General features: G+C 34.5%; 1 pseudogene; it reads right to left on the bottom strand.

Moving 5' to 3' along the window:
* Positions 1-20,235: 20,235 nt before the first annotated feature.
* LOC149572132 (uncharacterized) lies at positions 20,236-70,770 on the bottom strand (annotated as a pseudogene).
* Between the last annotated feature and the right edge of the window lie 1,319 nt (positions 70,771-72,089).

Raw genomic sequence — 72,089 nt, 5'->3', positions numbered from 1 at the left:
TTGATAAATAATGGGTTATTTGATTTATCAATTAGGACTATTAGATGATTAATTAAATTAATCAGCTAGGGGATGGAAAAAGGATTAATTAAACAGGAATTTAATTAATGATGCCTTTAGAGATAGCTAAATAAGATTGCCGAAGCGGTGTAATCAGATTTAGGTGTCCACAATTACATTTTCCCCTCTTTGACTAATGTGTGGTCGATCTAGGAAAACAATACGTCAAATAAAATAGAAGCCAAGTAGCTAATAATAGACATAGATATCTAATTTTGAAGAACAAAATGTAGAAAGAGATAGCAAATCTTTAATGTATAGCCTGATAGCAATAGTATTGAACACTAGGAAAAGAAAGACTATGTCAGAATCCAAGAAGAATGCTAACACCTAGAAAATTAGATAGATCAAGAGCAAGTGAAAAGATCAATCATATGCTCCTAATAAATAAATAGCTATAGCAAGCGATGATAGAGTATTTCTACCCCCTCAAGATCAAAATCAAAATGAAGGGGAATGCAAAAATGAGCTAGATATGAATAGATTGAGATATAACAGTGTCAAAGATGATAGATAAATGATTAGAACCAAAGAGTGACTATAAGAAATTGATAGAATGCCCTAGTTTGACCAAAGTTGACCATGAAGGATAAAGCATAAAAATTAGGTCAAATCGAGTAGAAAAATGATTTTAAGCATGAAAAGGTAAATACAAGGAGATATGAAGTGTAGAAATTGTGAAGACATGAAGAAATGAAGATGCCCTAATGATGATTTGGAGATTAGACCTTAGAAGGTTAGCCAACTGCTTAAAAGAAGGTAGAATTTTAAATGTAATTTGGACCATTGAGATGATCTCAGATTTCAATTTCAATCCCAAAAATGGATCCAAGAAGCTGAAATTAGCCAGGGGTACAATTTTTGCACAATTTCAAGGAGTTTTAAAATTAGGTCAAAATGAGGTCAAGAGCTATAAATTAAGGGGCCCAAGTGTCATTTTCAAATTTATTTTTTCTATTGTGATTTGTTGAGACCTTGTGAGTGGTTGAGAGGCTACCATGGCTTTGGTGAACATTTCACTTCACTAAAATTGTTTCGAGCAAAGTCGGTTGCACAATCAGCTAGAGCAGTACGGGGCATCAGTAAGTGACCTCTTTTTGTCATGTTTTCAAGCTCTTTTTGGTGTTTTTTGCACATTTTTAGGGTTTTCCATAGAATATCACATGATACTTAAAAGGTATCGCATAGCTACTTTGGTAAATATCACACGATAGATTGTTGCCCAAAATTTATCACACAAATGTTATATAGTCTATCGTATGGGACATACACATATGTTGCATGAACTGGTGCAAAATGTCACATGACAAAATTATGTCACATGGCTTTAGAAAAAGTATCACGTGATAACTTTCTAGCATATTGTCACTTGCAGTATGAAAAAGTATCTCACAACTTTTTTTTAGCATGTTTTTGTGCATTTTTGCATTATGATCATGTTTGTGATGCATTACTAACATGTACATGTTGTGTGTTGATAGGAGGTATTTCTAGCACTACTGATTAGAGCCCCCAAAGTGTTGGGGTTTCATGTTGTATAGTATTTGAGTGATGATGAGGATGAAACCATATCTACTATGGGTTTGCGATGGGTCATATAGATGCCCCATATATGGGTAAACCATGGATTGTTGACTGTGCTGGTTGAGTGGTGGCACATCGAGCATAACACCTTTCATCTATCGACTAGAGAGGCCTCAATTACATTGGAGGACATGTATCTTATTCTTCAAGTGCCATGTCACAGTGAGCTGGTAAGTTGTTTGATTGATTGTTCTTGTCATGTTTTGCAAATATTAATGCGAGGGATATTGATGTTAACCTTGGTTATGTCATAGGTGTACTATGATCAAACCCCAACAGAGGGGTGAGCCATGATCTAGTAGTTGTTTCACAATGTCACCATATTAGACCATCATTTGGGTTGAGAACAATTGATTGCTAAGTATGGAGCATATTTCCCTCTTCCCAGCTTACTATGTTTTTTGGTAGCTTAGGCTTCAGTGACAAATAGGGGCCAGAAGGGCTTCCCACTAGGATGAGGATGACTGGTGTTTGATTAGATTGCATGGCCACACAAGATGGCATGGGGGCCCATAATATTGGCAAAGATGTACCATGAGCTACATGAGATAGTTTATTACGAGGGCCACTCATGGGCATGCAGCGCAGTGGTGGCACAAATATAGGCTTGGGAGCACATTTCTATGATTTGACCATGGACACAACCACGATCAGAGTGGAGCTAGCCATATATATTTGGTTATAGAGAATTTATCTCATAGACACATAGTGGGGATGTGACCTATTATCAGTGTATCTTTGATGAGCTAACAATGTTCACATGGTAGCCTTATTGAGAGTGCCATAGATGGTTTGATGCATGGGAGCTGAACTATATGAGGTATAGTAGGCCATTGGTGGGGAGGATGGCAGATGTGGTGGAGCAGTTTGTGATGAGTTGAGTATGGTAACAATTTGCAGAGCGATAGGTGATATTGGTGGAGACTACCACCTATGCTCAGACGCATTCAGATGAGGCACCTAAATGGTTGTTAATGCTAGATTATCAGAAAAAAATATAAGATATAGCAGCTCTAGTGCCGACTCCCTAGGATTATCACTCATATGTGGTAGATGTAGGGGTAGATTCTACATACCTATATGAGAGACAGAGGCACCTATTCCCATGATTTATAGAGCTTGATGTGTTACCTATAGGAGGAGGACACAGAGGTGGTGGAGGTGGAGGTAGAGGTAGGGGTGTGAGATAGATGGAGGTTAGAGAGGGATCCTAATTATGAAGGAGGAAGATTTGGGCATAGGCCATGAGGGAGATGGAGGAGGAGGAGGAGGTGCCATTGAGGCGATGGTGAGTAGGGAGAGTAGAGGAAAAGTTAAAGCAGCCAGTTGGAGGGGTGATGAGTAGGATGCATCGATTTGTACTTTAGAGGTGGAGCTATAGGTAGCTTGAGTAGTGATTGCAGTGTGGGATCAATAGCTCACAGATGAGTAGGTGCGAGGAGATGAACTTCGCATGGAACAAGATGCTACGAGGCAAGAGGCAGCTCATCATGGTGCCTATATCACATACTATGTTGTTGCCTATAGGGGTGTAGTGCCACTAGGGTAGGGACTTCCTAATTACTTAGAGTAGGCAGGTAGATCAGAGGGTGTAGTACAATGATCTAAGAGGAGATAGTCTCCACCACTAGGGCCACCACCTCCTCCTATTGTAGAGAGTGGGAGTTATTCATAGGTTGATAGTTTTGACATTTTGATTGTACAACATGTATTTGTGAGATAGATATCTAAATTTTGGATCTCATTTTTGTATGTGTATTGTGACACATTGAGATATATATATATATATATATATATGAGATATTGGATTCGATTGGTAGTCTTGTGTACTTGTCTCAAATGGTTGTTTCAACATTTTAGTTTTCATGCAATGTTTTAGTTTCTATTTCTTGCTCATGTATGCATTTGGTTGGATACTTATGCTCATGTATCTCTCTTATGTATGATGTTTTTAGCTCTCATGTGTATGATATAGACTTTATGTTTCTAAAAATATGTGACACTTGGATAGATTGAATGTGATGTTTAGATTAACCCCTTGTAATGACAAGATAGCGGGATAGATATGAAATGAAAGATCAAGAAGGTGAAAGACATGATAAAGAAAAAAAAGAAGGATGTGAAAGTAGTTAGCTAACATGTCTACAAAAAGGATAAAGAGAGAGTTCTCCCCATATGCAGGAATGCAAGACTCAACTAGAGAAATGATCTTAAAATGAAAGCTAGTATGCCAAATGGTTTACAGGCAAGGGACACGTAACATTTACACTCTTATTTCATCATTGAAAGATTATTAGGGACATCATGAGATCATAAAACCATCACTAGTATAACAATGAGGATATGAATATGATCGATGTTAGATAGGTATGTGGAAATCCAATCTAAGCATCAAAGACATAGAAGTCAAGATAACTACGTGATTAGATTCCCTAAGTTTATTATAGCAAGATTACACCTGTATCAAGGCATAAGTTTTAGGATAACCCTCAAGTGTGGTCTTGTGAAAAATAGTCAAGGATGATAAGTTTATAAGTCCAAGTGTTAAATAGGAAAAGCATAAATTCTTAAAACACTATAGAGAAATAAACTATACCCACAAGCAAAAATCAAGAAAATATGCTCCATGCCCCTAGTCTTCTAGTCAATGACATCCTTGAGAGACTATTAAGGAGGGAAAACATAGTAAAGAAATTGTCATAGACAACACACAAAGTAAATAAAGATAAACACAACTCAAATTTTTAAGTGTTTAAGTGCATGTGTGTAAGTTACTTGGCCATTTCTTCAAGACTCAACTCTGATAGTGAGAAATATCACAGCATCAGAGACCATAAGTAAACTATTTGAAAAGTGTTGAGAAACACTTATGTCAAGGTGGGGGTAGTGTTAAGAAACGCTATTTTGTGAGTTTTCAAAGAAAATCCTAATGCACAAGAATACCTCAATAGGCTAAGTAGCTATGCCCTAAAGATGAGGATAAGAAACAATCCCAAGCTAGGGAGCGTGTAGCGAAACGAGTGATTGAGACTCATAGAGATAGGTGTAAGGGTCTCAATCATCACCTATTTCAAAGTTTTCACCACTTGGCAGATTTCATTTCTTCTTTTTTTTTGTATTTTTGATTTTTTTAAATTTTTTTGGTGATACATCAAAGTTCCTATTGCTAGGTTTTCACTAAGATGATCATTTTTTAGGACATTTTCTTATTTTTAGGATTTTTTTCAGGATCCTAAATATGTACAAGATAGCTAAGCGGTGATCCTTTAAGCATAGAACTTTTTAAAGTGTAGGAAATTAATAGGCTCTACAAGTTCTTCACCTTCAAGAGTAGACAATTGATAAGCACCAGACCCAAATGTTGCTATGATAATGTATGGGCCTAACCAATTGGGTTCAAACTTTCCCTTCTGCTCTCTATGCTGTTGATTTTTTGGATTTTCTCTAAGCATGAGGTCACGAACTTGAAACTCACATGGATGAACCTTTTTGTTATACTAAGTAGAAATGTGCTTCTGATAAGCCCTCATGTGATCAAAAGCTGCCTTACGACACTCATCAAGGGTCTCTAATTCCTATATTTGCATAGCTCTATGGTCTTCATCAGTTATCAACCCATGTAAAGAGACACACAAGGATGGGATCTCTACTTCTAATGGAAGAATAGCCTAAGAACCATAGACTAAAGAAAAGGGCATGGCCCTTGTAGGAGTATGAATAGTAGTTATGTAGGCCCAAAGTGCTAGATTTATCTATAGGTGCCAATCTCTCCTAGACTTATGAACTGTGTGGTGCAAGATTTTCAAAAATGTTATGTTGGAAACCTTTTCTTGCCATTCCCTTGAGGGTAATAAATATAGACCAGTGTTGTTTGATCCAAAACTTCTTACATAGATGTCTTAGGTCCTTGTTTTTGAATTTTCCTCCATTATTAGTGACAATAGAGGAAGGAATATCGTATCAAAAAATAATATGATTTAGTATAAATAGGGAAAAATGTTTGCCTATAGAAGTAGATAATGGCACAACTTCAACCCATTTAGTGAAATAATCAGTTGCTATAATGATGAGCTTGTGGCCACTAGATGGACTTGGGTGAATTTTTCCAACCAAGTCAAAGACCCATTGTTGAAATGGCCAATATCTCATGGAAGGAATCAACTCATTTCTAGGAGCATGAATTAAATTACCATGGAGTCGATATTTTTGACAAGACTTGGCATAACGAACAATGTTAGCTTGCATAGTTGGACAGTAATAACCTACTCTAAGTAGCTTTTAAACAAGTGCAAGGCCATTAGAATGTGCCCCATAAATGCCCTCATAGACTTCAGCAAGTTCCTTTTCGGACTCTTCTAGCTCTAAACACCTAAGCAATGTTTCATCTAGACCCTTTCTATACAAGTCACCAGAGACCAAAATGTAATGTGAGGCATTGGGAAGGAATTGGCATTTTTGGTTGCACATTAGGTTTTTAGGAACAATTTAATCATGCAGGTAAGAGAAGATGGCAGCATAGTGAGAGGATTCATGACCTATAATGGTGTAGATTACTTGATTATCGAGAGAATCATAGGTAGGATGATGCAGTTCTTCCACTAGGAACTCAAATCAAGATTCATATTCTTGTAGTTGGAGAATAGATGCTAGAGTGGCCCTAGCATCAATAGCTTTGTTTTCTGCTCTAGGAATTTTCTAAAATGTCACAAAAGTGAAGTAGTTCATTAGAGCATCTATCGACTTTTTACAAGGTATCAACTTGTCATCTTTCATTTGCTAGTCATTATTAAACCTGGTTAATAACAAGTTTGGAATCTTCGTAGATATGAAATTTAGTTATTCTCCATTCAAGAGCCATATTGATCCCATTTGTTAAAGCCTCATATTCCATGTAATTTATACAAGGGAACAAGAGTTTGTAAGATTTTGGAATCGTATATCTATGAGGAGAAACAAACAATATACCTGCTCTAGCTCCATTTTGTGTATGAAAACCATCAAAGAACATTTTCCAAGTTCTCTCAGTGATGTACATAATTGAGGCATCTAGAAATTCAATTTATATGGGTGTTGTATCCTCTAGAGGAAAATTATCTAGTTGATTAGGTATAGATTTTCCTTTGATGGCTTTAATTTCAACATATTGAATGTCAAATTCTGAGAGAATCATCAGCCATTTAGCTAGACGACCAGTAAGTGCAGCTTTTCTCAATAGATGTTTCAAAGGATCAATTTTAGCAACTAGGTGGACTATATGTGCCAACATGTAATTTCAAAGGTTTCGAGAAGCAAAGATCACTGTGAAACAAGCCTTCTCAATGCTTGTATAGTTCATCTCATAAGAAACCAAAGTTTGAATAATATAATATACAACCCATTCTTTACCAGTCTCATCACTTTGGGCTAATAGCACTCCTAGAGAAGAAGCTATAGCTAAGATATAGAAGATCAAAGGTTTTCCTGGAATAGGTGGCATCAAAACTAGAGGTTTTTCCAAGTACCCTTTGATTTTATCTATACTTTGTTAACACTCGTCATTCCAGATATGAGTAGAACCTTTGTGCAAATTCTTGTTGAAAGGTTGTGCTTTATCAACCAATTGAGAAATAAACCTTCTTATGGATTGTAGATGTCCTTGTAGACTTATAAGTGGACTGATATTTTTTGGAGGAGGCATATCCGTGATAGCCTAGACTTTTTCAAGATCAACCTCAATACCTTTTGCTGAGATAATGTAGCCTAGAAATTTTCCCAATGTGACACCAAAGGCACACTTTTTTGGATTTAGCCTAAGTTGGAATTGTTCCATATGGTGCAATATCAAACTAAGGTCTTGAAGATATGTGTCTCTTGTTCTAGATTTTGCCAATGTGTCATGAACATAGTCTTCCATATTTTTATGCATCATATCATGAAATATGGTAGTCATTACTCTTTGGTAGGTAGCACTGACATTCTTGAGCCCAAAAGGCATGACGTTCCAACAGAAAGTACCCCATGCACATGTGAATATTATCTTCTCTTGATCAATTGGAGCTATTTTAATTTGATTATACCCAAAAAACCCTTCCATAAGGGAGTACATTGCATACCCCATAGTCATGTCTACTATCATATCAATGTTTGGTAGCAGGAAATCATCCTTAGGGCATGCTTTGTTAAGATCTTTGAAATTAGTAGAAAGTTAGATGGTTTTATCATGCTTGGATATAGGTACAACGTTGGAGATCCATTTTGCATAGTTAGTTGCTCTAATAAAATTTCCACTCAAAAGTTTTTCCAACTCCGCTATCACCAACAAAGCTACATGTGGATGCATCTTCCTCAATTTTTGTTTAACAGGTTTGATATTAGGAGAAATAGAAAAATGATGCATGATAAGATCTATGTCAAGCCCATGCATGTTCAAGTATGTCCATGCAAAATTGATCTTTTTACCTTGAAAAAATTGGACAAATTGCTACTTTTCTTCAACTGACAATGATTGAGCTATATGAATAATTTTAGGCGATTCCTCTGTCCCCAAGTTGATTGGTTGTGTAGGCTCAATGAGAACTGATGATCTATCTTGAAAATAGCTTAGCAGACTACCAAGTACCTCATCCACAGGTGCCTCAAAGAGGTTTTCACCATTAGATATGTCTTTATTTTTACTATTTTTAGGTTTAGATATTGCCACAATGTGGTTTTTGCCATCTAACTATTTGTTTTTTCCTTTGATTTTATGACTAAAGTACTTGATATCTGATTTTGTCATGTGAATCATGGGTTTAGTGGTGGAAGAATTGATAGGTTCAATGGCATTTAGGTAACAGGCGATCTCATAGTCATCTTAGAAAGATTGTATTTCTAGTGTCTAATGTTGAATGGACCAATCTATGAGATCAGAATGAATCAATGAGAGTGAGGTAGAAGCTTCAGGGTTATTGATGCAAAAAGAGTTGTCTCTAGTGACATGAAAAGTTGAGCATATAGTGAATATTTCAAAGGTATCCAAATCAAGAATAGTCCTAGAGGAACTAGTATGACCCACTAAAGCATTTTGCGTCCAAACTCATCAGACCCTACACTAGACTCATCTACTGCATTCAATTGAATTGTATAAGTGTGAATGACATCAACCTCAAGTTCACAAGAGGCATTTGATAAACTTTCCCATTCATACTCTTGAGAGTCTGTACTCTGATCTCTAGCAATTAGATGGACAATATTTTGTCTAATTTGTCCTTTATTTAAATCTTTAGGGTCAGATTCATCCCATTCTAGCTATCTAGAGGTGGAAGCCTCATCATTATTATCAATAGTGAATGTTTCTTCTCCCCAAAGAAGAGAGGTTATAAGTATAAAGTCTTCATCTTGTGAAGTGGAAACAACAAAGGGAGAATCATCATTCTCAGATTCACTAGATATGGGCACATTTTGAGTAGATGCTAGCATATTATCCTCTAGCCCAAATCCTTATCCAATAGTATCTCGAGCATCACGACCTTGAGTATGACTTAAAGGTTTAGCTAGAGCTTTTTTGTTACCAATTAAAGACCCATGACCTTGATAGCCCATGTTTGTAAGCATCTTATATCCTTTTCCATATCATTTGGGGGAAATGGGAGTGGTGACTGTAATTCCCTCTTCATTGTCCTCTCCCCTATATATCCAATCTTTAATAGCTTGTTCTTATTTTTATGCTTCTAGGGGAACTAAGGATTGGACAAAAGTATGACAAAGAGTCATGGCAGATGTAGAAAGTTTCTTTTTGGTAGATGGCTTCCCATAAGACCGAGGGGAAATAGGTAGAGCACCAACAGAGTCTAAAGTGTATTTTCCCATACCAAGACTCATCATTTTCATTTTTTGTTCACACTAAATAAGAGATGGTGTTGGCTCATGAGAAGAACGATTGTGTGGAACCAGTGTTTTAGTAGTAGATAATGTGTTGATGGGCATTGAGTTGTCACCAGGGATAACTACTTTAGTACCATTAAAAGGAAACTTGATGCACTGATGGTATGTAGAAGCACCACTTGCATGTCATGAATCCATGGTCATCCCAACAAAAAATTATATGTAAGGGGTATATCTAAGACTTGGAAAAAAACATCATTTTCCACTGGACCAACTCTAATTGGTAGCACAATTACCCTTGGAAGGTCTTTCAACCTCATCATAAGCTTTTATGGTGATCTTGCACATAGGATCAATAGAAAATTTTGACATGCCCAACTATTGGATGAAATTAAAGGAAATAATGTTTAACCTTGCACCATTGTCTATCAAGACTCCATGAACACAAGTATGGAAGATTTGGAATTCAACATGGAGAGCAAGGTTGTAGGGATGACTGGGAGTGCAATCATCTTCTTCAAAAAAGGTGAGGTGATGAGGTGAAGAAATATGATTCACCATAGCTTGGAACCATTCCACATTGATATATGTGGGAACATTGGTAGAGCATAAAGCTTTTTCAAGGATATCCTTGTGCAAAGGAGATAGCTCTAACAACTCAAAAATGGAAATTTGAGATGAGGTACACTATAATTGACTGACAAGGTCATAGTTAGAGATCTTGGAAGTGGTTGGTTGTTTAGAAGATGAAGCATTCTTTGAATCCTAGGAAACTTTTAGAACAACCTTAGACTACCCCCTAGTAACAACATTAAGTGGTTCACTTTGTGATGTAAAACAATTGACCACCTAGAGCACCACCTTAGGTCTAGAGTCACTATGGTATTGAGGAACATCATGTATTTTTAAGACAACTTTAGGTTGTTCATCTACATATCAGTTGTCATCATTATAACTTTCCATGCCTAGATACTCAATGGGCTCAAGCATACCTATAACATTTTTTGTGTTAGCATAAGCATAGCTAATCTTGGCATCATGATTCCTTTTAGCAACTTTAGAGGTTTCACCCTTCTCATATTCTAGTAAGGGTTGCTTAAAAGCTTTGTGATCAATATTTTTGGTGAGACCATCTGAACAACTTTTTCTTCCTCAATAAGATCTTGAATTACATCTTTGAGCTTAAAATAGTTTTTAGTGTTGTGACCCTTGCTTCGATGATAGCTATAGATATGGTCCTCTCTCCACCATAAGGGGTTTAATGAGTGGGTCATAGGGTCAAGAATTATCTGGAAAAGTAATCAAGTTGTTTGAAATTAGAGTTTTTAAGACCATTTCATAGGGCTCAACCATTGGTGTGTAAACACGTCATTTCTTGGTGAACATAGAGCTTTTTTCAAGTGTTTGTCATTTCACATTTTCTTGTTGCTTTATAGCATAGATGGTAGTGGAATGATTAAATGTGGGTTCCTTGGTCTTGGGAATATCCACCACTCCATCATTGACAACATACTTGTTTTTATTCCAAGGTTTACCTTTGTCTTTACCATTTCCATTGTTGTTCTTGTTTTTGTTTATGACAATATCACCCCTTTTGATAGAAAAATCTTCAATACAATACACACTCTCAACCATGGAATTGAAAGATGTGAATATATATTTCCTTAGATCAAAGTATAATTCTGGCACAAGCATATTGACAAAAATATCAATTTTTTCAGTCTCAGGAACTTGTTGGGGATATTGAGAATATAATGACCTCCATCATTGAAGATATGTTGCGAAAGGATCTCTCAATTTTTGTTTGATGTTGCATAGGTCCAACACTATTACATGATATTGAATATTATAGGAGTATTGTTGGATAAAACATTGTGCAAGCTCATCAAATTTTTAATAGGAGGACTCAATTTGGTGAACCATTCGATAGCTTGCCCTCTTAGACTCCTAGGGAATAACCTCATAAGAAAGGTGTCTTCATGCATAAAATCCATGTTAAGAGCATAAAAATGCCTCACATGATCATGAGTATCACCATTTCCATCGTATTTGTCATACTTAGGAATCTCTATATCCTTAAGAAATGGTAGCATGTAAAGATTCCTATAAAATGGAAGTGCACATATTGATTCAACAAATGAGGTTTTAGGTGGTTCTTTTGAAGCTTGTAGTTGTGTAAATTGTTCCCTTAGTTCTTGTATTTTTTCCCTTAATATTTTGGCTTTAATGGGTTCTTGTTTTGGAATTATACGCTCTGTATCAAAATCTTGGGGAAGTTTCCATCCTCTTGCTGCCATATATCAGAAGTATTGGTCTCTGTTTTCCTCTAAAGCTCTAAGCATTAGTTTTTTAGAAAAGTAGTCTTGTTGGAATTTTATAACATCTTCCCTAGTTACTTCTTCATCGCTTTCATGATGAGAAGGGCATGCACCCATGGTGGCTCTAGGAGTTCTTGGTGGTGTGTTGTTTCCATTATTGCCATCAAAAGGATTTCAAGAGCAAGTCCCCTTGTTCCCTTCATGGTAGGTATGGTTATTATTTTCATCTTGTTGATGTTCTTTCTCCCTAGCATACATGGCTTCAAAGATCCTTTGATTTTCACATGCTTGTTCTTCTAAACAATGTTAGACTTCATTGAGGTGCACCATGATGACCAAACTATTCTCACCCTTAGGTGTCTCACAAGGTGTACCAAATGGGTTTTCAAAACTGTAAAGTAGATTATGCCTAACGTTAGTTGTTTGCATTTCAATTGGCTCAGGGTCTTCCACACAAGGTTTTTCATGAGGATATCTAGATAGGGTTTCTAATTTTTTGAACACAAAAGGGGTATGGCTACCACTCCCAACTTGAAATATAGTTGTAACTGACATGTAAAGGCTTGTCTTTGTTTAATAGAATGATAAATTTAAGTCAAGTTTAAAGCTTTTAAAATCAAGATTAGTCACTTATCAAAGTGTGATAGATGGCTTGTCAAGCAATACTCAAGAATTTATAGCACTGGTGACTCAAGCTAAGCAAGTGAGCAAGAAGCTAAAAAGAATGGTAACTAGATTTTGAAAATAAATTTATCAATGATGTTTCAAGACTTACATCTAATAGACTAAACCCATGTTTTCAACCTAAGACAGTTTCCTAACATACGGATCTGCAACCAAGACCCAAGAAATGGAAGTGACGCCCCCTAGACCAAAAAAATCAAAATGCAGACATTGTTTTCGTAAGAAATAGCTCTATGCGATACTTTCTTAGTTACCAGGCAATATTAGGACAACATAAAATGCCATAAGATACACTTTAGAATAGGAGGGTGATACTTTTCTGGCAGATGACAATTTTCATAAAGTGATACGATAGAATTCAGTATCCAGGGCAATATAACTCACAACAGGCAGGTGATACAATTTTGGAAACTTATAGTTGGTCAATATTTATTTAGAGACCAAGTGATAAAGTTTCATTTTGTATGTACAAAAGACCAATTTTGACTCCAATTTTTTTATTTTAGTCTTGACAATCAGGTGATTTTTTGAATCAGATAGTGTATATTTCTAGTTCAAGTTAGTTATCAGCAAGGTTTGCAAATAGTAAGTGTTTTAACATGTCTTCAAATAGTTGAACAAGTGTAAAAATAACCTTGCAAACATGCACTTATAATATGATAATAGCCTTTCTACTAATATTACCATGATTGTTTGATGTGCAAGAACATTAACACTAGTTAACACCTTTGAAAATAGTAGCCAAGCAATCTACCTTAAGGTCACAATTCATTACTCAACAACTTAGCCCACACTTGATGCTCCTTCACCTCACACAAAATGGTTACCCACAAGAGATATTGGCTTTGTCATATAAGTGCCATAAGCACAACTAAGGGAACACATATGGTGAGTGTAAATCTTGGGCTGATCTGGGTAGTCTACTAGGATCGATCCTTGCACCAAGAAGTTGAGCAAAAAAATAGGGTGGATACTAACCTAGGGTGTCTAGATAGGGCTTCTATTCATAGTGTTACTCTTGCACCCAATTAAGGGATACCCCACCTTAAGTTTTCTTGCCTAGTGATCTCCTTATGGTCAAAATCCCATAAGCGATCACACTAAGTGAAGAAAAATTAAACACTACATCTACCAAGGTTTTGTGTCCTTGATAGCCTTGAGTTTATAGTGGGTTGGAAGAGCCAGGTAATTTTCTTGTACCCACTTGGGTTATTCCTCTCAAGTTGTCCAAGAGTAGGCCCTCTAACAGATCCTAACTACCACAAAATGGATCCACTCTCAAGGGTCAAGATTTTTGATTCACCTCAAGGGTGAAGAGCATACTCTCCTACCTTGATTGCTTCCCCTAAACATGCCAATAAGATTCAATTATCTACTTGATTTTGAAATCCAAAGGTGGGTCAAGATTTTTGATTCACCACAAGGGTGAAGAGCATACTCTCCTATCACCAAGGAATCTCGATTATAAGTTTAATGTGCCTACAAAAAATGAACAACTTGTAGATGTCACACATGAAATAAAAGAACAAGTAAATGTTTGGTTTTTATGCATCAAGCAACCCTACAATCAACTGTTAGTAATCCTTTTGAATTTGGAGCTTTGACATGCATTTTTTTAGGCAATGTTTGAAATTTTCAAAATGGCAACTTGCAACCACAACCGTTAGCACCATGAGTTAGCTCTAAAAAAATAAAAGGAAACCTATAAATGGACCTTTGTAAAATAGTTTAAAGACCTATAAAAACCAGCAACCAACCAACAACAATTGAAAATTGACCAAAACACCTCAAATAGAAAGCAATATCTGTCAGGTGATAATTTTTGCTAGAAGACTGTCGTACGATACTTCATAGTATAACTGTGTGACATAACTTCTATGTGTGATATATTTGCTTTAGCCAAATGACAAAAAATTGTATACAGAGGTGATAGAATTCAGTATGGCTATGTGACACTATTTCCAAGAAAAATATCACATGACAGTAATGTGTACTGTCATACGAAAGTGGAAAAATGTCACCTAGAACTGTGACTGTTAAAAAAAGAAAATGCAGGATAGTAAATGAAAATAGTGATGAAAATAGAAAAACTAAGGACAAAACCCATTGTTTTTCCCTATGGTGAGTGCAAAAAATGTACACTAAAAAGAGTGCACTTCCCTAAGCCCTTCTATCCAATGTTTTCCATAGATTGGAAAACTTGAATGCTAGCTTAGGGCTCCCTAGTCATGGAGTGCAAAAACATACAAATGAGCATAAAATGGCTCTTAGTCAAGCCTTAAAAATGCAACCCTTGCTAGTAAACCATGAAATGGGAGATTCTTTGAGCAAGAGCAAGAATGTTAGTGTCAAAAAACTCTTGATGCATGCAATGCAAGAATGCAGCTATGCTAAAATGAGATGCACAATGCAACTAAGCTAAACAAATGAAAGTGTTACATCCATACTAATTAGACTATGTGAACTAAGCTACTTGCAAAAGAACTACACTATATGCAACTAAACTAGGATGCCATGTAACAAAATGCTATGGATGCAAGGAATGTAGACAAGAAAATGGTATTCTCCACAAAAGCTCTCAAGCATTCAAATGGAAATCTTGCAGCATAACAATACTCAAGAGTGTAGATCCTTTGAGGGGAAATGTCTCTTCCTTTTAAATCCATACAAATAGTAGAGATCAAGATTGAGATGGTGGATGATCAATGATTGAATTCAAAAATGGGAGGGATCCGTGTCCACACACAAGTCAGCCAATAGAAAATGAGTTGGCTTGTCATATAAGACAAAAGTCTCACAACCCTTTTCTTTTAATTACAAAATAGAGAAAGAACTTTATGTGTGAACTTTAAGTGGGTTAGAAGAATGGGGTCTTTCATTTAATTAAAAGGGGACATGTTATTTTAATCAAATAATGAACTTCAGATAGCATAGTCAAACGATAGGTTATAATCAAATTAATTGATTATCAGCAATTTGGTCTAGGTAAATGATTAATCAAAGTAGCCAAAATATTGAGAAAGGGGCTAATAGTCTAGATGAACATTTTATCACCACTTTGAAAGGGGGAATCAATTATTTAATAGGAACATGAACTTGAGAAATAGAAAAATATAAAAATTAAATACAAAACAAAGATGACATGGTACAAACTTTGAACTAGTAATGAAGTTAAATGTTAGGAATAGGTAAACGTTGAAAAGTATTCAATATCATAAACATCCGAATAATATTTAATTTTGTAATGGAACCTACAAAAGAAAAGGAATCATAGCATACAAGAGAAAAAGTACATCCTACCTGTGGATACACTATACGATTCCTAAAGATATTGAAAATTTTCAAGAATTTCAGTAATCTTATTGCATTGACATCAACTTGGGTAATGTGCAAATCTGTTTAAATAAGCACCCAAGCCATTTCAACTACATTTAACATCCAAAACCTTCTCAAGGTTCCCTACAAAAAAGCATAAGTAGTTACATTGCCAAGACTACAAATTTCAAAAGAAACTACCCATTTTATCACCACTTTTAAAGGGGGGATCAATTCTTTTACCGGAACATGAACTGGAGAAATAGGAAAATATAAAAATTAAATACAAAACAAAGATGACATGGTACAAACTTTGAACCAATAATAAAGTTAAATGTTAGGAACATGTAAACATTGAAAAATATTCAATATCATAAACATCCCAATAATATTTAACTTTGTAATGGCACCTATGAAAGCAAAGGAATCATACCATACAAGAGAAAAAGTACATCCTACCCATGGATACACTATGATATTGCAAAATTTCAAGAATTTCAGTAGTCTTGTTGCATTGAAATCAACTTGGGTAATGTGCAAATTAGTCTAAATAATCACCCAAGCCATTTCAACTGCATTCAAAATCCAAAACCTTCACAAGGTTCCCTAAAAAAAGCATAAATAGTCAATGTACTTGCTTCTCCATCTAATATTGATAGCTATTGTAGTGAGAACCATAACCCCCAGTAGAATGTCCAGAACTTGGACCATAACCTCTAGTTGGGCCAGAATGTGCAACATTTGGACCATAACCTGCACCAGTGCCTACACTTGGACCATATCCTCCAGTTGGGGTTGAGTGACCAGCACTTGGACCATAACTTCTAATAGTGCCATAATCACCAGTACTTGGATCATAACCTCTAGTTGGGCCAGAATGTGCAACACTTGGGCCATAACTTGCACCAGTGCCTGCACTTGGACCATAACCTCTACTGGAATGGCCACCATGCCCAGTATTTTGCCATGGGGAAGTGTACATAGAGCTTTGACTAGGATAAGAATTATATCCTATATCAACTATGTTATATGCATCTGTAGGTGGCCCTGAAGCCTCTACCATGAAGTTCTATGACAAGTATTACATAAACATTTTTAGAACTACTTTGTAACACATGCAATTTTTTTTTGTAAGAATCATTAACAAATTTGACAACATTTGCAGTACAAGTTAAAAGTTTGATAAATTAAGTTGTATGCATGACTTATTACATCTTAAAAAATGACAGTTCCAATCCATACATGGATCAATGAGTTTGACTCAAGAACTACACAGTTGAATCCAGATAGCAATATCACAATTTGACTTGTTGAGAAAATGTTTTATACTTATCAACTGATTAGCATAAGGGGCTTTCTAATGATTGTTTTGTAAGGCACAACACTTGGCATAGGTTTTGCAAATGGGTTTCCAAGCATAGTGGGTTTAACCATAGAGGAAACTCTATAGTATGCATGCTCAAGCTGGAGTAGTACTGGGATGGGTGACCTCCCAAGAAATCCCAATGCTCCACCTCTATGAGCATCACCTAGACCCAATGGGTGCTAAGAGTTCCATTTTTTCTTATGAGAGATGGGTTAGGTGTGAAAGGTGAACCACTGCTCATGAAAGATGGGTCAATGAGTTTGAATCAAACTACACAGTTGAATCCTGATAGCAATATAACAATAGTAAATTTTCTAATGGGAGGATATCTAAGGGAATGAGCCTATGAGATAAATAAAAAAAGTCCCTAGAAATATTGTATCTAAGGTATTCATGATGTTCATTTATGATTATTTAGTGGCTTCTCTTTCCAATGTGGTTACTGTGCTTATCTTGTACATGCAATTCACTTAATCAATAAGACACATATGCATGTTGTAATTTTTGTTGATGTTTTTATGTGGCTTTAATAAAGCTTTTCTAGTATGAAAAGTAATACTAGTTTAATGTCCATAATCAGGGGATTACATTTTGTATATATGAAAAAATGTGACTGAAATAAGGCATGTCTATGTCCCTACATGCTCCTTATTCAAGTGTTGCTTACATGTAATAAGATTGGGATTATTATCTTGTGTTGTCCATTTTACCTATCATGGCATCAAGAATTCTACAACTGCACTTTATTAGATTGTCTACAGGAACTAAGATTTTCATCGAATGTATCCATTCAAGATCATTCATTTCTCAATCAAGTGAAGCCAAACATATGAATAATGAATGGTTTTTTGTTGCCAAAGATATTTATTATGTATTTACAAATCATACTATCAAAAGATGAACTTTATTGATTCATGATGTAATCTACAGTCTAAATTCCTAGAATAAAGTTGTAAAATGTGGAAAAGAATAGACTTCTTTTGCAGTTGAACATTTTGTACTTTAGAGGCAATCCAAAAGATAAAGTCTTGACTAGACTTGGACCTAAACTAGTCAGGCAAGTACAATTAAGGTGTTTTTACATAATTATTTTAAATTAAAAGTTATTTCATCAATAGTAGATCCCTACTTTAGGAGTGTGTCTGCACCTTTAACGAAGTTCATTTTCTTGGTTGTTTCAATTGTGCACTCTAGCAGAAATGCCTAATATAAAAGAGTTGTAATAGGTGAAGACCAACTTCATATGCTACATCTTAATCTCTTTATTGAAAAATACTCAAGCCAAAGAAAATTCTACATCTTAAAAATAATTCTCTTCATCACAGTTGTGAACTCATAGTATTTGCATTATTGATGGATAACATTATTATAGGATTTCATTATCTCCTTCAATGCCAATAGTGTGATAGTGAATAACATTGGCCAAGTGCATCTATCAAAGATTCCTTTTTAAATAGGTAGACAATGTAGCTAGCAAAATATATTTCATTAGTAATGTATGCGCATTCTCAGTAGTAGGAATTCATTATGTTCTTCAATGCCAATTGTGTGATGGTGACCAACATTAACCAGGTGCATCCAAGATGCCTTATTTATAGGTCAGATTGATAGATAATGTAGCCAAAAAAATGGACATCATCATAATGTATGTATAATCTACATGTAGAAATAAATTTCTGCCCTATACAAAGTACATTTTCCTAGGTGAATAGACTACACCTTGGCATGGATTGCTTGTAAGAAAAACTTTGTAGTAGGCCGAGATGACCAAATTGTCAATCTAAATCATACTCATAGAAAGTATGTGGACAAAGAGTCTTTGGATATTCCAATAGGTTTTGTGCATAACTTTCTCTATTGATAGAAAAAAAAACAATTTTCAATATATGGTGTAGGTTTATATTTGTTCATTTAGTAAAGTTGCAGAGTGAATATGAAAGATTTTTATATCAATGATTCAATGGATGTGAAGTGGTCCATTTAAAAGTGTTTTAATGAATTGTCTAGGAGTTGAACCAAGGGTCTTTGGTTTGTTGCTCAAATGCTCACCATTGAGCTACCAAACCTCTAGATGACCATTCCACCCATATCAATTGAAGGCTTTTAGTATTTCCTAGCTTTGGATGACCTAGGCTATGATACGATATTAAAATTTTCCTTGACCAACTAGGAGGTAACCTTAGGGCCTTTCATTTACTACTATGTCCTCTACAACTGTGTTGGGTCCTCTTCGTAATTAGGCCATCTTTGTTTCAGATGAGGGTTTTTTCCAACATCCTAAACATCAAGCTTGCTCAATCCTAGTCCTAAAATGACATGTAGCCATTTTTATAGATCATCAATCAATTTAGGTAGATCAAATCAATTTTTCAAAATGGAAGCAACAAACTAAAAATGAACACCACCAAACTGGGGACTAACTCTCAAAACCTAAATTGTAAAATTGATAATTGGACTAACCTTAAAAAAATTGGAGATAGAATGACATTGAAAAAGAAAAATCTTAATTTTAAGTCACCCTACCATCAACAATTTGAGAATAAAATCCACTAAATTATAACTCAATAAATATTCAAGAACTTCTAACTTAAGTCTTGGGTACACCTCTATTTCTTGTTTCATTTATATTTCACCAACATGTATGATTAAATGTTTACTATCTTAAACCCTTTTTTCCTTTTGTAAGGAAAAAAAACACACCTAGCACAAAGGATCAAGATGGAAGCTATGTTGAAGTTTTGGAAATTTCACTTCACATATTCATCTAGTCTAGATAAAGGGTCAAGACAGTCCAGCATTTACCTAGAATATGCCATACACCTAGATAGAGAAGCTAATTATTTTTGTTCAAGGTCATGATTTTACTGAGGTTCATAACAAAAGCATTTGCATGTCAATAGCAAGATGCAAGTATTCACATGCACCCTACCTCCAAAGAAATCTTTTACTAGGTACCTATATTCTCAACCAATAATCATCTGCCACTACCATTGAAGCCTTCCACACAACCCAACTGATCAATCACAAGTCCCCTTAAATTCCCTTCCCTTACTAAATCACCAAAGTTCAGCCAAAATCACTAAATGTTGCTCTTTTTGTTGCCTCTATAGCTGCTTGTTCTCTTGCCTCTACAACTACCTTTTCCCTTGCCTCAACCACTACCCTTTCCCTTGCCTTTGTAGCTATTTTCTCCATAGCTACTCTCTATTCTCTTTCTCATGCTTTAGCAAGTGCCCTCTCATGAGCCTCTTTGGTTGCCCTCTCAACTATAGCTCTTTTTTCCTTTTCATGTGTGTTAATAGTTGCTCTCTCACAAACTTCCTTTTTTGCCCTCTCCATAGCTATTTTCTCTCTCTCTCTCTCTCTCTCTCTCTCTCTCTCTCTCTCTCTCTCTCTCTCTCTCTCCTTTTCTATTATGAGCTTTTCTCTTTCTTGTTCCTCTTTTTCTCACTCCTCTCTCTCAACAAGCCTCCTAAGCTACCCTTACCACCCTTTCCCTTTCTCCATGCTTAGAAACCTCTTTCACTGGTCTTTCTTCTCTATCTTTCTTTTCACTTCCCTTTCCCTTTCTCCATGCTCAACAACCTCTTCCACTGGTCATTATTCTCTCTCTTGCTTTTCACTTTGCCTAGCCTTGACCTTATCTTCTTCCTTTTCCTTCTCTCTCACTTTCTTGGCAACTTTTATTTTTTCTTTAGCCTTGTCCATGGCATCCTTTGTTGCAACTACTGCTGAATTGTTGCCCATGTCTTCTTCATATGATGATTTATCCTCTCTATGTTGAGCATAACCTTGAGACCTACCCATTGCAAACTCTTCAAGTTCATTGATTGAAGAAATGACAAATGATTTTCAGAACCAAATGCTTCTCTATATGATTTTGAGGGCCCCTACTTGATCACTAGAGGAGGACGTAACCTTGATGGTGGTGTGGCTAATGTAGGTTGGGTATAAAGTTGAATATCATCTACAGTAATCCATTTATCATAGACAATCTCTAAGGTGTCATTAGGCTTTTTAGACAAAGAATCCTCCTTTGAATTTAGGTTACTAGAAAATGTAGAGTCTTCATGTAAAGAATAGTTATTGGTATTTGAAGAAGATTTTATGGAAGCATCGGAAATGCCACTTGGTATATCAAAATATGTTAAAGAGTCACTTGAATATATCTTGGCATGATTTTTCTCTAGGTTATCTATCGAAACTTTCTTTGGAGATTTTCTTTCCATAGCCTCTCTGCTATTCTTAGTTTGAGGACTCAAGAATTGATTTGTCTTCAATGGGTTTTGGTCTTTACCAAAATTATCGATGGGAGATGAGGCCAAGGGAACTGCTTGAGAAAAGCCATCAAAGATATCATCAATTCCAATAGTTCCATTGGTGGAAATTTTTCTATCATTCATACTAGCAGACTTAGTTGGCATGCCAAATTCTTCAAGAGGGTCATAAAATGTAGCTGATGATGCATTTGAGGAAAAAGAATCTACTTCTAAAACTACAACAAAAGGATCAATTATAGGCTTCTGGGAAGAATCATTAGGCTACTAGAACTTAGTCTTGGATGTGGCCTTGCAACAAAATGCAAGATTATTTGCCTAAAATGACTTCTTCCATCAAAACATACTATGTGTCTCCTACACAGACATGAAACTAGTAGGTGTTAAATCCATGATTAGATATTTAAATAATATATATAAATGAATAAAGGGAAATCTATGTAAAAGGAATTAAGGTGTTTGATTAGAGAGCCATGTGGGAAAATTTTGAAACTAAACATGTATTTGTAAAATTCACATAAGATTTGTAGATGATAAAAAACACAAATCCACTAAAGCTTTTAGTTCAAAGATTTTTGGTAGTTTGAGATTGGTGCTTGCAATCACCATGAAGAAGAAAGATCATTGTTTTGCTCAAGAGAATAGTGATCACTATAGTATGATTGTATTGTAGCAGGAGATTGCTGAAAGCTTAGCATTTGTGACATGATTATTCATAATAAAGGTAATACCATGGATGTAGTGTAGTTGGAAGATTCTTGGGTTTGGTTCAAAAGAAAGTTGAGTTTGGAGTCATAGTTCATGGGTTCAGGAAAGGTTGATTCATACCAAAATGCAACTAAAATTGGAGATCATTGTTAAAGATGTTGATGAAATATGTGGAGAGACAAAATGGAAAAGAGGTCTCATGCCATTCAAAGCTCAAAAAAATTGAAGCATTTGACGAAGATGAATTTGAAGTTGTCAAAGAATACCAGTGCAAATATTAAAAGAATGACTTTGCTATAAAAATTAGGTTATTTAGTTAGAAATTGAAATAGAGATCAAAGGTGTTGTCTTTTAAACACCCACAAGTGTATAAAGATGAATCACAAGTTCTAGAAATTTGTTGTATTTGTTTGAAGAGTCTACTCTCATGAAGTTGTATATAAATTGAATTAGAATGTCCAATTTTTTCTTTGAAAGTTCTTAATAGTATGAAGGCTATAGTAAATATTTGGAGTCTACATGAGTATGTATCTAGGTTAAGGGTCATGGAAGGTCTATGTAGGAGAGTACATTTCAAGTCTGTAGATCAAAAGATGAGGATAATAGTTGTTTGGAATTGTGAAAAATAAGAAAAATCATCAATTGATAAGGAAGGAATATGGTTGAATACCAAAAAATTATTTATGTAAGCATGTTTGAAGCTAGTAGAACCCATTGGAATACCAAAATATCTGTAGTGTGATTGTATAGAAGGTCTTGATAAAATAAGAGAATCACACATGAACCAACAATGTACTAGTAACCAAAAGGTGAGAGCTCATGGGTACAACATCTTAATAGCAATATGAATGTAAATTTTTCTAATTAGATTCATTAAAATATGGTTGAATGATAAGTTATGGCCTTTAATTAGAAGAAGCCACCATTGACAGGAAAAAGGGTATTATAGAGAAACTTGACCGAGAAACTTGAACACTCAAAAATAAAATTAAAATCAACAAATATTGATAGAATCAAATCTTAAATCCCTATTAAGCTCAAACAAAAAATCCGAGCTAGCAATAAGAGAAAAATAAAGTATTAGCGGATTCAGCCTGTCTAAACTTTATGTTAGACTTCCAAACAATACATGCTTCCACCCACCTGGCTAAAACAAATGCCCTAAAATTTATGTTTTCCAATATTGATAATATTACAACTCCAATGCTAGAAAAATGACAACTTCACTAGGAATTACAAAAGACAAATTGAGGAAGAAAAAAAGAGGAAACATATTGAGTAAATATGTGAAATGCACTATGCTTGCCATAGGATCAAAACTAGACTTGTTTGAGTAGTGAATTTAACAAAATTTGAATTGTGTTGCTTACAACGATCGATCACTACCCCAATATTACCTATGAAGCCCCAATATCACTTGTGAAACCCTAATATCACCTGTAAATTTCCATGCCTATGTAGGAATGAAATAACATAAAAGTATCATGATATGACTATAAGCCCACACGAATATATCAATTTTAACATACTTTTCAACCAATATACTTTTAACATATTAAGGTTATGACTTGATTTGGTCAAAATTTTGACCAACTTGGGGAAAACTTAGGACATTTTTGACCAATATGGGGATGGAAACCAAAAAAAAAAATCATACCTATAATGTCCCACTTAGAGATCCTTGGAAACAAAGATGAAAAACAAGCAAGAATTTTTCTTTTTTAAAACCAAGTGTAAGTGGACATGATAACAACCTATACAGATCATAAAGATCACAATGGAAGACTGATAACCAACCAACACCAACAGATCTCCAAATGCCACTACTAACCAAGCTGATAGACAAATGTTGATTCCTAAAAATTGGCTAAGTCTGAAATCCTAAAGCCCTAAAACTTGGCTAAGTCTAGATTTTTGAAGCCTTGAAATTTCCTAGAATCTTTTTCTTAGCTCGTAGAGGTCTGGAACCTATCTCAAATGAATCATTGCATGTATTAAAATATATCTTAAGTATAAGGAATTACTTATACTTAAATGATATATTTTAAACCCTAAGGTACTGACTACTGAAACACACACAACAAAAATCAAAACACAACACCATAGGGTTAAAGAACACCGAAGAGGGTATCCAAATCAACACTTAAAAAGTTTGGACTAGACTAAAAAGTGCTCGTTGCATGCTCACACAGGTTTTTACAAAAACTAGGCAATACTTTAATATAGCACAGAAAAGTATCGTACGACATTTCTAAAGGAGGGTGGCACTTTCAAGGACTAGGTGATACTTCTCCCAAAGGCATGCGACACTTTAAGAGTGTCATACGACATTTCTTATAAGGAGGTGTGATACTTTCTAGTATCATGCAATATTTCTCCAAGAGGTGTGCAATAAAATCAGGGGATGCATGATACAATTTAAATGGGCATGCAATACATTTTTGTGTCGCACCATGTTGATAAAAGGTCACCCAAGAAACTAAAGAAAAAAACTTAAGGACAAACAAAAGACTAAAACTGAGTTTAGAACCTCCACACTAGGGAGTACTAGATCCACATTTCGAGGCAAGAACCCTTGAATCAAATAAGGAAATATAGAAAGAACAACATCTAACCATCTAATAGATAAGAGTAAAAGTGTAGAAGGAACATCATAGTGAACTAAAGCAACATCGCAAAGTATAGAATGACCAAGTAAGTATGTGGTTCCTCTGAATTGTCAATGGCATCATAAGACCATTTTGGGCCCTAGCCATCCCCTATGCATAACATCCCAAGCCACCGATCAAATCATTGGTACTATTTTAATAGGGACGTCACTACTAAACATGCTAATAACCAAAAGCATAAGGAAATCTAACATGCTAGTAGTACAACAAAAGATAAACCTGCAAGTAGATCACATCACCTATCACATGCTAATCATCATAATAAGGAATGTGTCAAAACTAAGATCATCTAAACATGATAAACAACATCCCAATGAAAGCTTAAATCATAAGAAGCATACTCTATAAACTGAAGTACCAAGTGAACACGTCCAACAATAGTCAGACTAGGATATAAGACTGTCTCTATACACTAGTCCCTAGCAATAGTGAAGGTAGCTATGCCTCCCAACCATGTGGTACCCATAGGTCCACACCCATCGTGTTGATGGAGATAATGGTCCAACCACAAACACACACAAAAAAAAAAAAACATGGCTAACACACATGCCAAGTAGTATGATGACTGAACCTAAGACAAAGACAATACATAAACTACAAGTCCTAGTTAGACATCTCAAAGGCTACTAAGTAGGGGATGACATCATGGAGAGTCACTTGGCATCAAAAAACCTAAGCTCGGATCATTCAGATTTAGCATCCCTCAATGGAATGGCTCGGCACAAGCATTTTATGATCTTTAGTTATCACTTAATTAAGAACTTCTTCGATCAAATAGGAAATGGACACCAGAATGCACGATAGAAGCCCCCTCCATATGCTACCCTAGCCTACCCATGCTCATCCAATGATGAGTTCCCATAGGCATGCAAACTCCCAACCCATCCCCAATGATCACAACTTTTGGAAGTATCACAGAAGATTGGGCCCCACAGGTTACCCGACAGATGTACACGTGTGTGGTGCACCACAATCACAAAGATCATACACAAGGACATGATGAGAAGAAAAATAGAAGTCAATCAATCAAAAAAAAATTTGGGATGATAGATGCTACACGCATCCCAATGCAACAAAAAGTGAAAAAGTGGTTTGATAGATATCCAAAATGGATCATCTAAGTCCATGAACCACATTGTGCTGAGAGGACCCAAGAAAATAGGGCAGCGTGCAAAACGACACAAAAGCCCCAAATTTTAGAAAAATTCCAAAATTAAAACCCATTTGGCCTTTGGGTGCAAAAACCCCCAAAAATCCAAAAATAATTGAAATCAGACACTGTATGCAAAAATGGTCAACATAATGACTCAAAAGCCCAAACCCCCATTTCAAAAATAGGGAAAACATTAATACCCAACCAATTGAGCAAAACCAACAAATAGAAATGGAGGGGAACACTAGTTCTCAGCCTCCTAAAAAATTGCTCCAAGAATCAAAAGCTAAAATAAAGCAAAAATAATAAAACGAGAAAGCCCTACCTGATAGCAAAGGGGGTAGAAACAATAACTCGCATAATAAAATAAATCACTCGCCAAATCTGTTGAAAATGACAACAAAGCATAAACTCCTTGAGCCGAATCCAAGGAGACCAACCTTGCAAAGATCCCATGCTCACAGCTCCCAGAACGAACAAAATAAGAATCCTTCAGAAGAGGATTTACAAATTTTCTCTCAAAATTTCTATTTCTAAAAAGTGAGAAGTGAATAATGAATTCACTTTTCCAATACTTATTCACTTTTTGAGTGAATAGTCAATTCTAGAAATTAGCTAGTTGGAGTAGCTAAACTCTGAATTGATCCAAATGAAAATAGGTTATTATCCGTAATGGAAATTCACCTAAGGAAAAGCTGCCAAAAGTTAAATCTGAAAAGATTTAAAACTCGAAAACCCAAAATCAAAGAAAATCACTTAAGACTTTCGTGATAAATGCAAACTTCTAAATGCACAGACACACTCACTAGTCTAATCACATAATGCATATGAGTTCATATTTACTAATCACCAAAAGGTTTAGATTTAAACAACTAAATAAGGGTACGCCCACCATACATGGATGACATTGGCAAAATATGAATAGCTGAATCACTAACTCCATTTGCCACTGCTAGGAATATAATCAACAAATATGTCCAAATAAACCATATAACTAGATATCATCATAGATCTACTATCATCTCAAAATAGCATCAACATGCAAAATGATAAACTGAACAACATAGCAGCATAACATCTATGGAACCGAGTCAAAGTATAACATCCAACCCTCAGGTCACACAAGGTAAAAAATAAGAGTATCAAGTATCTCTTGAATCAAAATAGACAAGGTGCAAACTGCAAACACGAGAGGCACTAAAATACCTTTGGTCAAAAAATTTGGTAGAAAAAAGTGCAAATGTACTAGTGTTTTTAGTAGATCTTTCAAATACTTAGTCTGAGAAATAAAGATTACATCTTTTTCCTATACAATCTATAATCCTAGAAAATATTTCATTTCTCCTATCATGCTCATGTCAAATTCCTTCTTCATTTCTTCTACAAACATGTCACTTTCATCATCATTTACTCCAAATATGATATCATCAACAAATATTACCAAAATCATTAATCCAGCATCAATTTCTTTCTAGTATAGATTACTAGCTTCCATACCTTTGCTACATCCAAGCTTTGTCAAATGCTTGTCCAACCTTGCAGATCAGGTTTTGGGTGCTTACTTCAAGCCATACAATACTTTTTTCAATCTTCATACTATGTCCTTGTCATCTGTTAAAGGATAACCTTTAGGTTGTTCTATGTATACCTCTTCTTCAAGTTCTCCATTTAGAAATGCTGACTTGAGATCCATCTGATACACTTTGAATTTTGTATATGATGCATATGCTAAGAATAACCTTACTACTTTTATTCTCTCCATGGAAGAATAGGTTTCATCATAGTCTATTCCTTCTTGTTGTGAGTAACCTTTACATACCAATCTTGCCTTGTTCCTTACAACTTCACCTTGTTCATTCATCTTGTTCCTAAATATCCATTTAATTCCTATCACACTCTTGTCTGTTGGTCTAGGAACCAATTCCCATGTATCATTCTTTACTATCTAATCTAATTCTTCTTTCATAGTTTGCTTCCAATAGTCATCTTTACATGCTTCATCTAAATTCTTAAATTGAACTTGAGATATGAATTATAGTTCTTCATTGATTCTACTTCTTGTCATTAAACATTTACCTCTACTTCTGATGATTTTCTTGGGTGGATGATTCTTTGTCATATTCTTACCCAAAGTAGGAGTTGTTATCTCAACTCTTAGCTCTTTTGAAGTGACTGAGAGTTGTTCTTGCCTCAAATCTCCTTCATTCTACAAATAATTGTTGGTCTCAAAGAATACTTAATCATTCCTTGGTTTAGTAACAACATTCTGAACATCTGAATTGTACTCAACTATTATTTCTTGTGTCCTAAATTTTTCATCAACTCTTACATTTTCACTTTCAACAATAGTCTTAGTTCTTAGATTATAACATCCATAAGGCTTACTTTTCAATGAATAACCAAGAAACATACCTTCATCAATTCTAGCATCAAACTTACCATTATCATCATCCCTTCTGATATAACACTTGCTCCTAAATTTTTTGAAATACTTAACTATAGGTGAGTGACCAAACCATAGTTTATAAGGGGTCTTGTTTGTGTCTTTCCTAACTTGCACTCTGTTCATAGTGTAGACTGTTGTGTTCACAACATCTCTCCAAAGCATCTTGGATACATCATTCTTAGCTAACATATCTCTTATTACTTCTGTTACTAACCTATTTCTACAATTCCATTCTATTCAGGGGTTCGTGGAGTTGATAACTATCTTTTGATTCCATTAGCTTTAGAAAAGATGTTAAACTCATTTGAAGTAAAGTCTCCTCTTCTATTTGATCTTAAACATTTAATCTGCATACCTAATTCATTCTCAACTCTATTCTTGAATATCTTGAACTTATCAAATACCTCACATTTTTCTTTAAGAAATGCAACCCACATCATTTTAGAAAAGTCATCAACTAAAATCATGAAATACCTTTCAACATAGAATCATTTAGTCTTCATAGGACCACTAACATCTATATGTACAATCTCCAATTTTACTATAGTAGTAAACTTCTTGTTGGGAAAAGAAGTTCTTTTATGCTTTGTGAATACACACTCCTTGCAAATTGTGTTAGTAGGCTTTACAATCTTAGGTAAATCTTTAATTGCAAACATACTACTAGTTTTCACAATACTATCAAAGTTTATATGATAAAATCTCTTATAACATAACCAACTATCATCTACCTTTGCAACCAAACATGTCATTTTAGTAGGATTCAACTGAAATAAATTATCTCTAGATCTGGTTCCTATTCTAATTACCTTTCCATCTTTGTCTCTGATGATGTGCATATCTTCTTTCTGAACTACAACTAATAACCTTTGTCCATTAGTTGTTCAACACTCAGAAGATTGTGTTTCAACCCATCAACAAATTGTGCATCCTCAGTGTTAGTTTTTCCATCAAGATTTATAGATCCAATACTTTTAACATGGTATGCTACATTATTTCCAACTCTGACAATGCCTCCATCATGACTTTTGAAGTTAACAATCTTGTTCATATCACTAGTCATATGATATGAAAAACCACTATCAATTATCCAATTAGATTTCTTTTCAACCTATGATACCAAAGCTTATTTCTCTAAACTTTTTTCATTAATGCTACGAATCCTATTTCATCATTACTAGCACTTACTGCTTGTTTATTAGAATCATCTTCTTCATTTGCATACCAAAACTCTCTATTTCTTCTAGGTTTGAACTTTCCTTTATATTTTTTCTCTCTTTTAGGACACTTAGATACATAATGACCAATTTTTTTACAAGTCCAATAGTTAAAGATTTTCTTACCATCTTTTTCTCTTCTTACCAAAAGGGCTACTCCTTCTTCTGTCTTTTTGTCCATCTGCTAATGCTAGCAAAGTCTCCTCTAGCACTTGTGCTCCTTAATAAACTAGTTGAATAATCAAGGCACTGAAAGCTATTTCTATTTCTATTATGGTCAATTCTTTGGAATAACTAAGATCATTTTCAACTGCCTCAAGTCTTCCAAGCAATGTCTTCTTTGTGAAATTTTTGGTACAAGATATCAACAATTGTATCATTTGAACTACTTTCTTAAATGGTGGTGTTAAGCTCTTCAATATCTTCCATATCACCTCATCATCTTCTTTGGTTCCTCCTTGATATCTAATACCTATAGTAATTTCTAATATTTTTCCTACACATGTTCTTATATATTTATCTTCCATCATTTTAGCATCTTGAAATGCATAAATCCAACTTTGTAGCCTAAATTTCTTAGAATGTTCATCACCTTCAAAACTATTTTCCAAAGCTTTCCAAATCAAATGAGAAGTATCAAGTGATTTTACCTGGTTGCACTCAATTTTAGGAAGTACAAACAATGGTGCTTCTCTAACTCTCATGTCACAAATGAAAATTTCCCTTTCTTCCTTAGTACAAGTTTCCAAATCTTTTTCAACAATGATTAGCTTTTCTAATTTTGTCAAGATCTAATATCATGGACCCATACACAATAAATGTGTCTTCATATTTTCTTTCTAGCTATCATAATTTGTTCCATTAAACTTTAGACTATCCTTCCTAAATATGTCTTCCATGGATCTCCCAAAGTTGTTAAACTTTATCTTCAAGGACTTGATGCTCTGATACCTATTGTTAGAGACAATAGTCCACCAAGATAACTAGAGGGGGGAGAGGGGTGACTTAGTTATGCAATAATTATACAATTTATCCACCTTAAACAATCTAAACCATTCAACCAAAGTAAACATCAACCATAAAAAGATGCACATAGATAATTACACTAGATATGTTAACTAGGGAAACCCTTGATCAAAGGGAAAACCCTAGTGGGAATGATACCCACATGATGATGTACTAATATAAATATTCCTTATTAGAGGATGGAGCCTGTTAGGATTCTATTACAATATTTAGTAAATATGAGTCCCTATTAGGAGACTTTGAATCTTTGTTAGAAGATTCCAACCCTATTAGGAGTTGTAGAAGATAGAAGGATGCACTATCCAAATAGATTCTAGAGAAAATGATCGAACTCACTGTCCAACTGATCTCTCAACTATTCCTTGTAGAATAATTTTCTGTACTATTCTTTAACTTCTTTCTTTTGTCCTATCAACTAGACCAATCACTATCAAACCTTATAGATTATGTTATGAACCTTGGATCTAAGTATGAAACTTTAAATCACATAACATAACATTGACAATGAAGCCTTCACCTCCACTTTGCTCTACTTATCTTCACATTTTACTCTTTGTGCTACTTACAATCATTCAATTTCACATTTTACCTTCTCAATTAATTGTTATAGGAGCACATTATTAACACGTTACACTTACCAATAACATTAATCTTTCACCTTATAACTTCAATAAATTTTTGTATATTCAATATTATGATGTGTGAGCTTAGCCACACCATCACCAACATGTCTTCTTCACATCTTTAACTTTAACTTATCAGAATAACAAATCTAATAAGAGATGTAACAAGTTTATTAGAACATGCCTTTGTTAACTCTATCTCAGAAAAATCTTCATCAAAACTTGCATAAATTCTTGTAGACTTAATATCTTATTCTTTTGAGGTTAGCTTCATGTACTATACACTTAGTAGTATCTCCCTTCAAACTCTCTTAGTGTAGGTTCTTAACTATCTATATGTACCAACTTGATCTTTCCACTATTCTTCTATCAGATACCACAAAAAATTGCTATGTTGACATCAATGACAAACATAGTCATGAATGCAATATATTATCATGATAATGATATAATCATGTTTCTGCAATACTCCACCATAGGGATATCATCAACATTCATGCTTCCAACTTATTATTGTCAAGGGCGAGTTATGGTGGAGAAGTATGGAAGGTGTACTACTAATGTGTGTTGATGAAGAACAATTAGTTAGGATCCTAAGTGAAATGCATAGTGGAGTGTGTGGAGCCCATTTTATGTCTAAAACAATGGCTCACAAGGTGGCTAGGGATAGAATCTGGTGGATACACTATTCAAAGTTGCACATAAGCTTGTAAAGAAATGTGATGCTTGTCAAACATTTATAGGCAAGCTAAAGTTCTCTAGAAATTTACCATTGAGACCAATAGAGATGCAAGCACCATTCCAACAATGGTGAATTGATTTCATAGGAGAAATCATCAAAAAAATCTAATGGTGGACACTCATGGCTTTTAGTTGCAATAGATTATTTTACAAAATGGGTTGAAGCAATCTCCACCAAATGAGAAATTACAAAAGCAGTCATGGATTTTATCCTAAATAATATTATCATTAAGTTTGGTTGTCCAGAAAAGATCATTACTAATAATGCTACGTGTTTTAGATCAAAAGAATATGAAATGGTTTGTTTAAAATATAGTATTTGATCAAATTAGGCATTGTTCTAAAAATAAGTTGTCATTTTATCAAGTGTGTGGTTTTCTTTTCTTGATTTTCTAGATCCTTATATTGATGCAAGCTATCCATTATCCCAGGACAAATCCATTGATGGTATGCACTTTTACTATTCTAAAATTCCAAGAGTCTAATGTAAAAATTTAGGTTAATATAGGTAAAATTAGGGTTTACATTTTCTTGTTGCAGAGACCTTGCTAGAAAAGCCCTAATTTCATGCCTATATTTAAATTTTCCTCATATTTTCCCCTTTGTCATGTCTTAAGCCTTTTTATTTCAAATAGATGTGCATGTCTTTTCATGCTTAAAGAAATGTTATAATGATAAGTTGTGAAGTCATGACTCTAGCTTCATCACTACATCTATGGCTTGTTAAGCCTTATCCATTTTAAAGTCATGATAGCATGGTGTGGCTAATTGCAAAGCTTCCATGGCTTCAATGTGGTTATTTTTGAATTGACTATTTGGCTAGAGAAAGCATGACAAGGTTAGCTAAGCAGTTTTCATGGTGTCTACATGGTTAACTATGATGGTCTAGCTTGACTAGCAATGATGCAAAAGACCTTTTCATGCTTATTCATGTTTTAGATCTCTAAGTGTTGACATTTTAGAGAGATGTGAAGATTCACCTTGGTCACAAGTTTGCATGGTTAAGAATACAGTTTAAATAGATAGTGGAAAAGTAGTGAAAAATTATCATAAATGCAAAAGACTAGTTTACATTGGATCTTATGGTCAAAGGTATAAAGATGATTAACAATTGCAAAGGAGTGATGAAGCTAAGCTAGTTGTGTTCACCATTTTGCAAAGTTCCTAGAAGGCATGAAAATAAAGTAGAAAAACCATGAACAACCTGACATTAAATGTAATGCCCCTTCACAAATTGAAAATGCTAGTATTTTCTTTGATTGACGAAGACAAGATCAACCATGTTTGCAAAATCTCACCATTAATAGGTAGTTAGGACAATAAAAATTAGTGATGAGGTTAGGTGAAATGAGGGTTGTTAATTCTTGATCTCACAACTAGGAGTGCAAGGAAAATAAAGGGTCATGAAGTAGCAATGAAGGGATGTCAAATGTGTTCGCCACTTTGCATTGTCAAAAGGATAAGTGTAAAGATGGGTAGAGAACTAGAGATAAAAGGGTTTACATCATTGTACGTTAGTAAGATGGTTAGATTTAAAGCTTTCGATGCTACAAAAGACCTAGGTTACCAAGCATTCACATTATCATGGCTTTAATTGAATGATTTTTGATAGCTGACAAGAACTGGAGATAAAAGGAAAAAATGGGTATTGCTACTTCACAGTTATTTAAAAACATAAAGTACTATATGAAAAGGTAAATTTTGGGTGCAAGACTAGTAGTACAGACACCATAAAAATTGAATGCAATGGTTTTCTAAAAAATTGAAAGATTTCATGCATATTTTCCTTAAATGACATTAGTACCACTTTCAAGTCAAATGCCATTAAAGGGTGACATAATATAATTCTTGGTGCCACTATTAATAGAGTCCAATGTTAAGGAGAGAATTGTGTACATAATTAATTAGAGATTTGATTTGTAGATAGTTACTTGAGAGTTCAAATTGTGAAGATATGGTGTACGAAGAGGGAAATATAATTGCATAGGTGAACATTGAGGAGGGTTACCCTAGTTCTAAACAAGGGAAGACAAAGGCACCAAGTCCATTTGTAGATGTATGGGTTTACTTTTTTTCTAAGATCATCAAACACTCAATCTACAAATTCACATATCTTGAGGGATCCTTACATCTTTTTCAAGGATGCAAGGGTGCTAGTGATAAATGGAAATGAGTTTGTTCAATTTTTCTATAACAATAGCATATGTGAACCTCCAATTTTGAATTTGTGGAATAGAAATTTAGCTAAACTAATTATGCTAGAGGCCTTCGTAGATGTAGACCTAGTAAAAGCTTTGGTTGTAGCATATAACCTAATGACCCATGGATTCCATAAGAAGGATAGAAGTATCTTATGCACATTGGATAGGGAAACATTCATAGAGGTCTTTGACTTGGGAGGACCTATGAATCACATTATTAAACATGATAACCTTGAAGTGATTTTCAAAAGTCAAAAGAGTTTCCTCATTGGAAAAGTCATGAGGAGACATATCTCTAAGTCCAAGAAGGAAAAGGTTGAAATCCCCAAGAAGGTAGGATAATTTATGCCTCTAGAATTTTTTAGAAGATACTTTCAGTATACTATTTTTGGCTTGGATAAGGTGATAGGGCTAGATGGAACTAGGAATTATGTATATATCATGGATTTGGATATACACAATCTTCACAGCAATGTAGGGTATGATTTTTTTACCCATATAATTAATGTTATTCATAACAAGATTGTGGTTGCACAAAAAGGGGAGATGGGGAATTTCAAATTCCATCATTATTCATTGTTAATGCATAATAACAAATAAGAATATAGGATACATCAACCCTGATTTTATAGAAGGAACATAGGATATGGAAAAAAAATTTACCAATTGAATGATGGACAATGGTATGGAAAAAATTCTTCCCTTATTCTAATTATTTGGCTTTTTACAATGATTTTGTGCATGCTATTTCAAGTAATATGTTAGGAGACATCACTAAGAGGGTCCTAATGGGTGTGAGGAAATTGAATAAACCCTGTAGATGTTATGATGATGGCAGGAAATTAGAACATGATTGGGGGAGTGTTTTTTTGTTTGAGAATTGTTCCATAATAAGGGTTTATGGATGCCCTCAGCCGACTCATCTTCTACCCAATCACATCCCAAAAAGGTTAGAAATCATTGAAATCTTTTAGCAACTAATTTTGATAAATAGGGAATCCCTGGGACCAACCATCAAGAAGGGAACTTTTGTACGTATAAATTTCAAGGTGGGGGATTTCAACATAGTTAAAGATGTAGTAGAAGAATTGGATGAATTCATGAAGGAATTTAAATTTCCTAATGCACTTTCCAAAACCTATGATTCAAATGACATTGTCAAAAATGCTCTAAGAGAGCAGAGGAAATTAAATCTTCCTGATAGAAAATAGGTTTGTGATGAAGATTTGATTATTAATTCTTTGACACTAAAGAGTGTAGAGATAGAACCTTAAAATGGAAGGAAATAATGGATATTTAAAAGGAAATGAAAAGAATATATCCTTCTTTCAAAGGTTTCTATCATGAGGAAAGATATTTGAATAGATTCAATAAATTTATTTGAAACTATCAAGACATAGTATCTCAAGTGCCCTTTGAAATAAGAAATAGATCAGATCCTAAGCCTCCTAAGCAAGATATTATGCTTGAATTTTATGAAGAGGAGGAGAAACCAAAAATCTCATTTTAGGCTAGGGGTCAAAGGAAAGAGAAAAAGTTATTTTAAATGCTAGACAAAGAAAGAAAAAATACCCTCCAAATTTTTCCAAGGGGAAACCAATATTTTGATGATATGAGGCACAATTTTCTAATGAGATGGGCTACCAAAAAATAAAGAATCCCTAATAAACTTGAGCTTGAGGCTAGAATGGTTGATGATAGGATGATACAAGCTCAAGAATTTATGAAGGATAATGATTTCAGTAATTCTAACAAATTTAAAAATTTTCTTTTAAAACTAAAACATAATGAATTATCTTTGCAATTGCAACCAAGGGATTCAGATGAAAAAGTAGTAGAGATGGTAAAAAGGTTGTAGGAGTATAATCCAAATAGTGTAACACTTATTGTAGATGAAGCTAGAGAGCTTGTGAAAAGAAGTCAAATGTTGCTATTCCCTAGTTGGTATATGAGCTCATCTTTTCTATTGGATCAAATAAGAAGGCAAGAAAAATCTATCGCATTTGAGGATGTAATCATCATTGGAGAATTAAAAGTGGCTAACTTTAATATTGATGCTCAAACAATGGCAGTTTTGAGTTTAGCTCCATAATCAAAAAAGCCAACATTGATTGAGGTTAGAGATTATCCACAAGGAAATGTAATCTTTAAAATGTTACTAGCACTTCTAATGACCAAATTTATAGTATGATAAATATAATGTTGCTCATGGGAAAGAACAAAATGGATTTGTTAGAAGAAATATTAGATCAAAATTATAGTAGGTACATCAAAACAAGGACACATTATGAAGAAGAGATGAAGAAAATGTATGTGTTAGAATAAAGAAATGTTTCCATAGACAATGAGGTTAAAACATTGAGAACTTTTATCAAACCTACGATAGAGGTGAAATCCACAAAAACTCAATCAAACATTGTTATAGTAGAGATGGATCTAGCAACAGAGCATCAGATGGATGTGGGAGAAGTGGAAGCAAATAAAAAGATAGAAGTAAGGACAATATAGAACATGGTTTCATGTAAGATAATATCCTAAAATAGATTTCATAAAATATTCATAGTAGTTACATTTCATTGCAAGATGTAGAGTACCAAGGCTCTAAAGAATTATCTTTACTTTCCCCATTGCTTACCAAGTGGGGCCCATATATACCCTTATTTGTTAGGCTTGTTCCTATGTTAAAAAAAAAAAAAAAAATTGCTAAAAGAGGTTATTATTCCGAAGAGGAAGATGATAAATAAGGTCAAGGAATTGAATGGTTTCTTTTTAGGAAATATGAATATGATAAAAAAACAAGATGAAGACAACTGCTAAAGGAACACCTGTTTTCATTCCAAGAATTATTGATGATGAGAATAACCAAAGTGAATGGTAGGAATGGTCTACTTCCTTTGAAAATATTTTGAAGCATGAAATATTTATTTCATATTGTAATGGTGAAACTAATATTGCTATAGTATATGATATGATTGATATTATGTATAATATTGCAGCAGACATAAATAAAACAATTGTAGAGGTTTGAGTCATAATAGATGAAAAATGAAACAAATGTCTAAATGAGCTAAATGATGTTAGAGAAGCCACCTAACTAGATGTAGACATTGATATTACTATTTAGGAGGTTGTGGCTGCCATCAAGGAGTTACCATCTAGAGATAATGACTGAACAAGTTGGAAGAAGTTAAAATAACAAGTAGAGGAAGGATAACTATTTCAATGAGATACCTTATCTTTGTGATTCATTTTTTGTTGGTAGTCTCACTTTACAAATAATGAATTTATTCTTGAACACCTAAAATGATATCTATTCAATTTTGGCTATCTCCAGTCTTTTCTCATGTAACCATTTTGTCTTATGTAAAACAACATTGTTGCAATTGGTCTTTCCGACCTTAAGCTTGTTGCAATCCTTATTCTATAAAAGGATTTCCAAGACTTGGAAAAGGGGTCTAAATTCTACTTTTGTATTTCATATCAATTTGAGTCGATCCCAAGTTTTATGCTAAGTTTTTTATTGTATCTAGCTTGTTTTCCAGAAGTTTGGAAATTAAGGAAACTCTAGTTTTAGTCATGTATCCTTGTCTAATTTTATATCAAATTTTTGTATTATATTCAAATAAATTAATAAAAGAAAAATTTGTAGGATATTTTTGTCTTATAATTCTATCTCCTATTTCATACTTTCATGGTTTTGAGAATGAATAAGTTTGAATTTATCCAAATGCAATTTGATGAATTGTATGTCATCTTAGAAGTTTCTTTTAATTCAAATAATTATGTAAATGCTTCTAATGAGTGATAGGATCATGTGGGGTATGAAAAGTATTTGGTAAGTATTAAATTTGAGAACTCACAACTGGCACATTTAATTGCAAGTTAGTTAAATAGATCCAAAGGGTAATTTATATGACTCTATTTGACAATGGATTAAGGTGCTAGTCTTTATGTTAAAGAAAATCAAACAATATTAGTCTTGTATTAGCCAGAGCACATTTATAAACCAAAATCATTAAAATTATTGTTATAATGGAATGTAGAGTTGGTCAACACTTATTGCATAATTTTTTCAAGTTCATTATTAGATCTAATTAGCTTGTCATTTGTCTTGCAATTTCAAGAATATTGTTAAATCCTTAGGCTAAGCTACCTTGGTCTAGAAGAACCTAAAAGTGCAGAAAGCATTATTTTTTTGTTAAGTTAGTCCAGGATTGATTAGGTCATTCCAATCATGGGGAGTAGATAAATCCTAGGTAATGTACTATTTGTTTTTTCCCTGGTGTTATATGAAAATCCCTTTTATTTAAATTAGAAACCAACAAAAATGGAGACTCTATTAACAAATTGTAGTACATATTAGCTCCTTTTCCTATTGGGGTAGAGCAGGATTATTTTTATCACATTTTTTTCCACTAAGTGTTGTCTAGATCAATTCATACCTATGTTTTTAATAGTAAGTGATTCAATAGAATTTTCAAAGCCTTTTTATATCAGTTACATTTCCCATAGATAGTGGGTGGTGACTCTGAGATCGTAGAGCCAGTGTCATTTAATTTTGAAACCATGAATAAAAGAAAGAACACATGGGTATTTTTAAAAAGGAATCTAGAAGTAGATCTTTGTAGAGATCTTCCTCCAAAAGGGAGAAAAAGCTGGTAAGAAAAAAAGAATGAACTACTGACACAAAAACTTGCACCCTAGCCTAAGGGAATACTTCTCAGGAAACCTTGTGTAACATGGAAACAATCTCGAAAGTGTGGGACTTTGTGACTTGAGATTGTGTCTCTGGAGAAGGTTGGCTTCCTTTACTATCAAGATGCACCTAACTAATTCTTGAGAGGAAAAGGGAGAAGGAATACATAAAAATCAAACCTACCTAATCTAATCTAGAAGGTGATGCACCAAATATTATATGGGTCTACTTCTTTTCCAATGAATGGAATAGAACTTAGTAAATTTTCTCAAAATATACTATTATCTACACCTTTTCAATCTCAATATCATAGATAAGCCAAAGATAATGCATTAAGAGAAGTAATACACTAGATTCACTTGATCTAATTAGTCACCAAGTATGAAAAAGATCATATGATATTTCAATTGTCAAAATACATTCAACAAGACAGACCATAGGAGTGTGTACGTACCTAATTGATAGAAAATGGATACAATAGAGAAGATCTCTATTGAGCATAGGAAAAGTTATAAAAGAGCTCTAAAAATTAGAAAAGAGAGAACCCATGTGAAAAAAACAAAAGTTTATTTTATAGATTAAGCATAATTCTTAATTACTTCATAAATTCATTCATGCATTCAAGACTATCAGAGGTTGATCAAATAAAATCTAGATGATCGATCTAATATGGTACATCTTTAGAGGCACAAAAATCATCCACCCTGATTGGAAGAAACCTTGATTTTGACATAAACAATGCCATTAATGGAAAAAATCCCTCAATTGGATAACTAGAAGGTAGGCAACATAGCTTTCACATCTTTTAGCATGGCCATAACTTAGGAGTGGTTGGGATAGATCATGGAGATCAGATCACATAGGAAAGTCATTACTTCTCCCCTAGTTGGCTCAACAAAAGAACAAGAGTCAGCAAGTCAACTAAGGCATGCAACTAGAATATACCATGTGGACCAATATTCTTTTATCTTTCTACCACCATACAAGTCTTTGCAAGTTTGACCATTTCATCATATAACCCTTGCCACAGCTTCAAAAAATACACCAAACCTATTAGTGCATTGACCAATAGAAACATGGAACCACACTAGCTCATCTTGACACCTTGTCCACATCACCCATGGACCTCAAGAAAATAGGATCCACATGTCCACATGTCAACTAAGAATTTCCATGTATTGTTTAAAAACCTTGCATCTTGAGAAAGCCAGGAAGCATCAACCATCAATCATCACTAGATCAATGGTCACACAAGGTCTGTATTATGACTTGGCATAGTCATCAACTTCAACCATTAAAATGTCATCATTTTTCCACACTACTCTAACATATCCACACTAGCTTTGACAAATTTGTTTGCGGCCTACAAGGGAGATGACATCACAAAATCCATGTTTTGATACCTCACTTTCTCGCACTGTCTAAAATTCCTATATCTTCAAAATGAAAAAAAGCAAAAATCCTTGATATTTTTACATCTGACGATGGATAAAATATGGGCCTGCAAAGATATAAAATCATGTATTGCTAAGGAAATAAGGAATAACCCAAGGTTTTAGAAGATTTATTTTGTGTGCCCTAATGTTTGAATATTCAAATATTTGAATGATTGTTAGACATTTTGCCAAATATGAAATATGAAATTTTTTGACATGAATATTTGCCCTATAAAACCATAAAACTACCCTCTACAACTAGAAAATTGGAACTCTGCAAATGAAAATAGGAAACAAAACCTTCTGCAACCCCTGCAAAATACCATGTGCTTGTACACTTCTTGGAAAGTAGGAAAGACTAAAAAGAAAAAATTAACGAACTATGTACATGAAAAATCTAACCCTCCTTAAAAGAAGGGTTTGAGATAAATCTCATTAACTAGGATTGGTAGAGTATCACCATTGGGTATGGATAACTGAAAGGCATTTGCATGTTTGCAACCAATGATCACATAGGGTCCACTCTATAGTGCATCAAATTTTGAGTGCTTCCCTAGCTTGTCTTTGTCTGTATTACACTTGAGAACTAGATCACCTTCCTTGAAAACCCTAGCCTTGGGCTTCTTGTCAAAAGACCTTTTCATCTTCTCTTGATGTCTTTCTAAGGTCTACATAGCTTATTGCCTTAGTTCTTCTAATTCAATTAGTTCTGCCAACCTGATTGTCATGGGGTCATGTTCTTCTAGCTCTAATTGATGAGATAACTCAAGAGAGGGGAATTCTAATTAGATGGGAAGCTTTTCTTCCTTTACATATACTATCATGAATGGGGAGTTCCTAATAGGCCTCTTGGGTGTGATTTTGTTAGCCTAAGGAGCTATCTTTAACTCGGCATGCCAACACCTCTAATTATCTTCAATTGTCCTCTTCATGATTCTGATGAGGTAATAATTTAGGGAGGTGCTTAAATATATCCCATGTTCTAGGGTCCAAGAGCATATATGAGCTCTAATAAAATATTTGGCATTATCAGATATAATTGTGGAAGGAACACCAAATCTGGTTACAATTCCACTAAGAAACTTAACCATAGAAGTCTCTATTGCATCTTTGATAGACACTACTTCTGTCCATCTTGTGAAATAAATTGTGGCTTCCAAGATCCACTTGCAACCAGCACTAGAGGATGGGTTTATTGGACCAATAAAATCCAAACTCCATTGAATAGAAGGATGATCAACCTAAATGGGATGTAGGGGAAGGGCAGCCAATATTTTCTTTCTAGAAAAGAAAGCACTTCTCATATTTCCTTACCCACCTATAATAGTCACTAAGAAAGGTTGGCCAATAATAGTCAACCCTCATTATCTTCATGGCAGTAATCTTGGATGAGAAATGGCCACCAACAGGACCATCATGGAATTCTTTCAGCAACTTGCTAACTTGATTAGTCTAGATACATATTAATAGGACTCCATCAAAATCCTTCCTAAAAAATATTCCATCTACCAAGATGTAGGGAATAGATTGTAACCTAAATTGTCTTTTTTTTATTCTATTTAAGTCTTGTGGATACCTTCCTTCTAGCAAAAAAGTTATCATATCATGTAATCAATCAGACTGGCCCTCATTCTCTATTGGTTGCTCACCATGAATCAAGATGATAGTCTCCTTAGGTACTTTAAAAGATGAAGCCATCTATTCACAAAGTCCCTTACCTCTTATTAGCTTGGTGATTTTGATATCAAAGACATATTCTATGACCTTAGTAATCCACCCAACCCTTTTCTCATTGATATCTTTGTTTAGGAGGAAGTTCTTCACACCTGAATGTGGAACTCAGAGCTGGATTTTGTTGTGAAACAAGAGATGCCTAAACTTCTTTAAGGTCCTTACAACAACAAGGACCTTCTTCTCTACATAACTATATCTTCCCTCATTATCATTAAGCCCCTCACCATAGAAAGAAATGGGTTGTTCCAAATTCTCATCATTCAGTTCTGTTAAAACAACTAATATACTTGATTCTCCTCCAAAGGAGTAAAGGATGAAATATTTTTCAAACTTGTGATTTTGTTCCCCTCCTTAATTTAGGTGAAGATCAAATTCTTTTTTAATATGGTAGTAAGAGGTTTGACCATAGCAGTAAGGTTAGGGATAAATCTCCTCACAAAATTAATCCTACCAAGGAAACTTTGTAGCCCCTTCTTATGAGTAGGAAGTAGGAGAGAAAGAATTTCTTCTACCCTCTCTAGATCTATTTTCAATCCATCTCTTGACACAATGTATCCTAGGATATTCCCCTGCTTAGTGGAAAACACACATGTCTTGGGATTCAGGGACACACCATACTCTCTACATCTAATAAATACCTACCTCAAATGATCAAAGTGATCTACTGCATGTTTGGACAAGATAGTTATATCAACAAGATATCCTAACATAAAATTCTCCATCATGCCTTTGAAAACCATCTCCATTGCCTTCTTAAATGTGGCACCTACATTAGTTAGTCCAAGTGACATTCTAAAATAGGCATAGGTACCCCATTTAGTGGTAAAGATTGTCTTGTGTTGGTCTGAATCCAAAAAAAGCACCTGATTATAGCCTAAAAAATCATCCAAGAAATAAAATCTCTCTAAATCACTAAACTTGGATAGGATCCATTCCATAGAAGGAAGTAGATGATGGTCATTCAGAGAAGCCCTATTAAGGTCTCTAAAGTCTACACAAATTATTTTTTCTCCACTCTTCTTCCTAACAAGGACAAGATTAGCTACTGATGAGGAATGTGTGATAGGGAAAATGATATTACCCTCTATGAGATTTGACAATTCTTTCTTTATCAATGGTTCAATCTTGGGGTTAACTAGTCTTTGTTTCTACCTAAAACATTTAGTATCTTGATTCAAATCTATAGTATGCTGAAATAAGTGTGGATCAAAACCCTTTAAGTCTTCATATGTCCATGTAATGACATCATTAAACTCTTAACATAACTTAAGGAAAACTTCTTGTTCAAATTGGGTACATACCTTCCCTAAGTTGAGATTCTTTCCATCAACAACAATGATGGGTATGTAGTCATCCTTGTAGTCAAATTTGAACCCTTTCTCCTTGCTAGATCATGAGAGTTGAAAATACCTTCCAAGGTAATGATACATTTAAATTACTTGTTAGAGTTTAATTTCATGATCTAGTCTCCATACTAACTTTGGAGGTTGAACTAATTTTTAGTAGAGAACTCTGCCTCATTTTGAAAGAAATTTACAATTTGTACATCAAAATCAAATACCTACTAATTTGTGTAGTTATCAGGAACAAAAAGCCTCACAATGATTCTAATTTGTTTCTCCTTATCATCAACAACATGCTCTGGTATGTCATAGTGGGTACCAATGGCCGCAAGCCTAACAACATGTTTTTTTTTGTTCCTTGGAATACTCTAAATGTTGAATGCCTAAATCCTTCAAGAAAATCCCATACTCTATGTTTGCATGACTTGAGGAGGTTATTCTTTGTGAAATTTTGATTCCTAACTTGATTTACAACTAGCTCACTATCTCCATATGCTTTTAAAGACTTGACTCCCCTCCTTTGTGCAAGTTGAAGACCTTGGATTAGAGCTTCATATTCTATTACATTATTTGTGCAATTGAATTGGAGCCTATAAGAAAAATAATAATTCTCCAATTTAGGAGAAATCAACATAACACCAGCCCCTGAATTGTTTTTGTTTCTTGAACCATCAAATAACATCTCCCACAATCCATTTGTATCTTTTTTTTTTCTTTCACGAGATTGGGAGTAGCAAAACCATCTTCAAATATACATTATGTCCCAAGGCCTATCATTAGAGCTTTTAGTATTGGATCAAATTGGTAAGTAGTAGCCCATTAGTCCAAAATAAATTAGGTACCTCTACCAAAGAAGTAGCAGGCTCATGGAATACGTACACTTCCTCCTTCTCCTCCCTAAATGTACAATTCATGTCCATAGGACTTGGATTATAAGTCTCTATATGGTTAAGGGCTAAAATTTTTACCCTTAGGGAAGTTCTTGCCCCATATCTTATCCTAAAGAACATGCAAGACCAATCTATTGCACTATGACCCCCTATTTGGGTAGTGAAGTCTCTAGAAAGATAGATAGAAAAATAAGGTTCTACCTCTGCTATTGATATATCTTGGGTTACCATGCAACTAGGACAAACATGTAATGCCATCTCCACATTTTTTAGGACCCCTATAGTCTTGATAGAGTTACCATCCAACTAAAGGACATCCCTAACTATAGGCTCATACTTGATACCAAGGAGATCAACTACACTTTTAGGCATTACAAAAATACTAGCCCCTAAATCTATCATATAATTGTGGACTAGTTTATCTCCTAAAATCAAGGAAACATAAAAGGGGGGAGGTTTGATTCTCTTACTTATTTCTCCTTCCTTAATTTTTTGCACCAAGCTTGTTGCATTCTCCTCTCTAGGTAGTTGATCCTTGGCCTCCATGTTCTCTAACTCCTTCTATAGTAGCTTCTTTTGTGATGGTATAGTAGTAACAACATCCCATATAGAATATTGACATTAGTCCTTTTCATTTGATCCACCACAAAAAAAGGAATGTTGACTACCTTGGTTGAAGCTTTGGAAATTGCATGGGTAGGTGGTTGAGGTTGAGTAACTTAAGGTTAAACAGGGCTCTTGTTTCTTTTGTTCTTCTTATGCTAAGGAGTAGCATTGGATTGGGCATTCATTACTGGCATATGAGGACCAACATTTGAAAATGAAGCTTGATCAAGTGATAGGGGTATGGAATCTTCAACAACTCTTCTCTTGCTTCTAGTATTGTGAGCTATGACATCATGACTGGCATGGTAATTTTACTTCACATGATGGTTCATGAGTGAAAAGTGATTTTGATAATATAAATAAGAAACATTAGTAGGTTGGCTAACACTATATGGTTGCCTTATTGCAGGCTCTTGGGTAGTGAATGCCAAATAAGATTCCTCCTTTTGAAACATGCAACTGGCATAAGAATAGTTGCAAGAAGGGTAGAAATCTTACCCTTGGGAAAAATCATTTTGAAGAACCAAGACTCTATCCTAATTTGCATTTGAAGTAGGAGCATGACCATTCGATCCTTTTTAATTGTAGGGGACATGGACTTGATTTTTATTATATGGGGCATAATTTTGATTTTGGTTTGGAAACCTACTATTCATAGGGGCTTGATATTGAAATTGAGGAGTCTTATTCACTTTAGCTTGTTGCCTCTCCAAAGTCACCACCTTATTGCTCATGTTCTGAATCATAGAGAAACTATCCTCCAACTTCTTATCTTGAATTTGCAACTTTTGTCCAATATCTTGCATTAAGGCCTTCAACTTTCATAGCTCAATAGATGATGTGGAAACTTGAGGGGGTAGAGAAAGGTGTTGACTTGTAGACATGATAGGGATGGGGGCTATAGTAGGCTAATGATTAGGGATATTAAGGAAGAAAGGGATTGGAGGCCTTGGAGCTAACTTTCCTCCTTATATCAAAATATTTTCTACCTTTATGAGAATGTCATAAGCATTTGGTAAAGCATCCCCTCCCATAGTTTGCAATGTGGTAGCTATATCACTATTGAAAGCTTTAAGGTAATGAAATAAGGCATTACCTAGGGTAGGCTTCACTATAGTGGGTATTTGATCCCATGTCTTTTGAAATCTATAGTTAAAATTAGTCATGCACTCGTGGGGTGCCCTTTTTATAGTAGTTAGCTGCTATAAAGTGATAGGTGATCACCTTTGTCCTTAATGTTTACATAGGGATTCTCCTAAACCATCCCAATTAGTAATAGAGTTATGAGCTAAACCTCCATACCATCGTAAGACTTTTACTTTCAAGGATTATGCTAGAAGTCTAACTACAACATCTTCTTTAGTAATACCATGAATATTGTTACAAATGTTTGAGACTTCCTAAATATGTTCTATAGGAGAGATGGAAGTTTCACTAGTAAAATTAGGTATACTTTTAAGTGCTAATACTAGCATGTCATGTCTTTGGGCCACTAGGAGAGAACTTCCACCATTAAAGGTGGGAAAATCATGAGATCTAGCCATATAAACAAGTGGCCTATTGATATGAGTAGATGGTATCCTAGGTTGAGATCTAAGAATAGGAGGAGTAAAGATGGATCTTATAGATGTGTGGACTTCTTCTATACTCCTAGTTGGTGATAGAGGAAATATAGTCTTCTTTCTTCTAAGATTTGAAAATTGGAGTTCAATTGATGCAGGGAGCTCCCCTTAATACCATAAACTCATAATAGAAACATAGAAATAATAGAAAATGTAAGAAAAAACTATGCAATTCTTATTTGCACCACAAATGCAGAGTTATAGAATTCATAAGTATAATATGCTAACCCACATGGGTGCCTTAATTACAACAATATGCAAGACAAGTTGCCAACTATCACCCAGAGCTGTCCTAGACAATGTTTAGGTATTTCTTAAATAGGAAGTTGTATACCACCTAGAAAGGTTCTAGATGCTCAAACTTAATGCTTAGGGATGAAAGACCCTAACAATACACATAGAGTCAACCAAATACATCTTTGACAAATTATTTTAGAAATTTTGGTAGCCCAACTTTTGAAGGCCATAACTCATGAACCATTACTCTGATTGGCTATTAGAAATGCTAGCTCTTTATCTACAAGCGTGAAACTACACTAGCACCCTTCTTTCGAGTTTTTGGAACTCATTCGGGCACCCTAAGGCCTCCAACAATGAGCTTGAAGATTTTTCAGCAAATTTTTCCACAAAAAAGTTGCAATAACTTTTTTGACACTTATGCTTAAGCGATGAGATTTTTATGGTGGGCTTACAACTTTAGAATTAACCTTCCTATAGAAAATGAGAACATTTTGAGCTCATATGACAAACTTACTAAAATAGCAAGTTCACAAAAATAGAAAAGGCTGAAATACATTTTTTTTGGGGTGATGCAAGATTGCTCTTACACCCAGGATGCTCCTACATTAGACACCTGGGGTAATCTAAGAAGTGACCCCATCACATCTCAAGTTTTTAGAGGAAAACCAACATGGTTAACATCCTCCTTTGCTAGCCATGATGAATCCTCAACTGGTCTCCCTTTCCATTTGACCAAATATTCCTCATAAGTTTTTTTTCTTGTAATTTTTCTAACATGACTATCTAGTATCTCCTCAATCTCCTTTATAGCTAAACTAGTTGTTGGAATGCTCTACTATGCATCTCCAACTTCATCTCCATCACCTCCTTTATAATACTCTATCAAATTTGAAATATTAAATACTAGTGAAATATTCAATTCAGCGGGAAACTCCACTTCATACACATTTCAGCAATCATGCCTCTTCACTATCTTGCACGGTCCAAACTTCTTCATCTTCAACTTATTATATGTGCCCACTAGAAAATGCTCCTTTCTCAAATGAACCATGACTTCATCTCCAATCTAAAATTCCTTATATCTCCTTTCCACATCTGCCTTAGCCTTATAATATGTATTCATCTTTATGATGTGCTCCCTCAACTCCTCATGGATGTTCTTCAAATGTTCAGCAAAATCTTTTGCTTCAGCACTACTTATCTCTCTATCCAACTTCCTTAGTTCAAAAGCATTTTTGAGACTACTCCCATATACAATATAGAATGGTCATTTAACTATTGACAAAATTATTATATGAAAATTCTACCTACAGTAAAATCATATCCCATCCTTTTGGTTTATCTCTAACCAAGCATCTCAGCAATTTTCCCAAACTGTGATTCACAACTTCTGTCTATCCATCAGTCTGTGGATGGTGTGATGAACTAAACTTCAAATCTATCCTCAACTTCTTCCATAATTTATTCTAGAAATACTCAACAAATTTGGTATCTCAATGTAAAACTATACTCTTTGGCAAACCATGTAATCTCACCATTTCTATAAAAAAATAACTTTGTTACATGAACAACATCACTAGTCTTCTTGCAACAAATAAAATATGTCATCTTTGAAAACCTGTCAACCACCACAAAAATAGAATCATGCCCATATTGTGTCCTTGTTAATCCAAGAAAAAAATCCATGTTGATATCCTCCCATGACTTCTCTAGTATAGGCAATGGCTGATACAACCCTGTATTCTACTTCACTCCTTTTGCCATCTAACATACTCTACAACTTTGTACAAATTTCATCACATCTTGCTGCAACTATGGCCAGTAATTATTTTCAGCAACCAAAGCTATGGTTTTATCTTTCCCAAAATGTCTAGCCAATCCTTTACTATGCTTCTCCTTAATCAACTTGGTTCTGTTGAACAACATATTATCTTGGATCATGAAATCCAACCACTTTTTCCTATCAAGTGTAATAGGTTCTATACAAGATTTCCATGCTTCACCAAAAGTAGGATCATTTGGATACAATATGCTGAATTCCTTGAACCCAACCACCTCTATCTACATTTCTATCAGCAAAACTTGTCTTCTACTAAGAGCATCTGCAACTTTGTTAGACTTCCCACTCCTTTGTTTCAAAACAAATTAATAACTCTACAAAAACTCAACCCACTTTAAATGCCTTTGGTTTAATTTTCCTTGAATATTCAAATATTGCAAAGCTTGATGATCAGTATACCAAACAAAATCCTTGGGAAGAATATAGTGTCTCCACTTCTTCAATTCTTGAATTATACCATAAATTTTTTGATCATAAACATATTTTTATTTTTTTTGCATCATTCAACTTCTTATTGAAATAAGCAATAGGTCTACTATCCTAGCTCAAAACAACTCCTATTGCAGTACCACTAGCATCATAGTCTACTTGAAACACCTTGTTAAAATTAGAAAGTGCTAAAATAGGTTGCTTAATAAATTTCTATTTCAACATATTAAAACTCTTATCTACTCCTAGAGTCCACTTAAACTCTTTCCTATCCCCTCTCATTGTTTCAGCCAAGGGTCCACAAATACTGCTATAACTTCTTATGAACTTTCTATCAAATGTATCTAGTCCATGAAAAGATCTTATCTCTATTGCATTCCTTGGAGTAGGCCATTCAAGGATAGCCTTCACTTTCTTTGGGTCCATTTTTAGACCTTCTCCTAAGACTAAAAATCCCAGGTACACTAACTCTTTCTTTACAAAACTACACTTCTTCAAGTTTATTAGCAACTTTTCTTCCCTCAACTTATCAAACACCTTGTGAATATGAATCAAATTCTCCCCTAATGTTTTACTAAAGATCAATATATCATCTAGGTAAACAATGATGAACTTACCTAGAAACTCCTTCAGTACCTCATTCGTGAGCCTCATGAAAGTGCTTGGTGCATTGGTTAGCCCAAAAGGAATGATTAACCACTCATATAGTCCTTCCCTTCTCTTGAAAGTAGTCTTCCACTCATCACTTTCTTTGATATGAATCTAATGGTACCCCCTCTTCAGATCTATCTTTGTGAAATACTTAGTTCCACTCAAATAGTCCATAATATCATCCATCCTTGGCAATGGAAATTTATACTTTATTGTGATCTTGTTTGTAGCATGAGAATCTATGAACATCCTCAATTCTCCATTCTTCTTTGGTGCTAATACTGTTGGTACAACACATGGACTTAGACTCTCTTGAATCAATTGCTTCTACAAAAACTCATGAACTTTCCTATTCAACTCTACAGTTTCTACTAGTGTCATTCTATGTACTACCTTGTTTGAAAAACTGGCTCCTAGAACAAAATCCATCTGGCGATTGATCTTCCTCACTAAGGGCAATCCTTTAGGTACATTATCTGATACTATATTAGAAAACTCTTTCAACATATATGTAACTTTTGCAGGTACCTCCTCTACTTCTTCTTTACTATCTTTAGGAATTGTATCAAAATACATATGCTCATGCTTCATACCTTTAAGAAACTCTTTTCCATCAATAAAATATATTCTGGCAACACTACATATTATTTCTTCTTTACCCTTCAATGGTTTCAAATTATGTTTCACTCCATCCTTAGTTAGAGTGTAGGATTTTCTTACCCATCATGTACAACATGCCTATCAAATTGTCATGGCCTACCCAACAAAATATGACATATGTCCATAGGTATGATATCACATAGTACCTCATCCTAGTAGCTTCCAATCTTGGACTTCAGTGAGCATTACTCATTGACCATGACCTTGTGGTCATCTTACACCCAAGCAATACGGTATGGATGTGGGTGTTTTTGCCTTGTTAGCTTCAACTTGGTGACCATCATTTCTAACACTAGATTGTTAGTACTCCCACCATCAATGATCACATCACAACACTTATCTTCACATCTGCACCTTATGTGAAACAAGCTCCTTCTTTGTTTAGGTTCATTCTCACCACTCAGCAAGACTCTTCAGTTAGCTAGGACTACTCATCTTTTAGCATCTTCAAAGTGTGAGGATCTAGCATCTTCATCAACATGTGCAACTCTTGCCTGACCTTCTATTCTTTGATCTATCCTTCCTTGGCACTATATACATTCAAATGCTTAATGTCCTTCTTCTTCATAGTGAAAACATTTTCCATGAAAGCCTCCTCTTCCAAATACTTGTCCTCTACCTCTTCCTCTTTGGTCTTTATTTTTGTGATCATGGAAATGATTGAAATTATTTCCCCTCTAGTTCTGACTACTACTTCTAGCCTCATCCTTGTTGTTTTGATCATCATTATGACTACCATAAGATCATCCACTAGATCTTCCACCACAACCTCTTTTGTTGTTCTTATTGTCAAAGTTCTTGCTTAGTTCCTCCTCAACTCTTAGGAAAAATTGGTATGCCTCTTCAATACTACTCATTCAAACTAGATTGAGCTCATCCTGAATGCTTGGCCTTAACCCATTAAGATAATGGGAAACTATCTCCTTATCAGATTCTGCATGGCCGATTCTAATGAGAACTCGATAGAACTCTTTGGTATACTCTTGAATAGATTTTCTTGCTTGCTTCAACCCTTGCATTTTCTTCAACAGATCAAGCTCATAATCCATGGGAATAAATTTTCACTTTATTTTATCTTTCATTTGATCCCATTCGGTGATTTTTCCTTTTTCTTTCTATTTTGCTCCAATTAAACCTCCTACCACCAAATCTTTGCATGTCCCTTTAGTTTTCCCTTAAAAAAATTGACCCTATTAGGATCATCAATATCTTCATACTCAAAGTACTCCTCTAGGTTAAGATTTCTCAAAAATGTGGCAACCTCAAACTTAGGTATTTTTCTAATCTTGGAGATGGCCCTAAAAAAAGCCTCTCAGCCTCTAGATTTAGAACTGCCTCTACTTCGGCATTTTCTTCTACTTCATCCTCATCCTCACTTTCATCTCTTATGGGAAGATTCATTCTTCTATGATTTTTTTCTTCCAATGCTTACATTTTTCTTTGGAGGGCTCAAAAACCTTTAGGTGTAACACCTATATGTCATCCACCATGCTCTCTTCATGGAGCTATTTTTGCGCTTCCGTTGAAACCCTAATGCAAACTGCCTCACAATCACCAATTTGTCTACATGCTCAGCCCAAACCATGGTCCTGGTGTGAACTACCTCATAGTCGATGATCTATCCACACACTCAAGAACTCTAGCTCAGATACCACTTGATACAAGGAGCTCCCCTTAATACCATAAACTCATAATAGAAACATAGAAATAACAAAAAATGTAAGAAAAAAATATAGACTTCTTATTTGCACCTCAAATATAGAATTCATAAGTACAATATGCTAACCGACATGGACACCTTCGTTACAACAATCTACAAGACAAGCTACCAACTATCACCCAGAGTTGCCCTAGACAATGTTTGGGCCTTTCTTAAATAGGCAGTTGTATGCCACCTGGGAAGGTTCTATATGCTCAAACTTAATACCTAGGGCCAACAAACCCTAATTAGCCAAATGTATCTTTGACAATTTATTTTAGAAATTTTGGTAGCCTAACTTCTAAAGGCCATAACTCACGAACCATTGCTCCTATTAGCTATTATAACCACTTTTCAAAAATTCTAGCTCCTGATCTATAGGCTCAAAACTATGCTACTGCCCTTCCATCAAGTTTTTGGACATCATCTGAGTACCGTAAGGCCTTCAATAATGACCCTAAAGATTTTTCAACAAATTTTTTCATCGAAAATATGCAATAACTTCTCTAATACTTATGCTTGAGCAATGAGATTTTATGGTGGGCTTACAACTTTAAAATGAACCTTCCAATAGAAAATGAGAATAGTATGATCTCATATGAAAAACTTAATAAAAATAGCAAGTTCCTAAAAATAGAAAAGATTGAAATACATATTTTTTTGGGGTGATGCAAGACTTCTTTTACACCCAGGATGCTCCTACATGATTAGTGTAATGGAAATTACCTCTAGAAGATGCCCTTGTTTTAGCTTTGGGAATGAATCATGACAACTATGGTCTAAAACTAGATATGAATGATGTAGGGTCACTAAGTGCTTTGTTGAAATAAACCTCTTGAAGGCCTGGAATACTAAGAGAAGCACTATCCTCTCAGTATCGACTTGAAATTATTCTCTCTTGACACTAGTAGACTTAAAATTTTCTAAATATGGTTCCACTGGGCATGCCAAAAACTATTGACACAAAATCTTGAAGCTTAGCCTAAGGGAATACTTCTTGAAAGTGTGGGACTTTGTGACTTGACATTGAGTCTTTAGAGAATGTTGGCTTCCTTTACTTTCAAGATGCACCTAATTGATTCTTGAGAGGAAGAGGGGGGAAGGAATGCATAAAAATAAAATCTACCTAATCTAATCTAGAGGGTGATGCACCAAATAGTATATGGGTCTACTTATTTTCCAATGAATTCACTAGAACTTAGTAGATTTCTCAAAATATACCATTATCTACACCTTTTCAATCTCAATATCATAGACAAGCCAAAGATAACACAATAAAAGAAGGAATACACTAGATTCACTTGATCTAATCAGTCACCAAGTATGAACAAGACCATATGATTATTCAATTATCAAAATACATTCAGCAAGAGAGGCCACAAGAGTGTGCATACACCTAATTGATAGCAAGTAGATACAATAGAGAAGATCTCTATTGAGCATAGGAAAAGTTATAGAAGAACTCTAAAAATTTAAAAAGAGAGAACCCTTGAGAAAACAACAAAACTTACTTTTATAGATCAAGCATAACTCTTAATTGCTTCATAACTTTATTCATGCATTCAAGATTGTCAAAGGGTGATTGGATGAAATTAGGATGATAGATCTATTATGTTACATCTTTAGAGGCATGGAAATTGTCAACTCTAACTAGAAGAAATCCTTATCTTGACATAATTGGTAATGCAAAAAATCCCTCAATTGGATAACCATAAGGTAGGTAGCATGGCTTTCATGTCTATTATCATGGTCATAACTTAGGAGTGGTTGGCATAAATCATGGAGATCAGATCACCTAGGGAAGTCATTACTTCTCCTTTATTGGCTCAACAAAACAACAAGAGTTAGCAGGTCAATTGAGGCATGCAACTAGAATAGACCACATGGACCAATATTCTTTTATATTTCCACCACCCTAAAATTCTTTGCAAGTTTGAATGCTTCATCATATAACCCTTGCCACCTTTTAAAACTCAACCATAGCTATCTCATGAACTGCCAACCTTAACTAGCAGTGTTAACTGCCTTAACTTGGCCCACTATGCATATGTATCAACCTGTTGCTTTATAACATGAGTGAAAGATTAGACAACTCAATATGGAAAAAAAGTGATGATCGTGGATCTACCCCATCTGATGGCTCTAAAAAATACACCAAACCTATCAGTGCATCAACCAATAGAAAGATGGACCTGTGCTAGCTCATCTTGCCACCTTGTCCATGTCACCCATGGTCCTCAAGAAAATAGGACCCACATGTCCACATGTCAGCCAGGGGCTTTCTTGCATTGTTTAAAAACCTTTCATCTTGATAAATTGGGGAAGTGTCAACCATTGATCATCACCAGATCAACAATTTCGCAAGATTTGTATTATGACTTGGAGTAGTCATCAACTTTGCCCAATGAAATATTGTCATTTTGCCATAATGCTTTGACATGTCCACACTAGTTTTGAAAAATTCCTTTGTGACCCAAAAGGGAGATGACATCACAAAATCCATGTGTCAAGACCTCACTTTCTCGCATTGTCTAAACTTTATGCATCTTCAAAATGTGAAAAAGCAAGACTTGTTGATCTTTTTACATCTGATAGTGGATGAAATATGGGTTTGCAAAGATATAAAATTGCATATCACTTAAGAAATAAGGAATAACTCAAGGTTTTAAAAGATTTATTTTGCATGCCCTAATGTTTGAATATTCAAATATCTGAATGACTGTTAGACATTTTTTCAAATGTGAAATGTGAAATTTTTTGGTGAGAGGGAAAAATAGCTAACATGACCACCATGAGAGTCATACCCTCAAGAACAAAATACTACTAGTAGGAAATAACATCATTGTATCGCTTACAAGGAATCCTCCTACAAAAGTTATGTGTCTATTAGTGAACTCTCTAATGATATTTTTTATGACACCCCATAAGTCATAGGCTAGGAGAAGGTGATATACCAAGATCTAGTGAATGTGGATCAAAGAAGAATTAATAATTTGTTCCATACCCATCATGAGACTATCCTTCCAAATCATCCATGTTGGTGTAAATAAGTATTTACTTATTACACTTACTTAAGTTTACTTAGTAATTAATCCATTATTTAATTATTTTGCATTATTTTATTATTTATTTAGGTGAGACACTTAGGAGTTGTGTACTCTCATTGATGTACGCAACTCTAATTATGCACATGGTGTCTACAACATAAGAGTTTGCATCATTCACTGAGTTGTCATGTTGACAACATAGTTATCTACACTCCTCATTCAGCACATGTTTTCTACAGCACTAATTTGTGTGCTATACCATTGTAGGCTTATCCTCACATCATGGCACTTAATTATGTGCTTAATGGAGGATAATCCATATTTGGTGTATATGTGCCTAGTTGTATGACTTATCATGATGCTAACTTCTATGCATTCTATAAGATCTCCTGAGGCCTTTATATACAGACACTCCTAGTGTACTCTCAAGCTGGCATATTGAATGAATATCATCATTTTGATCATACTCTCTCTAGTTTGGTCTATTGTGTACTTGTGTTGAGTTCTTTAGTTCTTGGATGAATTCTGGCCTAAGCCAAATTCTTACATGGTATTAGAGATGAGGGAGATTCTCTTCACATAATTGTTAGAGATCATTCATGCTTCAACACCTTGACATGAATCCAGAGGATCCATAGAAATTGGGAGTGTCTAGAGCTAGACCTGACGTCACCATTGCATCCAGAACATTGATTTGGTGAAGATCAACTATAAATTTTCCTATGCTAGGTGAAAGTTGATCGTGAGGCAAAAAAAATTTCAAATCAAAACCCAAAGGACCCAATTTGCAGTTCAGGTATGGTCATTTATTTGATCTAATTATTAATTTTTGGATCTAGATTAATTTTCTTCTTTGCAAATTTTTTTCCAAATTTGGTATTTTCAGATTTTTTTATAGCTTAGGCAGAGAAATTTTTTTTGTTTGAACTAGGTAGTGACACCCCAACTTGGCTCCATAAATTTGGGTAGAATTATTTATTTATTGTAGGGAATTAATTATTTAGTCAGTAGGCTATATTCTATGGGCTCATTATATTAAACTCTATGTACATGTGTAATTGATCTAGCCTCATTTATATCAAATTTGGGCTACACACAAGGCACCCATTGGTCAAAAAACAAACTTGAGGAATAGCCCCCGCTGACTGGACTTCCCTTCACCAACACCTATAACATCCAATGTGTCTTTACTTTACCATTTGCAGCAGTCTCTTTTTACAGTGCCCAAGACTCTACCACCCACGTAATGTGGGACTATTCCCAATAGTCTAGAGACACACTTACCAAAATATTCTATGATTTCTAGCATCAAAAACTCATTTTCCAGTGATGGAAAGCATGTAACAATCTTTGGCAAAGGTTTAAATTTATTGACGCCTATATAACTTTGTTCTCCAGTACAAAAGGCACCTCTAGCAGCATCTTTGGAAATTTTTTTGCATTCTTAGAATTGTTTCTTGCATAGAGTTTGAAGACCCTATATAGGCAACCACATGGTATTTGGTAAACTGACACTTGTCCACCATCATACCTTCCATGAGGGATAGCTCGTAGGCCACATTAACTCCCCCTAGGCCAATCAAATCTCGACAAGCCAAAAAAGTGTACACATGGTGTGTTTCCATTTGGCCACACTGTAATCCCAGTCAGCATACAGTGAGGATCTAGTCAATAGTACATGCATCCTACCACATAGATATTTTTCGTACAGTTTGTGTAGTCCATACAATGCATATATCATCACAAGGTAGGAGTCTGCTAACATCATCAAGTTCATGAGCCTAAATTTGATGACCATGTGGATATCATTTTATGGAAAATTTGACTTATTGTGATGGTCGTATGACTATCAAATTTAACCCTATCATTCATTGATGCAACCCCTTTCCAAATTGATTTTTTTTTTTGTAGTACAACTTCGGGAGGCCATAACTCAGACATCTAGACTCCAAATTAGGTGCAATTTATTTGAAATTAGGTAGAATTTCCTAAATTATTTAGTGTTGTATCTCTTTTTTGGTTTTGGTGCAAGGATTGTTCAAAAATTACATTTTTTGGTGATTGTACCTACATAATCTTGCATTTTACAACTTCAAACACTCTATATGGGCACATCTAGAGTCGAAAATAGGTTCTATTTTTTTAAAAGTGTATTATTTTTCATCTACTTTCTAGATCTACTATCAGATTGTAGGGTTGTGTGGAAAAAGGTGTCACTCTCAGAAATAGGGCCTTTCTTTGCTTTGTATTGCTTCAAAATTGTAGCACATTGTAAAGTTCTAGAATTGTAATCTATTAAGAGGTTGTAACAAGAAAATTTAGAAGTCCACAAAGGCAAAAATTGGCAAGTTTCCCATTGTAATTGCACTATTGATAAAGTGCCCAGAGCATCTATTTTGGGGGGGGGGGGGTGGGGGTTCTTTGATTTTGTGAAAAGGGGTGTTGTTCTTGGTGTTGTGTTCTCTCTTTTCTACACTTTTCTTTCATTGTTTGCATTATGGGAAACTTTAAGTTTCCGAAATTAACTCCTCATAACTATGCTACATGGTCCATAAAAATGTGGTATCACTTAATGCATAATGGAGTCTCACAATATGTAGATGGTACTCTTCCTAAACTAGCAGGTGATAAAGTTTTAGAAAGTGATATTTCAGCTTGGGTAGCAATAGATAAGAAAGCCCTAGGTGATATATGATTGGGGGTGGATGATAAGATCATGTATCAAATCAAGAAGTGTTCTACATCCAAGGAAGCTTGGGATACCCTCAAAAACCTTTATGGTAAAGTGTCTGAAGATGATGTTTTCAAAATTGAAGATGAGCTTGTCTCCTTAGATCCTAAGTCATATGATTCAATCCAGGATTTCATCATCAATGTGAATGAACTAAGGACAAAGCTTACTAATTGTGGGAGTTCTATCAAAGATGACAGACTGATCTATCTCATACATAACAAGCTACCATCAAAATATTTCACATTTGTATCTTCTTTTAACACCTTAAGGACTACCTTAGGGCCTGCCTACAAGAAAGTCAATTTTGATGAATATGCTAAACTATTGGATGATGAAGAAAAGAAGTTGAAATCAATGGGGATTCTCAAATCTACTCAGTCTAAAGCATTGGTGGCCAATAAGGTTTCTCAAAATTCAGCTGCACAATTTTCAAATAAAGGAAAGGGTAAAAAGAAGTGGAAGAACAAATCAGAGGATGCAGAAAAGACAACACCACAATCCAGTCAACAAGGCAAGTCCTTGAATTCCAACAAGAATGAGAACAACAGTAAGGAGAAGAAAAAGTGCACTTATTGCATTAAATTGGGTCATGAAGAGCATGAGTGTTATCTCAAAAAGATTGATGAGTTAACCAACATCATGAAGAAACATAATGTTCCATTGTCTAATGCTTATAAGGATAAATGATCATCTTCAGATTCAAAGGGAAAAGGGCAAGCATTCATGGAAAATGCAAACTCTTTAAAGGAATGGATCTTTGAATCTGGTGCCTCATATTACATGGGTTCTTCAAGGGAGGATTTTTCTTCAATGAAGTAGTCCAAGGTACTACACATCTTCATGGAAAATGATAGAAAAATGGAAGTTGAAGGGAAAGGAAATGTGGAGATGGAAAATGGAGAGTTTCAAAATGTTCTCTATTATCCAAACCTAAGTTCAAATATCCTATCAATCTACCAAATCACTCACCTTGGAGATGGACATAGAGTTGAGTTCCTTCTAGACTTAATATAGGTGCACAGTCATAAAGATAACTCCTTGGTTACAGTGGGGAGAGTGAATTATAACAAAAGGTTATACTCTTTCTCTCATTTTGTGCCTAAGTCTCCTACAAAGGCCTTATTATCACAATCAAATTCAAACATGAAATTATGGCATTAGCAGTATGGTCATCTTGATTTCTACTATCTTTAGCAACTTTGCACATACCAAATGGTCAAAGGTCTACCTCAAATCAACTTTTGTAAGGGTGAATTTTCAATAGATTCATTAGATATGCATCTAAAGGGGAAGTTATAGAGAGGGAAGTCTTCAAGAGCACCAATTGTTCTACAGATGGTTCACATGGTATTAGCAGGTCCTTTTGCATTCAGCCAAGGTCACTACATACTCACTTTTGTTGATGACTTTTCCAGATACACTACGGTTTACTTTCTTCATAGTAAGAATGAAGTGTTGGAAAAATTTCTAGGCTTCAAGACTCATGTAGAGAAAAAATCTAGAAAGGCCATCAAAGTTCTCTAAATGGACAATGGAAGCATGTATGTGAACAGAAGACTAAAACACTTTTGTAGAATTGAGCCCATTGATCTTCAGATTATGCCAGCATTCAGTCCACATAAGAAAGATGTTGCAGCTTTGAGGATCTAAACTCTTAATTCTATGGAAAGTTGCATGATACATGCCAAGTCTCTAGATCCATCATTAGAAGTCAAAGCAATCTAAAGTTCCACTCACATTCTTAATTGTTCTCCTCATCCAGCCTTAGATGGCAAGACTCCTTTTGAGGCATGGTGTGGTAGAAAACCTATTGTGACACACTTCAGAGTCTTCAATTGTCTTGCATGGGCAAAGATATCTTCCAAGGGATGCAAGGTACAATCACCTTGGCCTTGTACTTTTGTTGGTTATGAAGACAGTGTGAAGGCATACAAACTTCTAGATCCTGAGACACATCATGTTTTTGTGGAGACGGATGTATACTTTGAGGAAAGTTCACCAAGCTTGTCCTCTACTCTCCACACACCATATAGTGCAAAAATTTATAGTGACACCAACAATAGTGCTTCAATAGATTCAAACACGTGGGTTTTTATTGATAGTTATAGTGAGAGGTCACTACATTAGTTCAGTTTGCATGCATACATAGCCACAGTGATAGGTCTAGCACAACAGGGTACATCTAGTCTTTCAGGTACAAGTTTAATGATAGATTTGGGAGATAGTATTGATGATTTGCCTCTTCTTCTTGATGTAGAAGTACCTTCTTCAGTTTTCATGAGGGCTCCATTTGACTCTCTTGTTCATTCTCTACATGATTGATCCTTACAGGTTGAAGTGATTGTGGATACTTATGATCAGCACTTGTAGTAGGGTTCTTCATTAGTTGTAGAGATAGACAATTCTTTGAGATAGGTTCTTTAGCCAGTTGACCAGGTTTTAGAGACATCACTTATCCATGAGATTCTTTCCACACATAGTGGCACTGTCTCATTTGTACCTTTGACATTGTTTCTTCCTAAGGGGAGGAACACCATTCTGTAGTTTTCGATCAGCTTCTTCATCAGAGCAGTCACTTTTTGACATTCTTCTTGGGGGGGGGGGGGGGGGGGGGACTATCCTATCTCTCTTCCTCTTCTCATCATTCTCTTATGTATATACTAGATGTATGTTGTAATGGGGTGGGGGTCTTGATTATTCCATCCATCCGTGCATCCCTATTTATCTCTCTTTTTGGGGGAGGGTTTTCCCTCTTTCTCCACTTTATGAGAGATTGCATATCATTATGTACATGGGTACCTAAAATGGCCTTGTAGCTAGGACCCATCTTGCATATCATCCTAGATTTCATAAGCTTAAGGGCATTCCCCTAAGTTGCACTTAAGGGTGGTGTTGGTGTAAATAACTATTTACTTATTACACTTACTTAAGTTTATGTAGGTTAATGCATTATTTAATTATTTTGCATTATTTTATTATTTATTTAGGTGAGATACTTAGGAGTTTCTATACTCTCATTGATTTATGCAACTCTAATTATGCACATGGTGTCTATAACATAGGAGTTTGCATCATTCATTGAGTTTTCATGTTGACAACATAGTTATCCACACTCCTCATTTAGCACATGTTGTTTACACCATTGATTTGCATGCTACACTATTGTAGGCTCATCCTCACATCATTGCACTTAATTCCATGCTTAATGGAGGATAATCCATATTTAATGGACATGTGTCTAGTTGTATGACTTATCATGATGCTGACTTCTATGCATTCTAGAAGCTCTCCAGAGGCCTTTATATATAGGCACTCCTAGTGTACTCTCAAGCTAGCATATTGAATGAATATCATCATTCTAATTATAATCTCTCTATTTTGGTCTATTGTGTGTTTGTGTTGAGTTCTTTAGTTCTTGGGTGAATTCTGGCCTAAGCCAAATTCTTACAATCCCAATAAGGAGTCAGTACATGTCTACCATGTAGATATAGACATGACTTCTAGTTCTAAAGAAGTTAGGTTAGATCCATATGATTTGAGCAAGTTAAGGATGCAACTTACTAAGTAGTTGGAAATAGAGAGTCATCTTTAGAGAGAAAGGAAAGAAGAAATACGAAAAGTAATAGAAGAAAGAGAAAATATACTCAAAAGAATTACTAATCTAAAAAGAAAAAATGAAAAGGTTGGTTCTCCTTAGAAACCATTAATATTAGATGATCTTTCTGACTTAAGAAAGGAACACGTTCATTTGTTAAATAGCCAATAATTTGAAAAGGAAGACCCTATTACTAGGTACGTGCAAAATTACAAGACCATACCAATTGAAATCAGTCATGATAAAAGTTCTAAGTCCTCTATTGTTGAGAGAGAAAAAGGAAAGCCAAAAGTGACTGGTATTACAATAAATAAGCCCATAAGGATAATAAGTTCTCAAGAAACTATGCCAACCTCTAATATAGAATTGGAGAAGAAAAGAAAAGAGAAGGAATATTTGGAAAGAGTTGAAAATGAGACTGCTATTGTAGAGATGAAGAGGATAATTCATTTTATCAATAGCACCTCTAATATCCAAACAACAATTACTCCAAAAATAGGTATATCTTCTAGTTTCATGCCAAATAATAGTACTAATAGACTATTACATTTAATGTCCCTCCTTCATTTTCTCATAAAGTGATGTTGATGTTAAGATGGTTGCAAATAATTGTACAAATAACACATCTAGCTCTAGTCGTCAGGACAAGATAGGAACACAAAGAAGGACAATCCAATTAGAGGGATATAGGAAGCTATGTTTTAATAGGATCCCTAGATATCCAAATGGAAATAATGTTATTACTTGTGAAGATCATTTGATATGTTTTCTAGACCTATTAAAATGATTCTGAAGTTGAGCATGAAGATGTGGTTATGAAGTTATTTATACAATCACTAAATAAAGATGCAAAGGAATGGTTCAAGAGAGTTCCTAAGAGATCTATATCCTCATGAAGAGAGTTGGAACACTGTTTGAAAGAGAAATATGGTGATAAACTAAATTCTAATTATATTTTGAATGAGTTCAATAATATAAACAAGCTCCAAAATGAATCAATCCCTGAATTCAATGCTAGATTTCAAAAGGGTATGTACAAATTGTTTCAAGTTATGAGACTTGATGATAAGGTATGTCTTACCACTTATTTCAATGCCTTTCATGGTAATATGGAATACTTTCTAAGAGATAAAGATTCAAGAGCTCTTAGAGATACCTTTAGGATTACAATAAATATTGAAAACAATATGAGGATCTCTAGTAAGTTGGGGAATAAGAGGGATTCTCCATGGTTGTTTGGAAGTAGGGGAAATAAGAAAGAAGATCACAAACCTCTAGGAAATAATAAGAAAGAGGTAGATGAGATGGATCAAGTCCTTAGTGCCATTAAAGATCTCAAAATCCCCACAAATAGAAATGAAAAATCCCCTTCCCTAGATAAACCCCAATTCTAAGGAAATTGTAATAGGCAAACTAGGCTTCAGAACTACCCCTACAACACCCAATGGAAGGATGGTAAACGTATTGTTCCTTCTCCTAAAAATATAAATAAGAAAGTTCCCCATATCCTTTACAAAGAGCTTCTATCAACATGACCGATGATGCCCAATGGTGCATGGTATTTCAACTACCTCACTTATCAGAACATTGTGTTGTTGCTAATTCTTTTTCTAATTCTTGGAATGAAAATGATGAGTAGTCTAATCAAGAAGATAACACTGGCGACATAGGTTACGACATGGTCAAATCCTATTACAATAATGTATCTGATGTTGATAATGTTGATAATGATGTGAATGCTAGAAGATGAATTCATGATTCTACACATCAACAAGTCTTCTTAGATGAAGATGAAATGAATGATGTAACCTACAATATGACTTCCTCAAAGATTGAAGTAGTTTTGAGGAGACCTACTAAGGAAGATATTGATGAGATCACTACTAACATTTTTTCACAAGCGTAGACAAGAGGCGTGGTATCTAAAAATGAAGGGGGTAAGGTTGTCAGTATTTTTATCAAGAAAATAGATCCTAAAGAACATAAAACAAAAGAGCCTAAAGATGGATACGACATCAAGATCAAGAATGTGAGTAAGAAATTGGAGCCCAAGAAAGAAGATATTTCAAATATTTCCAAGGCTAAAAATAAGGATGGGAAAAAGGAGGGAGAAAATTTATCTGATGCTGCTAAAAATAAGGAGTAGAAATCATGGTGTGATTATTATCTCTAAAAAGAGAAAAGAGACAAAAGGTATACAATTATAAATTCTTCACGCCCCTCCTATTGATATGTTGTCTATGTTGTCACAAATTTTAGTGAAATTCCCACTCTCAGAATTGTTAAGGATTCCATAACATAAGGATAAAGCCTTAACTTGGGTTGGGAATGTTAGAGGAAATGCTGACCTGAACTGTAATTCAAGTGAGTCATCTAAGGAAAAGAAAGAACTAATAGAAATGGAGGTTTTTGCATCTCAAATCTCACCAATTTATTTAGATGATTTATTAAATTAGTTCTTAGGAAATATAGATTTTTTTCTTAAGCATTATCATAAATGGAAAGACATTAAAAAATGCATGATAAATTCTAGTGCATCAAATACAATAATGCCTTTTGAGGTTATGAAAAAGTTAGGATTGAAAGTAGATACTACCCAAGGTAGAAGTTGTGTTGTAGACCAAAGAGAAGCTGATGTCATAGGGAAAATAAATGCACCACCTTATAGATTGTATGCCTATCCTAACAAAGAATTGATAATGATTTTCCTAGTTGTGAACATCCCACCTCAATATGGTATGCTATCATCTACAAAGTGGAGTGCTTCAATGGGTGGGAGCCTACAATGTGATTTTTCTTATAAAAAATTTCAAATTGATGATAAAATGGTTAAAATTAGTAGTGATCCAAAGAGTTTTTATATGATTGAACAAAATGTTGATGATAAGATGACATTCTTTATGGACATGGACATTAACTCATTTAGGGTTGAGGTCCTAGTTTTGGAAAAGGAATTTTCTAAATTAGTGATTGCAGCAAAAGTTGAATTGAAATCAAACAAAGGAGATTTATGGACCATATATTTTGATGGTGCATGTTGCAAGGATGGATCTAGAGAAGGTATTATTATAATATCCCCTAATGGAGTTACCTATAAATTTTCTTATACTTTGAGTTTCTCATTCACAAAAAATGTTGTAGAGTATCAAGCTTAGTTGTTACATTGAGATTCTCATCTAAGAATGGAATTAAATTTGTGCATGTACTTGGAGACTCTAAGTTGGTCACATTTATGGCATGGATCATTGATCCCTATGAGTGTAGATGAAACAATCAAATGAAGCAAGAAAAGGGAAGCATTTAGAAAACTCTTTTATAAATATTTAAATAAATAGATCTAAAGCCTATTTTTTGTGTAAGAGTGTACGTGTGTAGTATGTTAAGATTGAGCAAGCAAGTTATTTGTACAATCAAAGAGAAGATCAAAGTGAAAATATTTCAAATAAGGAAAAAGAGTTAAGTTTTGTTATTATGAAATAGAGATAGCAACCTTATCAAGCAGTGAAGGATAGAACACGAAAATATTAGATTGAAGATCAGATTAGAATTAAAGAGAGGAGATCCATAATTAGCAATAGAGTATAGACTAAAGGATTAGGTATTGAATCATAACTAAGTTAGGGATAATCTCTTAACATAGTAGTTATAATAGACCTTTTGTAAATCCCTTAACTAAGTCCTTACTTTATTGTAAGTGTAAAATCCTCTCACAAGGTGAGGTCTAACAATATTAGTAGCCTTTAATAGTAAAGACCTCTCATAGGGTAGATCATTAGAAGTGATAAAAATTGTAAACCTAATAGGTTAACTCTATTAGTGTAGTAGTGAAGATTCGTGGGTATCATCCCCACCCTAGTTTTACCTTGACCTTGGAGGGTTTCTAGGTAACCAAATATTTGTGTTATGTGTTTATATTTCATGCATGTGATTGATAGTTAGATATACATGTTACATTATTTTAATTTACAATTAATGATATGCATGAATAAGATATGAGATGAAAAATGTGGTGAATACAATAAAGTTGTTTTAAGGCACAAAAGTTTTACAAATCCTAATTCCCCCCCATGCCCCCCCACCCCCTGCCTCTTCATATCTTGCTTCCCAATTAAGACTTCCAACAATCATCTCACTTAAAATAAAAATTTACTTCCAATGATTCTAAAATACTTCACAATAGGTGAATATCGAAACCAAATTTTATAGGGGGTCTTACCAGTACCTTGTCTAATCTATACTCTATTCATAGTGTACATACTAGTGTATTTACTACTTGTCTCCAAAAGATATGTGATACATTATATTCTAACATCATTTCTCTTACTACTTTAGTCACTGATTTATTTTTTCTTCTGTTATCTCATTATTCTTAGGTGTCTTAGGGGATGAAAGCTATCTCTTTATACCATTATCTTCACAAAAATTGCTAAACTCATTTGAAATGAAATCTCCTCCTCTATAAGATCTCAAGAATTTAATCTTTAATCCGGGTTCATACTCAACTCTACTCTAAAATATCAAAAATTTCTCAAAAGCTTCAAATTTTTCTCTAATATATGAAAACCACACCATTCTAGTGAAATCATTAACAAGAATCATAAAATACCTTTCGGTACCATAAAATGCTCCAGTCTTTGTAGGACCACTCAAATCTATCTACACAATCTCCAACTTCATTGAAGTAGTAAACCTTTTTCTCTGAAAAGAAATTTTCTTATATTTTTCCATCACACATTCTTTGCACATAATGTTAGTAGGTTTCACAATCTTTAAAAAGTCCCTAATTCCAAATGTAGTACTAACCTTCATAAGGTTATCAAAATTGATATGAAAAAATGTCTTATGCCATAACCATCATCCACCTTAGCAACTAAACATGTCATTTTAGTAGGAACCAACTTAAATAAATTTGTTCTTATTCTTGTACTGGTACCAATCAATGTGTCATTTTCATCCTTGATAATAAAAGTCTTGTTAGTGGGCTACAACTAATATCCCTTATCAAAAAAATTTGCAACACTCAAAATATTATGTTTCAAACCATCCACAAAGTAATCATATTTAGTGTTAGTCTTTCCATATAGTGTAATAGATCATTTTCCTTTAATATGAAATGCTACATTATTTCCAAATCCAACTATTCCACCATCATAACTATTGAATTCAACAAATTTTTTCATGTCTCCTGTCATATTATGGGAGAAACTACTATCTATAATCCAATCAAACTTTTTCTTTTCAACTTGTGATACTAATTCTCTTTCCTCTTTTAACTCTTCTTTTTTGGGGCTCTCTTCTTTAACAATAATGAATCTAATTTAATCATCATCCTCATTATCAGTATCATTCAAGAAGTCTACCATTTTGAAATCAAATTCACCATCCTCATTGATATGAAATCAATCCTTAGGAACTATTGATTTATAAGACTTTTTAGACTTAAACTTTGTTTCTATTTTAGGATATTTAGAAGAATAATGATCAAATTATTTACATGTCTAACAATTAAGGATTTTTTTACCTTTAGGTTCTCTCTTCATAAGTAGGGTAAGTCATTCTTTAATATTCTTTTCTTCTTCATCTTTTGTTTAGTCGCTACTAGCATAGTCTCCAATTGTACATGTACTTCTTGTCAACATAGGTATGTCTCTCTATATATTGAAAGAAGTCTCCACTCTAGGCAATTCTCCACTTTGTTTCATCTACATCTTTGATGTTTATAATCTCACCAGAAAAGTCTCTCTTATAAATTTAGGTTTACAAGGAATGACATGTTCAATCATCTCCACTATCTTTTTATAAGCAAGTGTCAAGTTGTTTAATATTTTCCATACAACTTCATTTTCTAATTTTTCTCTTACACAATTGTTTATTATCATGATAATTTTTGATATTCTATAAAAATATCCTCTTATAATTTCATCTTCCAAAATAGCATCTCGAAATAAATATATGCAACTTTGTAATCTATCCTTCTTATAGTGTTTATCACCCTCAAACGTACTTTGTAAAGTACTCCAAAATCTCATTAGCAAGTCTAAAAGTTTTACCTCTCCAAACTTAGTTTCATGAAGAGTTGATAACAATGTTTCTCTAGCAAGAATATTCTACATGAATAGATTTTTCTCTACTTCCTCACAACCTTCAAGATTATCTTCTTCAATCACAACTTTATTCTTTTTATAACCAACCAATATTCCAGACCCATGCATATCAAGTGTGTCTTCATTTTTTATGTCCATATGTCATTTTTAACTCTATCAAACTATGGACTATCTTTCCTTAAATATGCCATAGATCTAATTTAACTCTCAATATTTTCCTTAAAGGACCTAAATCTCTAATAACAATTGTTAGAAATTAAGGTCCACCAAGAAAATTGAGAGGGTGGGGGGTTAAATTGGTTATGCACTTAAAATAACTCTTAATAACTTTTTTTAATTCTAAAACATGTAAAATGTAGATACACCAAACATAGAAATATAACCATAGACAATAACACTAGATATGTTAAGTAGGGAAACCCTTGATTAGATTTGGAAAACCCCGATGGGGATGGTACCCACAAAATGATGTACTAATATAAATTTTTCGTATCAAAAGGATAGACCTTGTTAGGAGTTAATGAAATATAATTAGTACATATGAGTTCTTATTATGAGACTTTGAATCCCTTTTAGGAGATTCCAACCTATTAGGGGTTGTGCTTGTTGAATACAATTATTTAATTGTATTTGTAATTTGATGTTAAACAAATTTCAAGTCTTTACCAAGTAATTAGTGTTTTTCAATCTCACTCGAATGTTGAAGGAAGTTTCCTATGTATGTCAAGTGTTCCGAGAAAGATAGCACAAATGTAGTGTTAACTGAGTTCACTCAGTTACTAAAGAAAGGTTGCATGGAACTAGTGTTAACTAAGATCACTAAATTACCGAAAGAAGTTTGAAGGGAAATCTTTTCTAAGTTAGTTTTGATTGAGTTGGGTCAACTAACGAAGGATTTTCTTCCATCGGCATATTGGATATGACAGTTTTGTTGGTTAGTTATAGTTGACTCAAGGGATGAATATTATTTGTCTGAAATTGTATTCAAGCCAAATTGATAAGGTAAATCATATAAATATAAGTTCAACTTGAGGATTGAATTTTAAGAAGCATGAGATTGAAAAGATAAATTAAGAAAGAAAATTGGAAGGATATCAGAGTATCCAAGTTGACCAAGCTACAAAGAACATTATAATCAAGGAGGATCAAGTACTCAAGCTAGAACACATATGTAAAATTAGCAAAGACAATTACATTAGCAATTAGGTCAAGTCATTGTTACTCTCTAATAATTGTAGCAGTGAATCAAATCTCTTAATAGAGTTAGCCTAACAACTATTTTCTAAATCCTCTAACAAGGTGGCATTTCTAAGTTGAAGTATCTAAATACTTCTAACAAGGCCACTCCTAATAGGGTGAACTAAATTATTTAACAAGGTCATACCTAACAGTGTGTTTTGTAACCTTTAATGTGGTTAGCTCCTAACATGGCTCAATTCAAAAGAGTGAAAAAATAGTAACTAGTTGTAATTGGTTGTTTTTCAAAATTAGGTTTCCACATTAAACCTTGGTGTCTCTTATGTTCATGTTATTTGATTTATGTTTCTTCAACTAAGTTAATTAAGGTTAAACATACTAAACATATTAAGAAGTGATTATTTTAGTTTTTATTGAGTGGCAATAATTCTTATTGTAAATTGAGTGTTCCTATATTAATCGAGTTATAGTAGTATTTCAGTTTCAGTAGACTTTTGGTTTTGAATTTTATTGACATCTTAAGGGATCTTGGATTTTTTTTTGTAGTAATTGATTTGCCCCTCCCCTCTTAGTTGTAGGATTTGAGCAAATAAGCCAATCAAATCCACAAAGCCTTCGAATCCCTGCATGCAAAAACCTGTCACAGAAGAAAAAGACGAGAAGAGGCAAGGGTTTTGCTAAAAAATGAAGATAGAAGAAAAGTTGCTCTCAAATGAAAAATGCATAAGAGATAATGAAGAAAGTACAATGCTCATCCTTATAAAGGTGAGATAGAAACCCTAAACTAAAAAAGCTAGGTTGCACAATATAATTAATAAAATATTAATTATATGCACCTACAAGATAGCTTAAGCAAACTAGAGTAATAGGAAAATTAATTAATTAAATAAAAGTGATTTAATTAATAAGTGCAAAAAAATAATTACTCTAACACCCCCCCTTAAGCGAAGCTTAGGAGGTAAGCTAACCTAGCACAGCTATGAAAGTAGAATTGGGTCCGGGGCAACAAGGCCTGATCAGGTACCCAATTACAACAAAATCTCTATAAAGAGGAGAAATAGAGAAAACCACATGGGAAAAACCCTACTCCAAAAAGAGATAGCAAAGAATGTTCCAGAAGAAGGAACAAAGAGATCAGAAGAGAATCATTGAAGCATGAAGAACTGCAAAACTCTGTCAAAATGCTGATCTGTAGAACCTCCATGGAAATAGAAGGCACGAACCAAGCATGTCTATATGGTATATGATCCATCTCACCAAAATCCATAGGTAGCCATCCACTGCAATTGCCTAGTATGTAGGATCAAGTACTAAATACATAGCTCACACCAACGAACCATCAGCCAAAGAAGCATAGAACAACAATATAACCCCCCATTAATGCAGGTGAGGTGACAAGCAGCTAAAAAGGTAGGCCAAAAAAATCTCCTACAACACAAGAACCAGACACATCGAGAGTGAGGTACAGACACCAATAAAGGCACGTGTCATTGACACTGCATGAGAAAAAAGAGAAAGAGGGCCTATAAGCGGCAAACAACTATCCCCCCCATGGCACTTTATATAATAGTGCGAGTACAACAAATCACAATGATGAAAAGGATCTAGAAATGCAAGAGTGGCACTTTATCTCAGTGCGTTGCATAAAAATGCTTACAATGAATATCAACAATGATCAGAAAAGACATAAGGCTGAAACAACAGAAGGTAGAGCCCAAAATGAAGCAACTGAAGCAACAAAATCGATCTCTGGACTTGAAACAAATAGAATATCCACCAGAATGCTAAAATGCAAAAGATTGAATAGGATGTGCTTGGAATAAAATCTGGAACAACAACTAGTGTCACTAAAAAGAGCACAGAAAGAGCTTTCTAGCGATATAAAGAAGTCCAAAATCAGAGATCGGAAGCTCAAGATACACCTCCCGGAGTGCAAAACAGAACATCTAGCTTTGACTACCAAAATAGGCAACCAAACTGCAGAAAAACTTTAAAAATCCTATACCATCATCTCCATCTCAAAACCAATTTTTTGGCGCATTTTTCGGATCGAAAAAATACGTCCGTATGCTCAAGTTACGGAAGAAAAATCGACAGGGCCTCTGAAAAAGCATGAAAATTGTTTTTTTTAATAAAAAAATAATTTAAAAAATCTTTTAAAAAATCTACCACCCTTGCTGGCTAAGGCGGAGTGAAGGAGGCGGCGGAGCCGCTGGCGGTGGAGGAGGGCGGGAGGCGCCGCTCCAGCGGAGATGAGGCGGTGCCGCGGCGGGAGCCGCTGCGGGCCGTTGGGCGATAACCGCTAGTGGTTCCACTACGGTTAGTAAACCACCGCAGATTTAGAATGCCGCTATGAAATTTTTTTATTTTTTTGCCTCGATTCGTGTGCCAGGGGTCGTATGACCCTGTGAGCAAAAAAATTTTGCATCCCAGACCAACATTTTCCAAAATGGACAAATTTTATATCAAAACAAGGGTTTTGACGCCTTCTAAATCCATCCGTGAGGTCTATTTGGCCTCAAACTAATTTGAAAATTAGTGACCCCCCTGTTTTCTTAGAAAAAGCTCAAAAAAACACCAGATCTGATCCGCCAAACCCTTTTTCTCCCTTTTTCTTGAAACACTGAACAAGCTACAGCAGATCTGGCTCTGATACCATGTAGGATTTGAGCAAATAAGCCAATCAAATCCACAAAGCCTTTGAATCCCTACATGAAAAAACCTGTCACAGAAGAAAAAGATGAGAAGAGGCAAGGGTTTTGCTAAAAAATGAAGATAGAAGAAAAGTTTCTCTCAAATGAAAAATGCATAAGAGATAATGAAGAAAGTACAATGCTCATCCTTATAAAGGTGAGATAGAAACCCTAAACTAAAAAAGCTAGGTTGCATAATATAATTAATAAAATATTAATTATATGCACCTACAAGATAGCTTAAGCAAACTAGAGTAATAGGCAAATTAATTAATTAAATCAAAGTAATTTAATTAATAAGTGCAAACAAATAATTACTCTAACATTAGTTACTCCTCTTATATTTCTAACAATTGGTATCAAAGATTTTGGTACTTGTAGGGAAGGTTTCAAGGACGTAAGCTAAAGATCAAGATGTCTTATAGAAGGGAGATTCCTAAGATGAATGTAGATAAATTCCAAGTATGGTAAGAATCATGAAGCTCCATTGGCAACCATTGGTGACACAATCTTAAAATATCTGGAGAACAAATATGTGGCACCTACTAGAACTTTGACTATGGAATAGACTGTGGAAAAGAAGAAACATAACATAATGATGATTTACATTACTTTCACTCTCAATTATGCAGAATTTTATGAA

The sequence above is a fragment of the Cupressus sempervirens genome, chromosome 2, assembly GCF_028749045.1.
Source record: "Cupressus sempervirens isolate cs-2001-9-10 chromosome 2, ASM2874904v1, whole genome shotgun sequence".
Taxonomy (NCBI): domain Eukaryota; kingdom Viridiplantae; phylum Streptophyta; class Pinopsida; order Cupressales; family Cupressaceae; genus Cupressus; species Cupressus sempervirens.
Note: the sequence above shows the minus strand (reverse complement) of the source record. Positions and strands in the feature narration are given on the sequence as shown.